Source organism: Eutrigla gurnardus (genome assembly GCF_963514095.1).
Source record: "Eutrigla gurnardus genome assembly, chromosome: 8".
In the NCBI taxonomy this organism is placed as follows: Eukaryota; Metazoa; Chordata; class Actinopteri; order Perciformes; family Triglidae; genus Eutrigla; species Eutrigla gurnardus.
Genome location: NC_139922.1, coordinates 22,544,398 through 22,607,093, shown reverse-complemented (window position 1 = coordinate 22,607,093; position 62,696 = coordinate 22,544,398). Strand labels below are relative to the sequence as shown.

The 62,696-nt window shown below is 42.9% G+C and overlaps 8 protein-coding genes across 10 annotated transcripts in view; 3 read left to right on the top strand and 5 right to left on the bottom strand.

The window, feature by feature from the left end:
* The first annotated feature begins 1,971 nt into the window (after nt 1-1,971).
* On the top strand, nt 1,972-10,319 carry opn7d (opsin 7, group member d). Its single transcript, XM_084015850.1, has 6 exons — nt 1,972-2,244; nt 7,681-7,771; nt 7,855-8,017; nt 8,500-8,627; nt 8,763-9,097; nt 9,390-10,319. The coding sequence occupies exons 2-6, from the start codon at nt 7,681-7,683 to the stop codon at nt 9,870-9,872; spliced, it is 1,200 nt and encodes a 399-aa protein (XP_083871976.1). The 5' UTR covers nt 1,972-2,244; the 3' UTR covers nt 9,873-10,319.
* Nucleotides 10,320-15,815: 5,496 nt separating this feature from the next.
* Nucleotides 15,816-20,849, top strand: rad21l1 (RAD21 cohesin complex component like 1; the record flags this gene model as incomplete). The annotated part of the gene is made up of 13 exons (XM_084016336.1): nt 15,816-15,959; nt 16,044-16,173; nt 16,768-16,867; nt 17,208-17,311; nt 17,651-17,758; nt 18,700-18,801; nt 19,023-19,121; nt 19,298-19,527; nt 19,600-19,681; nt 19,789-19,928; nt 20,022-20,132; nt 20,378-20,452; nt 20,673-20,849. 13 exons carry the CDS (start codon nt 15,816-15,818, stop codon nt 20,847-20,849), a joined length of 1,602 nt encoding a protein of 533 aa, XP_083872462.1.
* Nucleotides 20,850-21,716: 867 nt separating this feature from the next.
* Nucleotides 21,717-26,350, top strand: snpha (syntaphilin a). Of its 3 annotated transcripts, XM_084015551.1 has the most exons (5): nt 21,717-21,878; nt 23,376-23,486; nt 23,580-23,711; nt 23,828-23,977; nt 24,079-26,350. In XM_084015551.1, the coding sequence occupies exons 2-5, from the start codon at nt 23,443-23,445 to the stop codon at nt 25,328-25,330; spliced, it is 1,578 nt and encodes a 525-aa protein (XP_083871677.1). In that variant the 5' UTR covers nt 21,717-21,878; nt 23,376-23,442; the 3' UTR covers nt 25,331-26,350. The 3 variants fall into 3 exon arrangements, with proteins under 3 accessions (XP_083871677.1, XP_083871675.1, XP_083871676.1); XM_084015549.1 differs by lacking the exon at nt 21,717-21,878 and having other exon boundaries at nt 23,021-23,486; XM_084015550.1 differs by lacking the exon at nt 21,717-21,878 and having other exon boundaries at nt 23,021-23,476; nt 24,079-26,349.
* Nucleotides 26,351-27,440: 1,090 nt separating this feature from the next.
* On the bottom strand, nt 27,441-29,566 carry fkbp1aa (FKBP prolyl isomerase 1Aa). Its single transcript, XM_084015166.1, has 5 exons — nt 29,462-29,566; nt 29,311-29,358; nt 28,709-28,821; nt 28,116-28,290; nt 27,441-27,872 (listed from the first exon to the last, which is right to left on the bottom strand). Exons 1-4 carry the CDS (start codon nt 29,496-29,498, stop codon nt 28,159-28,161), a joined length of 330 nt encoding a protein of 109 aa, XP_083871292.1. The 5' UTR covers nt 29,499-29,566; the 3' UTR covers nt 27,441-27,872; nt 28,116-28,158.
* Nucleotides 29,567-30,225: 659 nt separating this feature from the next.
* mfsd2al2 (major facilitator superfamily domain containing 2a-like 2) lies at nt 30,226-36,687 on the bottom strand (the record flags this gene model as incomplete). The annotated part of the gene is made up of 15 exons (XM_084016335.1): nt 30,226-31,142; nt 31,359-31,532; nt 31,624-31,767; nt 31,977-32,089; nt 32,194-32,277; nt 32,356-32,439; nt 32,601-32,722; nt 32,830-32,920; nt 33,783-33,937; nt 34,132-34,210; nt 34,855-34,987; nt 35,066-35,190; nt 35,279-35,458; nt 36,105-36,168; nt 36,659-36,687. 15 exons carry the CDS (start codon nt 36,685-36,687, stop codon nt 30,785-30,787), a joined length of 1,935 nt encoding a protein of 644 aa, XP_083872461.1. The 3' UTR covers nt 30,226-30,784.
* Nucleotides 36,688-36,834: 147 nt separating this feature from the next.
* Nucleotides 36,835-39,917, bottom strand: fam110a (family with sequence similarity 110 member A). Its single transcript, XM_084014678.1, has 2 exons — nt 39,777-39,917; nt 36,835-38,579 (listed from the first exon to the last, which is right to left on the bottom strand). The coding sequence occupies exon 2, from the start codon at nt 38,448-38,450 to the stop codon at nt 37,179-37,181; it is 1,272 nt and encodes a 423-aa protein (XP_083870804.1). The 5' UTR covers nt 38,451-38,579; nt 39,777-39,917; the 3' UTR covers nt 36,835-37,178.
* A 221-nt stretch (nt 39,918-40,138) lies between these two features.
* Nucleotides 40,139-58,415, bottom strand: prickle3 (prickle homolog 3). The gene is made up of 11 exons (XM_084015901.1): nt 58,232-58,415; nt 52,636-52,718; nt 46,386-46,569; nt 46,037-46,150; nt 45,275-45,412; nt 43,494-43,697; nt 42,937-43,123; nt 42,329-42,649; nt 41,948-42,244; nt 41,448-41,831; nt 40,139-41,355 (listed from the first exon to the last, which is right to left on the bottom strand). Exons 1-11 carry the CDS (start codon nt 58,271-58,273, stop codon nt 40,892-40,894), a joined length of 2,418 nt encoding a protein of 805 aa, XP_083872027.1. The 5' UTR covers nt 58,274-58,415; the 3' UTR covers nt 40,139-40,891.
* A 1,219-nt stretch (nt 58,416-59,634) lies between these two features.
* The window catches only part of plp2b (proteolipid protein 2b), a 6,388-nt gene continuing 3,326 nt past the window's right edge, over nt 59,635-62,696 (bottom strand). Inside the window, exons 2-5 of the mRNA XM_084015615.1 lie at nt 62,245-62,400; nt 62,041-62,139; nt 60,731-60,827; nt 59,635-60,621 (exon numbers count right to left, since the gene is read on the bottom strand). Of these exons, the coding sequence (XP_083871741.1) occupies nt 60,608-60,621; nt 60,731-60,827; nt 62,041-62,139; nt 62,245-62,400 (366 nt within the window). The 3' untranslated portion in view covers nt 59,635-60,607. The remainder of the gene's footprint in view (nt 60,622-60,730; nt 60,828-62,040; nt 62,140-62,244; nt 62,401-62,696) is intronic.

The following is a 62,696-nucleotide window of genomic DNA, read 5'->3' as shown; positions in this document are numbered from 1 at the left end:
GTAAGATTCACTAATTAGAGGTGCAGTTGCCACAAAAAAAAAAAAAAAAAAAAAAAGTTAATCTTTAAAAGCCAGCAGTGCCAATTAGTCCTATTGCAGTCAAATTAATTCTGTAGCCTGAAGCCTCTTAAAAGGTTGAGAGATGGCTTCTGCTCTCAGTCCATTACCACTGATAACCTATAGAAGGCTGGATGCCAATTCCAGATCAGATCATTTACACATCAAGCAGTTAGGGCGCAACAGTATCATTTAATTGTTTCTGTCCACCTGGTGAATGTATAATCCAATATTCATTTAATGCTCTGTTTTGGGTCTCTACGAACACCTGAAGGAAATATCTAGCTAAAGTGGACAGACTTAATTAAAGAAAGGATTTAATGAACTGAAGGAGAAGCCTTTCATACAACAGATACTACAATATTAATTGTATTTTTGAGAAGACGTATGATTCATATTCACATCATTCATTCACCCGCCAACTGGGCACCAACGCATGACACAGACCGGCAAAGCAAATTTCAAGGGCAGAGGAAAGGTTGATCTAATTAAAAGCCACAAATGTTATCCCAAAGGTGGTGGTTGACGGAAATTCATTAGGATACATTGAGGAAAAGGTCAGGAGATCACCGATATCATTAGGATTCATCCTCTGAGGACCATGAATGTCAGAACCAAGTTTAACGGCAAGACATGAAATCGTTCAGATATTTCAGTCTAGACCAAAATGACAATGAAAAATGGATACCCGTATTGACATCCAACACGTCTTCATGATCGGAGGGAGACTGCTGTCATGTTCAGATGCCTTCAAGCATATCCAATAAGTCAGTGTTTGGACTTCCCAATACAGCGGGCCGCTGACTGTGACACTAAGCTCATACAAGGTGGCAGATCGAGCCTGAGAGGGACCAGGACCCTGCACCGGAGGTATTAATATGACTTTACAGCTTTCTGACAGCCCTGCAGCCTCGGCACGACTCGGCGAGCGAACCCACACTCCCTTAAGCAGCTTTCCTCGACTGTCAGAGTGAGAGGGCGCTGCTCCGGGCAAACGGCACGGGTGGGTTTGATAAAGTGGGATGACACAGCGCTTCAGGTGCAGTTCCAACGCTTCCAAACGGTATTGCATTTACTGTGTGAACGAGGATGTCACTTTATTTTATTAAGTGGCTTTCACAGTCATTTTGGACTCTTGAATTTGACACCATTACCTAAGAAATCTCATTCCAGTCTACCATTATTTATCAAACGTTTTGTTACTGTTGTCAAAGCATCCCAACATTATCATTAATTAACAGTAGCCACAGGCATTCAGTGAGCATGATCATAAACTATTAGTGCACCTTAATGTCTTTGCTGTGAACTATTAGGACCATTATGAAGGATGGTCATAAGCTGTCAAGTCACATGATAAGAAATTACAATTATCCTTTTGCTCACTCTGTCTTCTAGCTTTTAAATTACCCCTTCGCACATGCATCCCGCAATATTAATATTCTCCATTTTGTATTCAGTGAGAAAATCCTTAAAAATGTTAAATAGGATTTAAAAACACCTCGACATTGCCACAACAGTGCTTTCTTATCTCATCCAGATTCTGACTACCACCCTTACAATCATTGTGATCAAGTGATCTGTAACATGCAGTATGAACAGAACTGTTGCTCAGTAAGTGTGGCCATGTGTGAGAAAATTGTGAGAACGTGATTTTTGGGAAAGACCACCTTACATGTATGGTTTGTTGAAATACAAGTAAATAAAGTAGGGACGGATAGAGGAAATGGGGTGGGGAGTGGTGTTTTGAGTCATCAGTAACACTCGGAGCTTGCCAGTATTATGCTGATCCCTTTCTCCCTCTCTCTCTCTCTCTCTCTCCCTCACCATCTCTCTCTCTCTCTCTCTCTCTCCCTCTCTCTCTCTGGCTGGCCTGCTGTCACTGTGGTCTTTTCATTCTACATCTGTGGGGCTCACTGCATCTCCACAATGATGACTGCATATTCTGTATGAGAGAGCGAGTGTATGTCCACCTGGCTGAATGTGTGCAAGTGTGTGTCACTGAAGAGGAGGAGAATACCTTAACCAAGACCATTCCAGTGCTCCTCTCTCTCTCTCCCTCCCTCCCTGTCTCTCTGTCCCTCCTCTCTGTCTCCTTGACGGTGGCTGTCCAAGCTCTTCTCCTCCCTGTCCTGCTCTCCACCTGGCCTCCATGAGTTTAACTGAGGACAAGACATCCCTCCCTGTAAGGTAAGCAGCACAACAACGTGGTGTTTTTTTGTTTGTTTCCAGTGCAATACAGAGATATTAGACAATAACACAAAGCAGCATCTTTGATGGTGACGCATTTGTTTCATCTTCTATATTTTGCTGATGTTGTTTTCAATGGTTGCTAGCAGCCGTCACAACTCTCGAAAAATATTTATTCTCATATTTCCTTCTTTTACTTCAATTTTCTGTGCAAAGGATTGGTAGTGGTTGCAGTGGTTCTAATTTGCCTCTAACATGATAACATCTTGTGTTAAAGAGGGGTTTACTGATAGACATTCAGTCAAGGTTCAAATACTGTCTCAAGGAAGTGAACGGATTGTGCCGGCTGAAATGCAGTTGAAATGAAGGCACAGACATCACAGCCAATTTGTGGGATCTCCGGCAGCATTAGTGATAAGGTCACTGATTATCCCTCCGTAAAAAAAGAAGAGGAAAAAAGACTGCTTTTCTTCCTCTTTTAGCTGAAGTTATAGTTGTCGCTGTGCGGACGGTTTTCCAGACAGACTCGATCTCAGGCTGCCTACCACACAGGATTTTTCTGGATGTGTGCCCGGAGTGGCTTTTCTTATTACCTGCACAGACCCATGTGAGCGATTCATTGGTTTGTGACTCCAGCCTCGCAACAGAAAATCAATGCGTGTTGAAAGTGATGGATTATAATGCCAGATGATGTATTTCTATTGGAGACAACATGATGTGACAAAGTGAATGACCTTCAACTGAAGCTCAGAGACAAAGACAAATAACAAGCGACACATTTACCCATCACTGACACAGAGTTGTTTGCTTTCCCACACTGTATCCGACTGCGGTTATGTAATATGGCTGTGCTATGAAGGGGAAGCAGTTGTGGTAGAGTGATGATGATGCAAATTACGAGGGTGGCAGAACTGTACATATTTATTTATTTTGCATTCTTTGCTGCTGTATGGCGATAAGAGGCAATGAGATAACTAACATTTTTAAGCCTGATTAATTAGAGCTACTTCATAGAATCTTATATGAGATATTCTGATTTTTTTATTGAACATCAGCTTTGAAAAGTAATCCAATTAACCTTAAGGGCATGACAAAATTACCAACTTTAATGACAAATTCTCTTAAATAATCCATCTCTGAAATGACATCATTGCCACCACTGTCTTTCAGTAACATCCTCTATCTCCCTATTTATTTTACTTGCTCCAATTCCCCTGGTTAAAAAAACTATGCAATTTCCATCCATCCATCATCTACCACTTATCCTGTATTCAGGGTCGCGGGGGGCTGGAGCCGATCCCAGCTGTGATTGGGAGAAGGCGGGGTACACTCTGGACAGGTCGCCAGTCCATCGCAGGGCCATGCAATTTCTTTTTTTTGAAATCCTTCTCTATACTTCAAAGTTGATATTGTAAATGGTTAATTTTCCTCAGAAATGATCAAGAAATCTGTTCACTGACTGTCAATCTGCTACCATCCAAAGCCAAGTGTTAAATAATACTGTCCAAGAAAAGCAAAAAAGTATGAGCAAGCTGTTAGCAGAACACTGCTTTCACATGATCATATTCCATAGTCCTTATATAAAATATGTCCTGCAATGTTTAAATGCCCCCAATCACTGTCTATCATGCTGCTAAACCTCAGTGTAAATATTGCACTGAAGAGGCATTCACTTGTCACTGTCAGTCACTCTCAGATTAGGAGGCAGTTACACACAGTGAGGGTGAACACAGTCCATTTCAATCTCACAAAAGGTCACACTGGACCCTGAGGGGTTGTGTTGCACAGCACACTGTGTGTCATATATGTTTTGAAATGTCGTACAATGCAGTGAATCAAAGGCTTAATAAAATAGTAGCGCTTTTACAAAAATGTGGACTACAGCTGCAATGATTGGTCGATTAATCCATTATCTAATGGAAAGAAAATTAACAGGCTAGAGATTGACTATTTCATTAGTCGTTTCAGTAATTGTTCAAGAACATTAAATTAAATGTCTTTGGGTTTTGGACATTTAGTTGAACAAAACAGGCAATCTGAAGAAAACACTGTGGGCTCTGTGAAATTGTGATGAGAATGTAAATTATTTTCTGACATTTTAGAGTTAATGGATAAATTAACAGAAAATAATTGACAAACTAATCAATAATGGAAATCATTTTAGTTAGTAATAATTTGTTGCAGCCCTAATGTGAGCATTTCTATCTATGTGCTAAACAAGCTTCACACTTTCTTCTTTTATTTAGAAGAAAACAGCTATGTATGCAAATGAGAAGTAGACTAATCTCATGACTATTTGCAAATGTTGTGAAGATGTCCAATATTGCCTTGAAATGCACTGATGATGAACCTTAGATACAACGTGACACTTTAAATGTCAAAAGGCAAAAACACTGAGGGCTAGGTGTAAATGCCATCACTCATATATATATATATATATATATATATATATATATATATATACCATGCCAGTGAACAGGTAAATGAAAGGGGAAACAAACCCAGTTAATTACCGGAAATGATAGAAACCAAAGAGTTTGTTGAGGATAAACAAACAATAACACAGGCAAAACTAATTTTGGCTCCTACAAGCAGGGTGTAAGATGCAGGCAGGTACATGGAGCGCCATCTGTGTGTGAGTATTATGGGCTGTAAATCCTGAGGTCCAGTTGCAAGACACCTCCAAAGGTGGTTGAGAAGGATCAAGCTAAGCTTCCAGATGCAGACTGGATAAATCAGTGATGGCTAACCAACTGGACATCATGGTGTTGGACAAACAACAGGGGACAGCAGTAATCGGAGCATTCGGGGCTGTAACCTCCAAACTGGGGACAGCGGCTCCAGCAGACATCAACATCCGAGGTCTCTGTCCAGAAGTAGTCATAGGAACAGCTAAGATACTGCACGGAAGCCTCAGGCTCCCAGGCCTCTGGTGGAGGACCCAAGCTTGAAGGAGAAAACACGAGACCGCCCATGTGGCGAGTGGGGGATTTTATATACCAGAAGACTAAGCCGTTCCACTGACTGCCAATCTCTGTAAAGCATGCAGTCACTGACATTGTGATTGTCACTCCTCATGCGCTCATGCATGTGGACATCCTGACATGCCCGCCAGCCGTTAAATGGCTGCTTATCTCCTCTGACCGCAGCCATTTAAATGTTATGAGTGACAGTCCTAGTTACACTGGCATCACATGAATCTGACAATTTTGACGACATGCTGCAGGGAAACCTGTCGCAAATTTAGAGATCACTGGTCTTGCTGACATCAGCGGAAAACTGCAGATACATCCATTCAAATTTCTTCCAGAAGAGAGTGAGATGCAAATGGAATGATGGGGTACATAAACCAGGTCAGCACGCTCTGTAGTTCACCATCCTAAATGATCATCTGAAGGTCAACGTCCCTGTCCCCGTCTCACAGGCGTCCAATTAATCACAACTGTACAGAAGTGTTATTCAGCCAGGCTCAGAGACATGATAACAGTAGTGACACAGCTCAGCCAGTCTCAAAATACTCAATCTGTCACAGCGGACCAAAGTCACAGTTGAGCTGGTTAAGCTCTTTTCTGTCTACCCCCTCCCTCTCACTTTCACACTCACATGGCTAAGGGTCATCTTAGTTTTGTCTCTCTGGCTACATAAATATGTGTTAAGATACAGACTACAGTAAGGTCACATGACGAGAGACACTCGAAGGCATTCATTTGCTGATTCTACTCAATATTGTTTTCTAAAATTGCACATTATGGGTTAAAAAAAAAGAAGAAAATCAGGGATTTGCAGTTCTCGCCCAGGCTTGGTGGAGGCGCTAGAGTTGCTAGATGAGCACACTTGAGAGGGAAGCATCCGCACACTCGGATCTCAGCAAAAAAGTTGTTTTGGTTAATGCAAGCTTTAAATCTTCCAGGCGTGACGGTTTCTGTCCAAGAGAGCTTGCGTGAGATAAAACAGTGTGCAGTGTGTTTCCTTCTGAAGTCTCCCTGTGCAGCACAGTTATCACTCAGGAAACTGGCACCCACACATTGTCTTCTGAAATTCTGTTGTCTTTTGAGACAGGAAAAAAAAGCAGGATTATTAGGTTGAATTTGTTCAACCTAATAAACCGGCGATGCAGTGTCCTAGACTTTAGCGAACCAGATAGCAAATCTGTTTTAACAGAATCATTTATTGTGCCGACACCAAAGTGGAGTTCTTTGATTTCACGAAACCTGGTCATAACTACCGTCTCTGCCGTGTCTCCTCCACTCAGACTGACTGGACATTTCGTCATTGGCTGGCGTGCTGACTTGCATAGCAATGAAGCCTCTTTCTTTATCTTGCCTATAGTCCTTGAGAGTCAATGCTGTCTCCGCGTCATCTCTGATAGCGCGATAAGTAGCGTCCTTTCACGCTGCTTTTCTCATGGGTTCCCATTGAATTTGTTCATTCTTCTATTTTGGAAAGTGACGTACTTAACAGCAATCATCGTCCCGTTTACAGAGAGCTGGACAAGACGACACTGATTGCCGTGTCTTCGTCTCTGGCTCATTACAAGGAGCATGATTTCTTTTGACATGCTTCAACTGATGCTGAGAGGAAACTTATGATTCTTCTAACAATCTATTAGGTTCATTTATGAGCTCTTGAGGATCCGTCAGCCTCTCATGGCAGAATGAAAACGTCTTATCTCTGAACAGTCTGTATGTGTCTGTATTGCAAATTCATCCATCATGTGTAAACATGTGAAGGCTGGACACAATATTGCAATTTCACTGTCTATTTTTCTCCATCATTTAAGCGCACGTTATCTTAATCGTGTTGTTTGGTTCCCAAGCTCTAAATCTCTCATCTCATACCGTTGTTGTAAATCCTGACGGGCACAGTCTTTCTAATTCTTTCCATCTGTCAATCCCGCTTTGTGTATTTCTATTAAATACAAATGTTCCTCTTCTTTCGCACAGGATTATTTTTTATTTTTTTAATAAAATAAGCTTTTTCATCCATTTGTGCAGCTGTAGGCTGGAAGTAGTTTTGCATCAAAGACAGTAAGAAAGCCCAGAAAGATAGCATTCCGATGCATTGATAATAAAATTAAGAGAAATGCTGTTGTTTCAACCATGCAAGGAGGAAGTAGTTTATGCTGCAGTAATTGAACAGTAAGCACTCTTTCATTTGTGGGCGGCTGTGGCTCAGGAGGTAGAGCAGGCAGTCCACTAATCAGAAATCATAACTGATATACTATATATTCATGTATGTATTCAACAATACACTACGCAAGTTTTCAGCCAAGCCTACAACATCAATGGGCTAAATGATTTATCCTTTCTTCCCATCCCATCAATCACAATGAACTTGTGTGTGTGTGTGTGTGTGTGTGTGTGTGTGTGTGTGTGTGTGTGTGTGTGTGTGTGTGTGTGTGTGCGTGTGTGTGTGCTGACGTTAACAACGTTTTAGATGGGAAATGCTTCAGACACATCTGCTGTGTTTGCCTCCACCATCTCCAAGGAGTACGACATACTCATGGGTTCAGTCTACAGCATCTTTTGTAAGTGCACACACAAAAAGAAACTCTCTAATGTGTTGGTCCATCCATTCCTGGCTCAACCCCCCTCTCTTTTTATTTTACAGGCTTACTGTCCCTCATGGGCAACTGCATTCTGCTACTTGTTGCATATCACAAGCGCTCAACCTTGAAGCCGGCTGAGTTCTTCATCATCAATCTCTCAATCAGTGACCTTGGGATGACGCTCTCTTTATTCCCATTGGCAATACCTTCAGCCTTTACACACAGGTAAATCTCTATTACCTACAGATAAACAGATTCTGCATATGAATGCAGAATCGCAGTGGTTTCTTTCTTTTGACAAATGTACTTATTGTAAGTCACTTTGGACAAAAGCATCTGCTAAATGCCCTAAATGTAAATGTAAATGAATCAAGAAAACGATCAGTAGACTAAAGCCCAAGTTATGCTTCCGCGTCGACACAACGCAAGGGGGCTTGCGGACCCCTTACGTCCTTGCGGACCCCCCCTACGTCTCGTCTTTACAAAAAACATAGCGCCCTTTACCGGTGTGGCATTGAATTGCATTTTGACACGTAAACCCAACGCAGAACCATCACGGTCTCCAAGCAACTGCGTGGCCGTTGCGTTGCCGTTGCATTCTCACTACGCGGAAGGATAATCAGGGCTTAAGTGATGATGAAAATGATTGTTGGTTGCAGCCCTAGTCCGCATCCCATTTCTCCTTTCCTCCTTGTCTGTGTATGCAGGTGGCTGTTTGGAGAAATCACCTGTCAGCTCTATGCTATGTGTGGAGTACTGTTTGGTCTATGCAGCTTGACCAACCTCACAGCCCTCTCCTTAGTGTGCTGCCTTAAAGTCTGCTTCCCCAACCACGGTGAGGGGGGGGAATAAACTAAACTACAGATTTGATCACAGGACAAGGTGGACAGCATTTCATTTGAGGAAGGGGTAAAAAAAAGAATTACCACAATAACTACAAAGCATCTTTTTGTATCTCCTGTCTGATCAGGTAACAGGTTCTCTTCGTCGCACGCCCGCCTCCTGGTCGTTGGAGTGTGGTGTTACGCATCTGTGTTTGCCGTTGGGCCCTTGGCACACTGGGGACATTACAGTGCTGAACCTTACGGCACAGCCTGCTGCATCGACTGGCACGCGCCCAACCACGAGCTTTCGGCTTTGTCTTACATTGTCTGCCTTTTCGTTTTTTGCTATGCACTGCCCTGCACCATCATCTTCCTCTCCTACACTTTCATTTTGCTGACAGTGCGGGGGTCACGTCAGGCAGTCCAGCAGCATGTGTCACCGCAGACCAAGACCACCAATGCACACGGTCTCATTGTCAAGGTCAGAGGATATGAGTGTACCACTTCAGCATGTCTTGACTTCAGGTTTTGCAGTTGATTGATGATAAGCAGGATATGAGACAGTCAATTATTCAGGGCTTATAAAAACGCTTTGCCGTTTACTAGCTTTAACTTTGTAGAATCTTTAATGCTGTAGATATCGCTACGTGTGTGTTATCATGTATAGAAGGGTGGTACAACAGATATTTGTGTACTTTTCTACTGGAATGAAGCTGAATAAATCTTGTGCATGTAGTGTTTTTGCTGTATCTGCATCTGTTTCTTCTCCATAGCTGTCAGTGGCTGTATGTATAGGCTTCCTGGGTGCCTGGACTCCATATGCTGCCGTGGCCATGTGGGCTAGTTTCGGAGATGCCACGCGAGTTCCTCCTGATGCATTCGCCCTCGCCGCCGTGTTTGCCAAGTCTTCCACTGTCTACAACCCCGTGGTCTACCTGCTTTGTAAGCCCAACTTTCGCGAGTGTCTTTACAGAGACACGTCTATGTTACGACAGAGGATCTACAGGGGAAGTCCACAGTCACAACCGAAAGAACATTTCGGATCGACCCCGCAGCGCAACAAGCACACGAGCGTCTCCATGCGCTTATCAAATGGACAGACAGAGAGCTACGGGGCGTGCCTGCACTGCACTGAGAATACAACGCCATGTCATGCGACAACACCCCAAAGGACAGCCTGCATCCTGACTGGATCCACCTACAAGGAGGTGACAGTTAGTCAGCACTCTGCCAAATCACAGGCTGATTTCGTCTAGTTGTACAATCTCATTCTTGCATGAAGCTAATGAGACAGGACAGCTGCTCAAAAAGACAAAGGGAATACTGGGAATGGACACACAGACTGTCTACAACAAGAGGTGACAGCGACGTCACCCATAGGTTTGCGGACTGCTTTTGAAGCCCAGATTTTGGCATTTTGGCTCCCACCATCGGAGCTTTTTTAAAAACCAGAAGGTGCTGAGTACAACCGAACACTGACTAAGACCGTTTACCATGCCAATCAGAAGACCGGTAGTTCGATTCCCCAAATCCCTGGCTCCGTGTGTCAAAGTGTCCTTGGGCAAGTCAGCATGTGAGTGTGCGTGAATGTGTATTAGGTTAGACACATTGCAATGCAGCCTCTGCCATGAGTGTATGATTGTGTGTTTGAATAGGTGAATGCTGACATGTAGTGTAGAGTGCTTTGACTATATATATATATATATATATATATATATATAGGTGCTATATAAATCCATGTATATATACATTATATAAGTCCATTATCTATTTATACCCTGCTTCATCATGTATTTTCCTCAAAAATGGGCACATCATTTGCTCAATGAGCATCATGCGGTGTTGAAGAAGACTTATTGTTTTCTGAGGCAGTAAATCAAGTAAGAAATAGGTTCGTTTTCTGACTTCTATGCAATCGGACATCTTTTTGCAACCAGACCCGTTTCTCGCCTGCATCGACAACAAAACAACAAAGGGACTGCACAAGTTACAACAAATTAGTGCGTCAACAAGACGTAAAGAACAAATACACCACAGGCTTGCAGATACCTTCAATGGCATCATTCCCGAAAGTCACTCATGAAATGCCTGAGATACAATCTGAGAAGATTTGCCACACAAATGTAATGTCTTCATGCCTACACGTGTTACAGCTTGTTTCCCATTTCATTTTAATAAAAAATTTAACTGGGTTTTGCAGGAGCAGAAAACGCTTCAAGGTTAATTACGCAAATTAGTAACATTTCAAAGCAGCTCATTTATTTGCTTTTTAACATAATGCACCAATATACTGCTTTACATCAGGATAAGCCGTGATTGATATCTGGCCTATGCAAACATTTTCAAGAAAAAAAGATATGTTCCATGTGCCATGTAGCCATTCCCCTACTGTAGACTGACGGATCAAATCTTGATTTAATTTGATTAAAAATATCCGCTCTGTCAAAACAAACACTTATCTAAGAACAGTGAACAGTTTCACAGGATGTCTTTTTAAGGTCTGTTTAGGAACAAAGAAGAACAAGTGGGAGCTTTATTTTTCTGTGCCCAGGTGACAAACAGTGGGAAATGGGATTTTGTTAGAAGTCCGTATTTGTGGGAACGTAGACGGTCCTTTATTACAAATATTTATTTTCCCAATTGATGTTTAATCAATTGGAATGAGTTGCACATGAGTGTATAGTCTCTAATGCATATATGATCTTTTTGTCTTCTACCCCTCATTTTCTTGTGCTTACTTTAGTTTACTGCAAAAATGAAGCCATGGTTTAAAATAAATTTTAGTCAGTTATAAAAATAAAAAAAAACAAGAGCATTTTGCAATTTAATTCTGCTCTCCTTTTTTAATGTTATTGTCCACTGTGGCTTCTTGTATGTATATAAAGAAATGCAAACTGTATGTGTTGATATAATTATCAAAACCAATTCTTGTGGAGCTTTATATACAAAAGAAATAAAAACGGTGAATAATCGCTGTGGTCCTATTTCTCTGAAGCAACGGGAAGCCAGCTCAGATTGCTTGAATCCTTTAATTTAATCTTTTCGGATTAAGGTATATGGTAAAGACAAAATTATAAACCGAGGACAAGATGTTATATCACAGGAGTGATTCAAGGAAAACAAACGCATTCATCATTAACTTGAGGACACACCAGGTTCGAATTCACTGCCAATCTCATTTACCATACAAGGTATGTATTAACATCATTTGGAACCCCTTGGTGTGGTCCCTTTTTTAAATTCCTGTGTGCAACACTTCCAGGTCTTCCCCTCACTTTGCAGCTGGAATAAAGGTTTTAGTGTTTCACAAGACACTGCATCTGTAGGGCAACACAACTAGATATACATATGCACTGCATCCCCTCAAATTCACTCCACACTATAGGAGAAAGTGTCAAATGTCTCAAAAATCAACAGAGACCAAGACATTATGTTGCATTAGCTTTAATAGTTGTAAAATGAAATTGTCCCATTGTATCCATCTATCCAATAATGTGCATAAACAAACAAATCTCTTTGTCAGACATCACTGCGATTCATTAAAAGAAACTCACCTTAATTACTTAATGAGATATTTAAATTAAACTTGGTAGACTGGAATACTCATTTAAAGGGTCTCTCTGTCTTCTATTGTAGTGCAGCATTTCTTTGTTTTCCACCGAGGAGTATTTTTAAGTACACTGACTAAACTCATGATGACAGCAAAGATACAGCTGGGGGCGGGGTTGCCTACCATTTGAAGATAATAAACATGTGCATCCAAACCACACATAACATCTTAGAAGTACAAAAAAAGAAATGTGTCTATCTACAGTATATAGTGGATCTGCTGGAGAGATCTGCTTCTAACTTCTGTGCCAGCAGGAAGTCTGAGCAAATATGCGTGAAGTATCGACTTAGATGCAAAGTAATTTATTTGCCCCCCAGTGTGGAAAAAAGGAAGTCTAGAGGATGAGCTTTTCACTCACAACCAATGGAGGGGAGTGTTGATGTGTAGCCAGAGGAGGAATTCAAAATAACTGATTTAGTGAAGCTGGCTGATTAATGCTACATGGGCACACACACAAAACGAAACTATCTAAAACAACAATTACCCGAGCCGGGTTTTTTAAATCACCGTGACTACTGTGTGTGAGATTCTTCCTTTTGTTCAGTATGAGCTTTTCTATAAAAACATATTAGCTAATACACTGTGTTGCCATCACAGATGGAGTGAGAGTTTACCCAACACAAACAGAAGAATTATATTACGAGTCGCTTCAAGGTAATAAAGATCCAACGTATTGTACTGCACATCTTTAATCTTTATCTCACTCATTCAGGCCATGACCCTCCATACCAACTGTTCTTGTGCAGCCACACGGACGCAACTCGAGGCACTCGGTCAACGCAAAACACAAATGTATCTTGGCATGTTAATAATTCCTGGCCCGACATTGCTGCCTCAATGGTGACTTGAGGACATTTACTATGTTTATGTGTGTGTGAGAGAGAGAGAGAGACGTACATTTAGACTTCTTCATCCTACCTCTTGGCCGAGAAGTTCAGTCATATCGGACAGGTCCATCTGTTCGTGTCCCCTCCTGCATTAAATAAAATGAAGATAGTTTTGATAATGCACCGCAATAATCAAAACAAATAATTATCTAATCTATTTAATGGGTTTAACACCAGTGGTTTTGGACACTGTGTGTGTACTTGGAGTACCAATAATGAAGAGCTAAATCGTTTAGATATGTTGATCAACAGAAACATAATCAACAATTATTATGATTAAGTTGCTCAAGACATTTGTCAAACATCATTTCAGTTGCATTTCATTTATATATATATATATATATATATATATATATTGTAGATTTGCAGACAGAATTTCTTAGGGTTTAAGACTTTTGGACGGACAAAAAAGCTATCTATAAAAGGTATCTGCTTTAGAGTGACGGACATTTACACTAATTTCTGACATTTATAGACCGATCAAATGAAAATAATCTTTGGTTGCAGCCCTACAATAACACTATTTTGGAAGCAGTTTATATAAAAACGTTGTTAGTGTTTGTTTCGTACTAAAGTACAGACTGTATGCATACAATACATTGTAATCTTGCATTGTATACATAATATACTGTAGGCTAAATGCATCAGAGGTATTTGCAGTTATCCTTAACGTTTGAGATTTAAAGGCCCAACTATATATGTAATTGGGCCACTAGGATTAAATATTTAGATTCAGCCTACCTGTATGAATAAACGGTTTAATTTTAAAGATGGAATGCAGGACTTGAATGCCATCCCATCACTGGGATGTAGCAGGTATACTGGAGTCGTAGTGTGTTAGCAGACAACACTGTGGCAACTCTCCCACACTGTTGGACGTATGCCTGCAGGTGAGATTGCTGCATCTTCCCCCACCCCCACCAGTGCTCCCTTGAAGTCTTCTCGTGCATTTTTTAAAAACTTTAATCCTTCCTCTGAACACCAAGTTTCTCTTTTATCTGGGGCATCCACTCCAGATATCTGCGGGTCACTGCTGCGTTGCAGTGTTGTCTCCCATATAGCAAATGCATACACTCCAGCTTTAAACTCCCCGATCTGAAGCTGTGCACAAGTTTCAGATCAGTATTTTCGGCATTCCAGCTCACATGCAGATTGTTGCTTTGAGTCTCAACCATTTACATACAAAGTTCTTTACAACTGTACAGAAGTACACTATTATGAAAAACCTAACAATGCACCTGAAGCAAAGTCAAAAACATTATTATTATTGCTTGACATTAATGAGCCTTAATATCATTAATCAATAATCAAAATTATTAACAGCCCTGTTATGTGTGATCACAGAGTAGAAATCTAGTCTCCGACGGTCAACAAGATTAAAAATGATAGCTATTATGAAAGAAGCTTTTTGAAAGCCTTTTGTACTGGGTAGTACTCACATCAATGTGTCATCGCTACAGAACTTGTACTTGAACTCATATTCCTACTCTAATTGTGACAACAATGCACAGGTTATTTCTTCCTACAGTTGTCAGTGTGTTTAGGGTGGCCTTGATGTATACAATGCTGCCATCTAGTGCACACAAATGGAACAACATAAAGAACCTAGGTTGCCTGATGTTCTTCTTCCTAGGTCTTCTCATGACTGTGTTTAAAAAAAAACCTTCTCTTCACTCACTGCACAAATGGGGATTTAAACTTGAGAGTGCATGGCACATTGTCCGAAAATATATTAGCAGCACTAAACCAGCACAGTAACAGGACCCTGAGATCAATCAACGCTGCTAAGTGGAATTCAGCCATCTTTCATTTCCTCATAACTACACGTTCCTTTCCTATTGTGACAAATTTAAGTTAGTGTTTATTCTGTTGCTTTTCACAAACACTCCACTTATCCACAATTACTTAAACTTACTAAAAGTAAGGTTAAATGACACGAACTGTTAGCTTAAAACATGGAGTCACACTAACCCCTAGGTTCTTCTGAAACAGTAGTTTTCAGCACATCTTCTCTTGCCTTGTAACACTGCTGCTTCTTACGGGACCGAGTAAACATTTAACCAGCTCGGGGTTTTTTTGTCGAGATGCTAACATTGTAGGTTCGGCCGTCATCTCGAATTGACGCTAAGCGGCTCTGGAAATCACAACTGTAGATGATGCTAACGGCTAACAGTTAATAGCTAAGCTACACGCTGTTAGCTTTAGCTTCATCGTTTTTTTCGAGGGGGCGGAAGTCGCTGCCTGGTTACGTCCTCACGCGCGCTCTCAAGACTTGGAACGTCGCCGTCTCGCGCTCACGTCCAGGCTCCAAATGTCAAAACGCGGGACCTTCAAAGTTAAGGTAGGCTGTACTGTTGATATCGAGGTTAGCTCGCTAAATGTAGAAACGAGAACATTTCACGTTTCTACTAAAATTCTTAACTGTAATAAAACATTATATTCCAGCATTAAAATGTGAGCTGGGTGACGTCGCTAACGTCACCTAGCTTAGTTACGGTATCTCCTAGCCAACACACTGCTAAGCTTATGCGACTTTGAGCCCAGAAGTTCAAGCTCAATTGGCAATAATATTAGACTAAACGGCTAACCCTCACTCTAAATGTCAGCTAAATTAACACACTTCTCGTTTATCACGGGAAGGGTTTTAATAATCGCGGTCGTGTTTGTCACAGGTGACAGCTAGCCTCCATAACCTCAACATGATGTTCTACACTCAACTCTTCACCTCCAAGCGGGGTCATCTGTCCAAAATCTGGCTGGCAGCGCACTGGGAGAGGAAACTCACAAAGGCCCATGTGTTTGAATGTGATTTAGAAACGAGCGTCAGAGACATCGTTTCCCCTAAGGTAGCCATCCTGGAAAACAAACAAACACATGTAATAACTTGCATCTAAGTGCTGTCTGAGATGCATGCGTGTTATCTCTTCCAGATGAAACTCGGATTGCGGACATCCAGTCATCTGCTCGTGGGTGTGGTCAGGATCTACTTCAGGAAAGCGAAGTATCTCCTCGCAGACTGCAACAGTGCCCTGGTTCAAATTAAAATAGCGTTCAGGCCAGGTAACGTGTTGTTACCGTCAATAATTGGTTGAATTGTAAAGACAAATGGAAATAGACAAAGTACATCCTCCAAAAATGATCATCCATTTGTATAAACACCTCTCTAAAACAGTTTAAACCAAACAGGACATCAAAACCTGTACTAAGTTTGGATTTATTGCAGGATAAGATGGCATTAGTTTTAGTTTGTTGTACCTAATTAACTGGTAAATACTTTACCTAATGAGGACAACCACCAGAGGGTGACAGATATAATTAGTTCACCAGCTTATTATGGGAGGACAGAAACAGAATGTAGTCATACATTTATGCAGCTAAAAGTCATTTAACACACACCGAACAAGGAGGTTAAGAAATTAGCATCTCTTAACTCATACAGTACTATATTAGCTCAGCTGATACATACTTGTGTGGAAGATAATGCAAACGTAACCTGTGAATATAGATGTCTATTTGACATGATCTTTTAGTGCATTTCAAAGCTCTGAAGAAATACCTCTTCAGTTGAATCACCGGGTGATGTTCTCACCTATTGTAGTTCTAAACGCTGTTTATATTTGTATTATTTGCACTGCTTCTGTCTCGACACACCAGGTCAGACAGATATGCCTGTGGAGGAGCTCCAGGCAACAGTAAAAGCAATTACTTTGATCGAAGATTTCACTGCTTTTGAAGCACAACTGCCAGACCCAAGGTACCATTTTTTTTCCCTTCTCCGACAAATCCCAACCTGACATTTATATACGGAGGGTTTATTGAGGACAAGTCCCTCAAGACTTGGCAGTTTAAAGCCAGGTTTATTTGTGAATAAACCCGTAAAACATACACATTTTGAGCTTCTCCAATGACTATAATTGAAAAAATATTCAAGATAAGATACTGTTCATGACATGCCTGGAGTACAAACTTTATTGATGTTTTAAGTTCTATGTTGTGTATTGGATTCTGGTACACCTTCATTAAAATTTGGATCACCCATTGCTTCTTTAAGCCTAACGATTAAGTATTGTGTTCTCTTCGTACTGGGACACCAGTAACATAGATGTCGTGGACCACTTCTCACTGAACCAGTGTCGATCGGAGGAAATCACTCTGAAAGAAGATTTTGGAAATAACTTTCTAACCTTGATAGATTATGGTAAGAACCGGTTTGTTCTCATGTTGTGGTACTTCCTGATTTGACGTGAACTAATGCCTTTTGCCCTGTTAAGGTGAAGCGGTTTGGTATACTCAGCACTAATTTAGTCCTGCTACTTACAAGATTTTCTGTGTAGCCTGTAGGCTGATTTCCAAAGACATGATGATAAGTCAGAATGCATTGAGAGACGGATTAATGCATTGTTAGTTGTGATCTTTCCATGGGATTGACATTAACTAAAATATATGATATAAAAATTCTCATTTTAAAGCATAATTTTCTGTGCAAGGCTGACATGTCATACAATTCCCCCCGTCTTTTGTGTGCTCTGATGGGTAGGAGATGAATCCCAGAGCATCCACAATGGGCTGCTGGATATGAGCTTCCAGATACACTCTCAACATGGAGACACTTTTGGGGATGAGGATACGGGATGCGACCTTCTCGGTAGTGACTGAATTGATCGGTCTGAACAACATCCCGCACTGCACTTGCATTTTTGATTAACTGTTTTTACAGGTTTCTCGATATATTGTTATTGGCCAAAAGTTGTGGCTGTTTGAATACATACATTAAAATCTATAACCTTGATGGATTAGTTTAGCATAGCCAACACATCAGATTGTCTTGTCCCAATTCAGGGGCTGGATCCTCCGAAGCCGACGTCTTTTCAGACCAATTATGTCATTAAAAGATGTAAAGGATTTTTCTACAGTTTGTCAGGAGGCCGACTGTTATGAATCAGGGCATTAAAGGAGTATGCATGAATAAATGGATTGATTTAAAGTAAGTCTGGTACAATTTTCCAGTCATCCTTTATGTATTTCAGTGAAATGTCACTGACACATAATAGCTGAGTTATAATCTGAAGTATTTGACTCGTCGAGTGGGACTGAGACTGCTATCGCACCAATACAGAGGTTTGGTGTCTGTGAGGCTAAACCGTCTCCCATCCTCTGAAGGACCAGTGTTTATTGGCTGCGTCTTTGAAGGATCCACCCTCTGAATCGGGACACAAAGAATAATTAGCATCTGAGACACAGCACGGCCTAAGCGCTCATTAAATCACGACAAACAAATAGGAAATAGATTCTCTCAGTACTCATTCACTTCTGCTACAGATCACGTTCAAATACTAAAAGTATCAGCTCACTTTATCTGCGGATCATTAAAAAAAATCTAAAACGGCATTGAATGTATTCATTTAAAAATAAAGTTTTCACTGGTATTAAAATGTTTTATATTTTATGAATCATTTTGGGGCATTTAAAAGTCTTAAATCTAACTTTATATATATTATATATTTTTGCCCTTGTTTACTAGTGATTCTTTTGCTTGTTTTTTATATAAACATTTTAATTCACATTTAATTCTTAATGACCCTGTAGACTTTCTGATGAATTCCAATGATAATGCTGAGTCCAATGACTTCATCTTGGGAGAGCCTCAAAGTGAAAATCCAGAGATCTCTGCACTCAATCATCAACAAGGTGATAATACATTTTTATATTGAGTTATTTCAGTTATTTACATTCTGTAAGTTAAAACCTTCTATTAGTAGTTAAAGAATTCTACTATTTTTCAACAAGGTTGTTGTGCTTGGATGATGGGTTTTGTTTGTTTAGCCACACCAGATGATTGTGTTATGTTTTGTACATCAAGGCCAAATACATTTGCATTCAGACTTATTTTCAAACCATATGTTTTCCAGATGACAACCCAATAGAGATGAAGACCCCTACACTGAATGAGACCACCCTGCTCACCAACATGGGGGAGGCCTTTGCACTTGAACCTGTGACCATCACTCGTAGGCACAACTACTCAAACTGTTCCTTCAACTCACAATTCTACTGTATATGATGGCCCCCTGAAACCATCACTGTTGTGAATATGTCATTCAGAACGTTGCCATACTTACATACAGTCGGCTCTCGATGCTTGATTCAGCAAAACAAACAATCTCGTGACCTTCTGCTGTTTCAGCGAACTCTGAGAGGAAGAGGGGGAAGAGGAAACGCAGGTTGGTTGTGGACCAGACTAAAGAGCTGACCAGTGAATCCATCAGAGGGCAGCTTCTCGACATTTCAGATCTAGTCGCCCCGTTGGATATGGCCCCGCCCACCCTGCAGCTCATGCAGTGGAAGGAGAGCGGCGGCGTGGACAAACTCTTTGCACAGCCCTGTTCAACCGTAGCAGCTCCAGAGATAAAGGAGGTAAAAAAGATGGACTTGTATCTTAAAAACAATGACAAGTGACTGCTTTTAAATGTAATTTTGCCTCTGCAGCTGTTTGCCAAGAGTGTTTTCCAGGTGAAGAGTTTTTGTGCGCCTGAGGAGGTTGAGGTGATGCGCCGGGATGAACAAGAAGGTAGGAACTTGACGTGAACTGTAATCTCTCTAGTTTAAGGCATCACTGGTCTCCTCTGTTCTGCCTTTTGTGACATCTGCATCATTTGCTTGTCATGTCTCGTGTAGTTCAGAGGGACATGAGCGCCCTCGTCACAGACAGCGTCGTAGAGTCATCAGAAGGTCCTGAAGTAACACATGACACCGAGCTGATGGCGTTTGATCACGTGAATGACGTGAGACGTGAGACGTACTCGCAACTCACACAAGTAAGCAGTAGCATGTCAGGTCGGGGGGGAGTTAATGATGCCCTTTTACCCTTTTTTTTATGTTTGGATTGTAATCTGTGCCGTGTCTGTCAGGAGGAACACGGGTCGGAGTTCACTCATCCAGAACTTCCATCAGAGGACTCCATGTTTGTCCATCCGTCGTACGTGCAGAAGGAGACTCCGTCAACTTCCCTCCACACTCAGGTGCCTGTGAACACACGGCTAGAAATAGAAACATGGCAGGGGAGTTAGACTCTGTTGGGCCTTATCCTTGGAATGAAAGTAAACTCATAATGGATGGATATCTGAAGTAAAAAATGCCCTGTGCAGTAAACAGACTAGTCTATCAGGTTTTGCCAGATGGCAGGTGCTAATTTGTAATTTCCCATGCTGCCTTGGAGATGGTCCCGCCGTCACAGACTGAAATATGGTCCTTTTCTTACCTGCAGTCAACGCTGGACACCCAGGACTTTGTGGATCGGAGGATAACCAGACGTACACAGAACCTTCTGGACATTCTGAAAGTAAGAACCTCAAAATAGATGTTCAGGTATTAGAATCTCAGTGTCTCTCGTGTAAAGCCTGTATGTTGAAGACACAGTTGTTTCCCTGTTAGGCCCCTTTCTCTGCTGTATTTAACATTGAAGGGCAGACAGGGGTTTAAAGTGAGAAGGCGGTGGCAGGACAAGGGACGATGTTGAGACATAAAATCCTCCCGTGCGTCTGTTTGCTTGGCAGAGCCGGAGCAGCAGCGACGCCACGTTCAGCCTGGAAGCAATCTGCGAAGGACTCACCCGCTCGCAGGCGGCAGCCACTTTCTTTTGTCTCCTGGTCCTGAAAAAACGAAACGCCCTTCACCTTCACCAGAGAGCACCTTACGAGGACATCATCGCCACACCTGGACCCAAGTTCTGCGATTAGTTAAACGGAAAAAAAACAGTCCTGCTCCTACTTGATCTAAACAGCGTGAAAAGAAAAATCTCACTTTACATTTATATGTCACACATATTGTTATGTTTGTGTCTTGAAACCTGTAAATATGTTCTCTCGCTTGTTGTCGGCACTTTTCATTTGTGAGAAAGTATAAATGAAGGAACGTTTAGTTTAAAACTATAGTTTTCGCTAGGCCTCAGACATCTTACGCTATCTGACACCAGACATGGGATTCATGTCCCCTCAATATTTTAAGTGATCTCCAGGATCCTTTGCGTATTTATATGATGTCACAGTTATTCATGCAATCTTTTCGGACTGCATGTTGAGATTGTGTTTTACCACAGTTCCTCCTCTATTTATTCCTAACTGATCATTTTAAATATTTATGCGGGACCTGTTATGACTTCTCCGAGAGAGAGAAAAGCGAATGTTGCATCGATTTGAAACAGTTCCTTGTTTGGATGCGAAACACAGATCCAGTGTTTACTTTATAGCTTTTCTGTGGTTACTTTACTGTTGTTGTCATTGTATCTTGTGGTCAAGATACTTAAAATATTCTGTAAAAAGTCTTACAGTTTAAACACTTTTATGTTAAATGTGTTTTTCCCCTTGAAACTGTAAATGTTATTGTGAATTATATTCAAATAAATGCCCAAATGAATGTGGTTTTAATATTTCTATTCTAAAGGAGGAAAGTTTGCTGTCAGTGAACGCTCCTCCACACATTAAGCCATCAATCTGATGTTTTAAAAAAAACAAAAAAAACACCGGACATCATCATCTGGCAGCGGTAATCACACCGACGAAGCGCTCTCATACTGTCACTTTAAGGAGCAGCGATGCAGCAGACGCAGTCGCCTCACTTGGTCTCCGGGCTTCATGGCTGCAGGATGGACTCGCGTCAGCATCAGCAGCATCTTTTCTTCCTGTTGCCACCAGCGACCCTTCATCGACCATCGAGCGTGGCGGGAACCGAGGCTTTTCCACGATGCGCAACTTCCACCTGCCCGAATGGTAAATCGTGTGTCCCCCCCTCCCGTCTGCTGTGAATGTTAACATTATTGTGGGATTCAGAGGAGCAGCATGTGTTAGTCAGCTGTTTCTTTATCAGAAGCTGCGTTTTTTTTTTTCTTACGGAGACGAGACTACCTGCTGGGCTCATTGGATGTCCTGTTCAGGGACTCATTTGTAGTCAGCTGCATACTTCAACCAATGATGACACTTTTTCTTCCTAGTTTTTTTTAAACGCATCACTTGCCTGCTTATCTAACAGCGCGTTACTGTAGGTGACAGATGTGGTTGGAAAATCCGGCTTTTTAATGTCGTAATGATGATTCAAGGACACCCTCTCTCTCCCTCTCTCTCTCTGTCTCATATCTAACGTTGTTGCGTCATGAGCCGACTCATTTTCCACGTCGAAATGCTGCTTTTAGTACAGTTTTTATATCTACGTACTGTATGTGGTGCTCGCCCCCACACAGTCAACAGCGATACGCACACTTACGTAAGATGATTGCGTATTTCTCGCCAATAACCCAGTTAGCCACTTGTTGCGCAGGCAGAAGAGAAGGGAGGTGAGCTCTCCTTGTCCTAGAATCCGGATCCAGAGAGATAGATGCGTCTGTTTCGTTTCATCATTTCATCATCAGTAGATTATAAATCGTATGTGTCAAATATTATATATATATATAAAGATTTATTCAACAGCAGGTCGATCAGCAGCTACAGGGACTTTTCAAGAAAGATGAGAACATTTGTCCTCATCTTTCTTTCCCCCCCTATAATATAGAAATTAGCTTTTCCATAATTGGGGTGGTGACAGAACTACATGACTTATTTATTAACAGATGTGTCGGGGACATTACAGTCTAGTATTACAGCAACAACATATAAATAAAGAACTAGTGTTGGATATTAGTGCTGATGATAGCAAACTTTAAGAAGTATAAACATGTTTTGATCCTCTAAATTTAACAATAGATATCAAACTGCCCAATGTCGCAGACTTCAGATAGGAATAAACAAGATTTACCAAAATAAAAGACATATCTGATCAGAGAATAAGTAATAAATAGTGCTGATACCCAGCTGTCAATGACAGACTGCATGATAAGAATAGAAATGGAGGACAATATAAACGGTTACTAAATGGGGGCTCATGACTCATGACTGTATTTCTAAAATCCTTGCTGTCTTTGTTGCCCTGTGACTCAAGTCAATGTGAAGGTTTATCATGTTTGTCTGCAGCTCTGCTCCGTCGTGGCAGCTCAGAGAGAGAGGCAGCTGCACCGACTGTGAACTCTGTGTCCCCTTTGTGTCAGCACAGAAAGGGCGCTTTATTTGCTGCTGGCCTAGACCATTTTTTCTTAATTAGGGTTGGGGTTAGACTATTGTCGCTGAAGAAGCACACAGGAGCCAAGCGCAGCATCCCACAAGTTGGAAGAAATAAACGTTGTTTTTGGGGGATATTTGTGATTTGATGATGTTTTTGTGCCGGTTCTCGTGGTCCAGCTGTGAGGACTCCTAGCGTCCCTCTCTAGAGACAGCGGTGGAGAGGTTGGAGGTCCCTCGCACGTCAATGTCTCTCACTCCGAGTCGAAAGCCCTCCTCAGGTCAGCGCAGGTACTGTTGGACCTTCTCGTACCTTCAGATTCAGAATCGTGCAAAAAGGTCTGACGTGTTTGGGTTTTGTAACGGGGATCTCCCTCCTTCAAGGCGCTCAGTGGGCACTGGTGGAGGCAGCATGCGATATCCCCATAGTGATACCTCCAGCACCCAGACCTACCCCGGGAGGGTTAGGGCGGCAGAAGAAAGCCCCACGGCCCGGACATATCCTACCACACCCAGGTCGGTTATGAATCATACAAGTCTCCTTAATATGTGAATATGCCTCCAGGGGCCATATTCAATAGGGAGCGTTCATTTGTTTCAGATGACCTCATCTTATCTGTGTGTTGTTTCAGGCGTCAAGCAAAGCACACAGCCTGCAGTGACAACCATGGGATCAGGCCCCCCACCCCGGAGCAGTACCTCACCCCTCTGCAGCAGAAGGAGGTGTGCATACGACACCTGCGAGCCAGACTGAGGGACAACGTGGAAAGACTTCAACACAGGTGAGCCTTTTCCTCCGTGCAGTTGGTGTTCTCCACCTCAGCTCGTTTCTGTAGAGGAGTAATAACTCTGCTGCTGTTCGCTTGTCCTTATACTTTATCAGGGACTGTGAAATAGATGAGTTGAGGAGCCAACTGTACAGGATGCAGGAGGACTGGATAGAGGAGGAATGTCACCGTGTGGAGGCCCAGTTGGCCCTAAAAGAGGCCCGCAAGGAGATCCAGCACCTTCAAGGGGTGGTCGAGACGGTGAGGTCCAACCTGAGTGTCCGTGAACAAGACCCCCATGACCACAAGCCATACGTGGGGCTGCAGGGAGCTCGGCCGGGGGGCAAGTCTCGCTCCTGTGGCTGTTCCCCGGCCAGCACTTTGAGTCGCAGCACCGCCCGCACCCGGCTGAGCAGCGAGGCGCTGCAGCTGGAGCACAGCCCCAACGCCCCGGAGTCAAGCAGAGGTCCTCACCCTGTGGGACAAACCCATCTGCTCCTGGAGGCGGCCCTTCTATCGGAGCAGCTGCCACCGCAGGGCCACGTCCGAGGCCCTCCGACGGTGCCTCGCTCTTCCACCTACGAAAGGCTGTGCAGCGGGGGGGCGGTGTTGCCAATCTCCCACTCATGCCACACTCTCAGTAGCAGCTGCAAGTGCAGTGGCCCCTCCTACCTCCCCCATCATCACTTGTTCCTGCATTTACCTCAGGAGGAGGCCCCTGTCACAGCTGCAACTGCTGCTGTCCCCGCGACCGATCCCGTCCCTACTCCTACTCCTACTCCTGCAGCAGAGAAGAAGCCGGCGGTGCGCTCCCAGGCCTGCAGCCCAACCATGACCTGGCTGTGTGAGGAAAGCGGCGCCGAGGAGCTGAGCATCATTTCTTTGTCCTCAGCGGACGTCACCCCCTCAGAACCACATCCCATTCCATCTCCTTTACCGGCTGTCTTCCCTCCCGCGCATTCGCACAGCGGACCACCCGACAATCCAGAGGAGGTGACGAGGATGCCAGCGGAGCCTCACACCTGCCAGCCCCACCCTAAAGCTCCGCTCCCAGAGAGGCACGACGCCGTAGTGGTGGAGGTGGAGGAGGACGGCGAGGAGGAAGCCGAAGGGAGGAACGAGGATGGGTATGCGCCTCAGCTCTGCCACTGGAGCCGGTACTTTCTGGTGGATCTGTTGGCGTTGGCCATGCCGGTGGTCCCGACCATGGCGTGGCTGTGTCGAGGGGCGCCGCGGGAAGTCATGCCCGTGTATCACATCGGCTCCCTGCTGAGAGGTTGCTGTGCCGTGGCCCTCCACTCGCTCCGTCGCAGGGGCGCCGCCAGGGGACGCGGGCCCACCAGCATGAATGGAACGACACCAATCTGAGACTTTCCTGCATCCTCTGACGTTAAGAATACAACTCCCAACCTCTGCAGCCACAGCAAGGGGTTAGGGTATCTCCTCTTATCAGATTTCTAGATTTTACCGTTGTGATTTTGTGGTCATGCCTTGCCTTAGAGAACAAAGGCTTAGTTGTACATTATTTAATTACTCAAATATACATACTGCTAAACCTGCAGTTTATGTGTTTTTTTGGGGGGGGGTTCCATTTTTGAAATGTGCATGTAAGCCACAGTTTGGTTGGGTTCTCATGCTTGAATTAAAAAGCCCCTATCTGGATTTAGATGGTATATCCTCTGGGCAAAGGCATTCAGTTTATCATTTAAAATGAGTAGAAGAGAAGTTGTCTGAGGTTGAATGCTTCTCTACTTTATCTTATGGTTTTTAAAAATCTTCAAATGAAAAGGGGAGAGTCGAGGTCATGAAATGTGTTTGGCATCAACAAATACATTACAGTCAGTGCTTGTGCAGCAGCTGTTCATAGATGAAAGGCACAGTGAATGTAGGCAGCAAAGTCATTTACACCCATGAAAATACAGAATGTGGTTGAAAGCTGTTGGGACTTTTACCTTTTTAAAAAGCATGTGCATCAAATCTAGTTCTCGGGTGCAGAACAGACAGATCGCTGATATTTTTGCCAATAAAAAAAAAAAAACATGGGAGTTTAAAACTGTACAGACTATTTCTTTGATCCTGTTGGGACATTTATCTTTAACATAAACACTTGAAAATAATGAATAGCAAAAATCGTCAGTTTACGGCCTAAATATATAAAATAGCGATGATGCCAAACGAGGCGCTTTACTTCTAGCTTTAGCCTTTATTCTGGTTGTGTCACATATTAATATTAATTAATATATAACGCACAGAAGATTGTGATCCACGCAGCGGAATGAATGAAGGACTTGGATGAGCGGTTTTGTTTACCGACTTCATGAGGAGATAAATGTTTTTGATAAAGGGACATATTTTCTAATTTTACATGATTTGTGCACAGCTGCGAGTAAAGAAAGTTGCTTCCACAGCACTGTATTGCAGTTTCTAATAACGATGTACTGTATGTACAATAGTGGTGAATAAGTGGCCCCTTTGTGTGTGGACAGAAACGGCTCAATTGTGACTACAAACTATGAGATTCAGTGTGTGTGGTTAGCGATTTCAGCCTTAAAGAGCAATGTTTTAGCATTCAGGGATCTTTCCAGTGAGGCTTTGCTGGTTGTTTAATCGTAATGATCTTAATGGTTCAGCGAAGGCAGACGAATAGATGAAAATGGAACCTTCAAATGGATAATAAAGTAATTTATCTATGGTTGGAGCGGCGCATAATTAAATGTCGGAACTTCATTATTTTCATATTTCCAATTTGTGAGACTTTGGCTACTGCGTTTCCTTCTTGCTCAAAATTGCTCATCATCCTTCTCCGTGAGAAACTAGACCTTCCATCAGCTTGTGCATTCAAAAGCAATGAAATAGTGACAGTAACCGTACTACAAAACGCAGAGAAAGAATACCGCAAAACACCCCCGGGTATTCCCTCTCTATTTAAATAAAATGCACTTCCATCGTGTTTCTATCAAAGCATGTGTTTATGAATTCATAAATAAGTGAGGATGATATAGCCTATTTTAAAGGGAATACTAATGCTAAAACAGTGCGTTATAATAATTATTCAATATGGAAGGAAAATATCAGTTTGTGTTAAATGACTCTTTTAATGTTTAGAGTAAGGAACAGACCTTTTACAACACCCACAGCTCGTTACACACAACTCCTTCAAAACAACGATAATCACAAGATGTGCCTACAAATCTTTGTAGGGGAACTTACCATGCAAGTTTAGGAACATTTTACCAGTGAGCAAATATTTGTCAACAAGACCAAAGATGTCCAATTGTGTGAGTGTTTGAATAGTCATTTCACTCTTAAATTAAGAACCGACGCTGCAGTATAGACAAAGAAAATCATACATCTGCAGAGACCTGTAGGCTGTTCATGGCAATCGTGTGCTTGAGATATGAATCCCTGGTTACAATGTATTCCAGACTTTTAATTTAACCCCCTAACAAGTATCACAAAAAGGTCATTCATAGGAATATCATTGTGTCAAACAATTTATTCTTATTTTTTTTATATCCAAGACAATGCATTACCCGCAATCAAAACAATTTTAGTGTAAAGGCCACAAAGCCAAAAGGAATGAGCTTGATGCAATACTTATGACACTTATCCAAAATCTGGCCCTGACGGCAGACACAACTTGGAAATGTTTAAGTCAAAAAAAAAAAAAAAACATCACCATAAAAATACATAGCAGAATATGACAAAATACATGGGATGGCCTATGACTTATTACTGTATGGACCCTAAAGTATAGTATGGAGGATAACATTTTAAAAAGGAACACAATTTGTGTTACATGGAAAGGAGAGTGAACAGTGAAGATATAGACATAGGTCCTATGCAGGGATCAAAGGCAGGATTCATCTGTTAACATTTTGCCTCTTGTGTTCCCGAGATAGGAGTCAACCTGCAGTGAATAAAAGGGCTGTTAGTGCTGCGCTTAAGGTGAGGCAAGAGAGGAGACTAAAGCTTGTTATTTGCATACTATTTAACCTCTAACCACTGATCTAAATTACATAATTGTATATTTAGTCACTGTACATATGTAGAAAGTAAATGTATTAACAGTTCTAGAAAAAACAACAACATATGAGGGACGCAATCGTGATGAATGGACGAATAATCAAAAACAAAATGAACACTTCCTCACCCTGAAAATTTGAGTGGAATTCAACAAAGTGAGTGCACAGGTTTCAGGCTTCCAGACTGATGAGCTCCACGTCGAAGGTGAGAGTGGCGTTCGCCGGGATGATCCCCGGGTGCCCTTTTTGGCCATAAGCAAAGTCTGGCGAGCAAATCAGCTTTGCTCGCTGACCTACGCTCATCTGTGGAGATGTAAAAAAAAAAAAAGGTTGAGTTTGAGCCATTTTTAAATTAATAAACTGACACCAGCTTGATTGATATTCCATGGATTGGACAAAATAAACATGGTTGAGGAAAATCATTTAAAAAAAAGTCAAATCTTTTGTTTGCAAATGAACACACACATATACACACATGCACATTTTCACAAGGGCTTAAGGATAGTCAAGAAAAGAGCATTAAAAGATAAAAGACAACAAGCAATCTATAAATATGAAAACATATATATTTAATATTTTGGTGCAGGATTGTGGGAAAAGTTCACCACATAGAGGATGTGTGCAATAACGTGCAGATACATTGCTGTTGCCGTTCAATCAAACAGCACACACACGGCTGTTAACGTGATGAGCAGCTGTAGTCAAAGTTAGCTCAGCTCACCTGCGCTACTCCTTCTTCCCAACCACGAATAACCTCCTGGTTTCCGATCTTGAATCTGAACGGCTTCCCCCGGGACCTCGACGAATCAAACACTTGCCCGTTTGCCAGTGTGCCTGATAAAATACATGTACACACACACACACACATACATATACACACATCGGCAATCGACTCGGGTTGCTGACAAGTCCCACTTTAGCCTCATAACGGTTAACGGAGAGGCGAGAGCTAACGTTACCCGACTAGCTTCATGGGACCAGTTAGCATACGGGGAGGGGGTGCTAACGTTAGCCGAACAAACACAACAACTGATTTGTTATGCTGACGGTAAACACGGCTTTGAACGCTTGGCTGCTAGCCGTCACAAGCAGCGATATGTGGCTAGTTAGCTAGCTAGCTTAAAAAATACACCGTTTTTCTCCCTGGTCGCACTATATGACGCGAACAACGGGTGTTCACATCGGTAACGACTCACGTTAACGGCCTGCGTGTTGTTTATTAAAACACAAATAAATAAATAAATAAAAAACACCCCCTAAAAAACACGAAGCGGCTGCATCCAGCAACGTTAGCATCGGTACCAGTCCAGCCTCCACACTCACCGACATAGTGCACCACGACGCGCTGCCCCTTCTTCGGAAAGGTCCGTCCTGGAAATAAGGAGACAGATAAGAGAAGGCGAGAATAACACCGAGCCGTACACCCTGTGGGCGTAGTGGTATGAAGTCGTTAAAGGAGGTCAGTTATTCCCACCGTCGCCCGGAGTTATGGTCTCAATTTCTACTCCCATCTTTGCTCTTCTGTATCCTTCCTCTTGACCACCCGACAGTAGGAGCGGAAGCAGGAGGCAGGGGCGGCCTGCTGACGGGCGGGTGGGCATGGATGAGGGGGGGGGGGACCCAGTGACCCCCCACCCCAATAAAATAAAAATGTGTAAACAAATCTTATTTGGCAATTAAATCATTTTATAAACATTGTGACAAATTAATCACTTAATTGATAATTTTTCAACCAAAAGGTATTTTACCACCATGTTGTCGTTAGTAAGTGTTTTAGGGGCTTCCACTAGAACTAAATATAAAGTTCAACCCAATGTCTAGTGTGTTTCTGACGGTAATGCAAGCGTCTGATGCCTCACCGTTGCACTGTACTGCTGTGGACACACTTATTTATGAGCAGTGTTGCTTCATGTTTGATGACAGTTGATGATAATTGCATTTAATTGCATTGTGTTGAAAATAAAGCACTTAATGCAACATCCAAGCACATGTTGCAAACAATGACGACAAGGGTTGTCCACTTACGATTTACAATGCTTCTATCATTTCCACAAAAATGGCAACGTAAATCACAAGGACAGCAAAAGCCTCCATTTAAACAGACAATACAATTAAATCAAGCAGCTCAACAGAAGGAATGCTGTCGAGTCACATGGGATGCAATTTACAAAGCAGCTTCAAAATAATGTAAGGCATATTCATGGGGATTATTTACAGGACTTTTCAAGAAAACAAGAACACATTAAAGAACATTTATTTAAAGGCCCAATCTGTATTTTTTTTTCACCACAGTCACTTGAGCGTTTCTCAACCTTCTCAACATCGGTATTGAAAATGTAACCCTCCACACAATCCTGGATAGATACGATAAGTAGGCTACTATTACACAAAAAGGTGGCGTGATACAGAAATAAGTGAACACACTTCATGCATGTACATTTATGGATTGGAAAAAAATTCAGATTCATGGCATGAAGTAACATCAGATTACATAAAAAAAAATGTGGGATTGAAAAGAGAGTCATCCAGCCATATTAATGCCACCTTTATGAAACCTTTGCTTTGATTCAGCATCTCTCCGTCACAGTATGTATATAACACAAAAATATTTCAAAAGTAATTTTACAGGCATGATGTATTGGCTTGTGTTGCAACGTGCATAGGTTTCTATTTGTCTGGTCACTGACTATTTAAAAGGAATAGCAACATTTTGGGAAATAATTTGCTTTCTTGACGAGATCGTTAGGTGTAAAGGTGAAATCCACTCTCATTTACACTGAATGAAGCTATTATCTGACTATACCCATGACACTTTAGATCTCACCTTTGGCCTGCTTGAGGAAGACCCAGGATCTTTCTCAGGAACATTTCTGACCAGTTTATCTCCTCTCGCATGCTGGAGTGAGTTGAGGTGAGGATTTAGATTTGACTGAGTGCTGTATTCTCCAGCAGAGCTCTTTGATGCATGTGAACGGACAGAGGACTTGACTGAGCATGTTTTATCATGATTGTAACAGCCTGGGGAGGAATTTGACTTGTACAATGTGTCGGCCTTTCTGTTGTTATGTGAAGTCAATGTCGCACCAGCATGGGGCAGAATCGACGGCTGCTCTGCGTTTTCTCTTTGGTCCAACGATGTTGATGTAGTTTCTGGGCTGGATGACAGATAAAAAGAAAAATTAAAGAAATAGCATCAAAACATGCATGTCTTACTATACATTTGGTGCCATTTCTGTAAAGATTTTTTAGATGTAGATTCATTACTACGAGTGAGATCTTTCACATTATCAATTTGATAGGTTGTTACTTTAAAGATGACATGTCGGGAAACATTTTTGGCTTCTAATTCACCCCCCAAAAAAGTCACATACTTAATTGTGTTCAGCTGTTCCTGCTGCAAACATTGCCTCTCACTGATTACGTAGGAGCGAAAAAAGAGCATCCCTATCAGCAGGAGTGCAATGGGAACTGGCGAGAACAGCACAATCAGAGCAGTCACCACTCCGTCGCCGTGGTGACAGGCACCAGCTCTGTAGCCCACAAACCTGCAGATGAGTAGAAAATGAGTAGAAAACAAAATGTGACGGAAACAGACACGCATAACACATGAAGTGAGTAGACGCAAGGTTGGCTCACTGTAATGACAGGGTTGAGATGCCGACAGACAGGCCCCCTGCTAGCTTACTGCAGAAGGCGTAACAAGAGAAAAACAGGGGCTCCAGGTCTTTGCAGGAGGGGTGTTTCACAGCAAAGTCGTCCACCACATCTGGGAGCATAGACCTGGAGCGGATACAGAACAAGTCGACATAGTGAACTGACCAGTCAATAAAGAAACATCATCACTAGAATATTCATCACCGGCCAGGGTCTGGTAGAGGCAATGTGAAAGATTCATGTGCACAACATTCAGTTCTGATACTGATTACATCTGACAGGCGGGTCTTGGAAAGGTTTTTAGAACGGCGTGTGCTCACTGGGAGCTGACTCACCAGGGTAGCAAGAATACGGTCGCCACGCTGAATCCCATCAGAACGCACATAATCATGAAGACTGGCAGGTTACTGGGAACGCAGGCGACCACGATCACTGCAGGGATGAAGAGCTGAGGGAGACATGAGCAGGCCTTAGAGACAGGAAGAGGTCGAAGGTGTGGAAATGTACTCTCATCGTTGAGATTGTTATATAAGCATATGTGTGAGTTCTTACTGATAGTCCGATGAAAAGTGTGGCCTTTTTTCCAATTCTCAGAAGAACTATTTGCCACAGAGGGACTGCTATTGAGGCAGAAGCCTGCAAACATATTGATACCTTCTCATTTGAAATTTAAAATGTGTTGCAAATACAAAAAACTTTTTTGTTGCATTTTACCAGTAGAACCAGTAAGAGGTGTTGGAAGTGGGCTCCTAGACCCGCTGCATGGCTGCAAAAAAGTGCAAAATTACCCAAGGACACCTGAGAAGAAAGCAATACGGGACATTATAATAATAATAATATAATATATCATGCTTTGATAACCAAGATCAAGAAGTAAATACATGCACTACTACAGAGGATATAAGGATTATTATATTATGTTGTGAGGCATGCAACACAGCCATGAGCTCAAATTGTACCTGAAATGCCAGCACACTGAACACAAACCCAAGCACCAGTCGTTGGAATGGAATGTGACACATCAGCATCTTCAGCGAGGTCAAATAGGGCGGTCGCACTTTGTCATCAGAGCACAGAGGGCCTGGAAAAAACACCCCAAAATAATATGTATAATATAATGCTCTCATTTCCTTTGTCTCTTAATGGAACATAATCATAGTATTTAACCAGTAACATTGAATGACTCACCCTGCTGCTCCTTCACCCCGAGGAAGAGAACCAGGCTGCAGAGGAAAAACAAGGCACCCATGATCAGAGCCGAGGTCAGGAAATACTCACGCTGGGGGCAAAAAACACACATTAATAATTAAAGACAAATAAAGCACACTTTTATGCTGCCAACAAACCCCAAAGGTACATACGTAAACAGACCTCACTGCTTAACATCATGTAAGTAATGTGACTCTGAATCGTTTTATAGCATTATTATCAACATTATTAAGCATTTTAATATACACAATATTCATAGGCTACCTTCCACTCATCTGTCACTTAGCCAGCTAACGTTCAATATTAGCTTATTAGCATAAAATGTGGGGAAGCTGCTAGCCTGACTTGGTTTGTAGATAACAAAAGTCTACCAGCACTCAGTTTTTGCAAAACAGAAACAGAAAAACAAACAAAAAAGTTTTAATTAGTGAGCGCTAAATGTGCTTTTGTTTTGTTGTTATAGTCAGGCTATCTAGTTATTTTAGCTTTTATGCTAAGCTTAGCTAACCGTCATTGACTGTGACAGCTAGCCTGACTCTTGATAAAATCAACCTACTAGCACTTGATTTTGTAGAAATATATACAGTACATATAATGTGCTAATTAGTCATTTTTAAATGTGCTAGTAGGCGGCAGGGACAGGCTAGCTACTTAGCGTTACTGTTGTTTTATGCTAGGCTAAGCTAACATGTACGCAATAGCTCCAGCACTATATTTAATGGAGAAACACCAGCGTGGTTGTGTCTGCTAATGTAAGGGTAACCCTTGGTAAGAAGGAGAACAAACAACAAAGCCTGTGTTGAGCTAAGAACAGTAAATTACAGGGTAACAAGATAGCTGTGGGACTACAATGCTGCAGGGCTGCTAAAGAAACATGAGTCTTATCTCGTGCTCAGCCGGAGTGACAGCTTTTATTTTCACGCTTTATCTACCGTTTCCTGGAGCGGTGGTGAAAACGTGCTTTGAGGTGTTTCGAGAGCCTGGTCCAGATGTTGACAGGCCTCTTGCTTTTCTGTGTTGTACACTGCTACGACCTGACCCTGCATTACAGAGGCCAACAGCATGGCCACCATCTTCACGCTCATTCCTGCCAAACAAGCACAGAAGGGGAGAAGAAGTGCAGTGGTGGAAGCATTCGGCTATTAAGCTCCTTTATTTTGGGGAAAAGTAGGCTATTTAGTCCACACGGTGAAAATGAAATTGATGCATCAGAGGGGAAATCCTGGTTTACATTGTTGTTTTATGACCATCGGAGATCATTGTCAGTCTTGGTTCTCTTACTGTAGGCCGTGGCAGAGTCCCTGTCTCTGTGATCTCCCCCGAGGAACATGTTGAGTGAGAGGTAGGGAATGTTGTAGCACTGTGAACGGATGACAGGGGGAAAACATGACACCAACAGACAGCACACGAGCAGTGTGGAAACTCCATCGCCACGGTGACACCGCTCAGAGCAAAACGGCAACAGTGACACGAGGACTAGTGTGAACTTCTGTCACCATGGTGACGAGAAGAGGGTGAAAGTGTACAGAAGCCCCAAGACGGTTGACGGATGATTTAAGGAATGAGTACAACAACAAAAAAATACAACAATGTTAGAAAATTTTAATTCCTGGATTCAAAAGTGTTGTTTAAAAGTACATAACTGCATCCAAAGGGTCACAAGATAAATCTGAGGGGTCATGAGAAGTTTACTGAGAGGAAAGAAGAAGAAAACAACATTCTGATACACACACATCCTGTTTTTTAAAACTTTTTTATCATCTTTTTTTCTGTGCCGGGTCTCTAACATTTATTTAAAGTTAGAGAAGTCATCATTGTTTGGTCAAACTGCTAAGTATTCATCTAGACCCCTTTTCAAAAATAGTATTGTACTTTTACTATAACCTTTTTTTATGTAAATGCTCTCTATGTCCCTCTTAAATGTTCAAGTAGAATAAAATGGAAATCTTCAAGTAAAGAACGAGCACGGTCTGAGCAAGAAGCGCCTGTAACACACTGACTTACGCTCATGAGTGTCTCGAACAGACAGGCAGCCGTGAGGAACCACAGCACGCTGGCACCCTGAGACGTCCAACCTCGGGGCTCAAACCACAGCAGCAGATAGAACAGGATAGCAAATGGAGTGGAAAGAATCAGCCTGTGGGATAAACATGGTAGATCAACTGTAGATTAATTCAACAGGAAGTGTGTTAAACATGCAGCTCCGCCCACCAACCATGGAGTGAGTTTGCCGACGGGCGTCCAGTGACTGCAGCTCACCAGATATCCAACCAGAGGGTCGGTCACAGCATCCCAGACCCGACTCACGAAGAGAATCATGGAGACGTAGGAGGCCTCCATCTGTCAATATAAGGGGCTTTATTTTGAAAGTATGATATATGAAACACAGATTTGTGCTGTTTGTGAGAAGAGCATTAAACTCCGGTACCTGCACAACATCCAGAAGAAAAATCTGCTGGGAGACACTTATAGCTGCTGAGGTAATCTGATATGGGACCTCGCCCACAGCATAACACACCTTTCTGGCCAGAGGAATCCCCCCCGACCCCTGTGGGGACCAGAGACAGGAAGGTGGAAAAGACACACACCAGGTGGTTTTCAAAGCAAACTATAATATTATATGGAATATGGAAGGATAAAGACTATAACTCGATTTAAATCACAGTCGATATTTTATTTTTTGTTAGCTTTGTTAGCTAGTTTGAGTGGACAAAACAGGAGCAGGCTTTTTCTGTTTATTAAAATCAAAACAATGGAATTTATTTTGAAAAATAGTTTTATTTCGCTAACTCTTAAAAGTGTGGTTTTGTGCCTAATAATGCATCCTAGAAACCAGAGAAAGTTATAATATGCTGTATTGATTAAATTAAAGAAGTAAGTAATACTTTTAGCTGAGGTATTACAAATGACTCCTATAAAATCGACACTGAAAATATTCATATTTGCCTGTTATATGAATAAAGTCTTGTTTTGATTATGAATGCAAAAGCAGGGAAAACTTACCCTCTGCTGACTTTCGCTGCATGAGTTTCTGTCTGAGGTCTGTCTTATTAAATGACTCTTTAAGGCTTGTACTTGATTCGTAAAATCCTTAAGACAACTCATCCTATGAAGTTATGAATAATAATGCCCCACTCAGACCGCCAGTCTTCCCCTAGTAGCTCTCACACAGTTCTAGTCCCTCTGGTTTGACACTGAAATCTGGTTGAACAACTCCTTCATCTGTCAAAGAGAGGCGCCGCCATCCAGCCCACCTGCTCGTGGTTACAGGAAGGATGAATGAACTGGCTAAACAACAGCTTATCTTGTATCCGATCCCTGACAAAACACGATTCATTAGTGATGAAGGAAATCAGAATTTTACTGTATTTGTTAGAAAATGGTAATAGTTTACCCGCAATACCAGTTTTCTAAAGATCAATTGAGTTTAAAATACCTCCTACTGGTTCTACTGGTAACGATTATCCACGACAGAATATTTGTGATTTATATTATATTGTCCCGATAATCCTCAAATATTTTGTTAAGAAAAAAAAAAAAAAATACATTTAAAAATTGAATTGCAAAAACACGATCGATTATTGTGTGTGTTTTTATCCCGATGCTGATAAAACCCCATATGGTCCTGTCCCTATATGCAGCAAACTAGAAATGCAAAATTAAACAAAACGATCTAAACATTTCGAAAAAGTGTTAATATTTCCTCAATATCAGTTGACATTTCTTCTGAGAATGGGGGGAAAGGCCATGGTTTTCACTGGACTCTGAGAAAACAGACACTCTGCATGAAGCGACGTACAGCTCTGACCTCTTGTGGAACAGCAGTGAAACTTCCATCAATATGTAAACCAATTTAAGCAGCCTTATAATACAGACCTATAATTTCAGGAATGTAAACCCTGTGACCTGATCACTCTGAGGATAAAGCATTAGCGTTGGGTTGAATCAGTGATTCTCTGAAAAGACATCAGTGCCAAAACGGGATGCTTTCAGCATTCATTCTTTAATTCTGTCCACCTACATGATTGTGACCGGAGGCGACGCTTCGACCTCCCCATGATGAGACAGAGATTACACAAAACATTCCACAAAATAACAAAAGACTTTCTAAAAAAGAACAATCTGTTTTCCATAACAAAAATGTCTAATTTTGTAAAATAGGAAAAAAAAACTATCAAGGCAACCAAATGGAAATGAATTACCTGACAGACAGATTGCATCATCTCATCATATACATCACTAGGATCAGTGTAATCATAAGATCAGTCCCTCCTTGTGTTATGCAATTTTGACACATTTTTACATCTTATTGACCATCCAACACCATCCTATAAATTGGTGCTCTTGCTTGCATTGTCTTTGGCCTGACGGAGGCCGTACAGCCATTTGATCACTCTGGCATTTCTCTCAATGACAGAAACCCCGTAGGGAGCACGCTCGGCGGCGTTGCCGGCCCCCTCCTCCTCCTCCCCTCCATCTTCTTTATTAGAGGCCGCACACTCGGACCCCGGGGCGCTCACACTGCGGAACCGGGCCATGGACACGATGTCAGAGGTAGACCCGGTCAACTGGAGGTCTGCGGGGTCCAAACCACACAGGTTGAAGAAGCGCTCCAGCTCCGTCCCGGCTCGAGAGCACCGGTCACTCATGTCCGATTTAGACCGGGTGAGAGACGGGCGTTTCCTGGAGCTGGAGGAGGACAAACGGGTTATAGCCGGGGAGGGGGGAGGGAAGACGGCAAGGCCGGTGGGAGGTGGAACTGGGACGGGGGTATCGGCTGGAGAGGAGGGAGGATCGTCAGGTTTAGATGGGGCAACGACTGGTTTCAGAGGAGAAGAATGTGGTGACGTTCTGGTGAGGAAGAGACGCAGGTGTGAAGCAGTCGGGCGGAGTGGAAACTGGGAGTGTAAAGGGATGGGCTGAAGGGGCTGCCGGATGTACTGAGGGGGTCTACAGGGCGTCCTCGCAGGACTGGCCTGAGGCATGACGTCCACTCTACGCACTGTCCCTGCAGCTGGGGACCCCGGAGAGCCAGGACTCTCTACCCTGGCAGGTCCCGAGGCTTTTAATCTCACCTTAGCTGGACTGGACCAGTCAGGGCGAGGGGGCGGACATGGCCTCTCCTTCTTCTGTGGAGCCCCTGCAGGTGTGGGTCTAGGAGAGCTGTGTGAGGGGGCAGCACCACCAGGAGCTCTACGGTCCTCTGAGTTTGCAGCAGCACCATCGTTCACACCGCTGATCAGATTACTCAGATGCTCCAGGTCTAGCTGGACCCCCTCCTGCTTTGTTTTCGTTTGGGCGGGGGTCTTCCTGGTGGGCTGCAGAGCCGTGCCGCGGTTCAGCAGGGGCTTACGCACTTCGGGGGGCCTGACCGGCTGCTGTTTAGAAAGAGCCCCCTGACTCTTGACATATTTAGCCTTGTCTGCTTCCAGTCTCTCCACTGCACTCTGCTTCGGTCGGCCCGCTGCCGTCTTGAACTGCCGGTAGAAGTCCGGCCCCACGGGCCCCACTGGCCCCTTGGGCCGCAAGCGTGGCGGTGTAGCAGCTACAGCAGTCCTCGCCGGCTGCCTCACGGGGCGTTGGAGAGCCTCCAAAGGCATTTTGTGAGATCAGTAGTCGTCTCTTCACAGCTTTTTTTTCAAGCCAGCTTGAAATAAATCTCCCAGTTCTGCAGAAATGGAGATGCAGTCTCAGCATCTCAGTTGAACTCCATTTCTCATTTGGACTTCCTGCGGAAAAGAGACATCAGTCAGCTCAATAAGGAACTCGGATGAAAGTCAATAAAACATTTACATGAAAAAAACAAGCGTCTTCCTCAGGGCACTTTCAGTATTGTTACACAGACGGGACACAGCCACCTCCACCCGTGATCCCGCCCCTTTCTTTGAGGCCGTAGCCAATCACCCGCTCGAAGCCCTCTCCGTCTTACAATGTAATTCGCTGCTGACACAGACGTATCTGAACAATCCCCCTCAGTCATCCATCGCTGTCGACAAATAGACAATAAAACTGCCACTTGATTTTCACTCAGTAGAAGGCCTGTGAAAAGAGTGGCAGTGTGTGTGTGTGTGTGTGTGTGTGTGTGTGTGTGTGTGTGTGTGTGTGTGTGTGTGTGTGTGGGGTGGGGAGGTGCATCAGGACAGCTGTCAACAAGCTATTGTCTGGAGGCGATGCAGAGCAGATCACACACACCAACAGCTGCTATGGGAACAATGGCTCCTCATCTTTAAATACAGCAGCCAGTTGCCAAGGTCCGTAGTGGGCCTTCTTGCTGAACCACGAGGGTAAAGTGAAGTCATAACAACCGGGTCCCACTAAGCATCCCTCTTTGTGTGCCAAAGCGATAAGCCTCGAACTTTGGCGAAGGTCACAATAATGAACTTGGTATAAGGCGGTCTTCCTGCCCTTCTGTACATGCTGAAGAGACTGTGTGAGATTGAAGTAGTCTGCATTGGCCGGTCACATTCTCCACATAGTTGCCATTCCAGTCTGAGCCGGGCCAAACTCCTGCTGACAGAGCGGTGACCCTTTCTGCATTTCCGTCGGTTACCTGAAGGCTACGGATTCACACAAAGGGCAGAGACAACCAGCACCGTGTGTATCATTAAACGGTGGCGGGCCGGTGTGTTATTACAAAGCAAAGAGGAATGTCAGGAGGCGGGTCAGACAAACAAATATAAAGCCATTAATGTAATGTTTTCTGAGTCAAGTGCCAGCATGTTCTGCCACTGAGAGTAAATGACAAACAATGGAGCGAAGCGGGAGAGATTCAGAAACACAAAGGGGGGGCAGGTAAACAACAGAAAAATGTCCCACATGTACTCAAGGCCTCCACCACTCATGTCCTGACAAGCTCAACTCTGCTTCTATGAAGCTGTTCCATTTTTTTTTTTTTTTTATCTTAGGCATTTCTCCACAAAACTCACCTTGTCCTTCCCTGTTGATCGCCTGATCCGCTCTTGAGTTTCCCGTGAGGCCAGCGAACGCACCGTGCTGTCCCGCTGAGGAGAATGTGTGTGAATGTGTTTGAAAAGAGTTAGCAGCTCAAGACAAACCTGTTTGACAACTCATGTGTGCTCCTCCTGAGCCCCGCCCCCTCCCACTGATTGGCTCAACAGCCCTCACACAAGGAAATAACCTGACTTCTTTTTAGTCACATGACCCGGCCATTGTTGCACACCGCTGGGCTGGGTGATAAGGAGTCATGGCTCATCTGCATGCTGACAAACTGTACAAAGGTCTATGTTGAATGTTGAAATATGTAGAATGAAGTACGCAAAGCAAGACAAACAATTTAGACACATTTATTATCATAAAATTGTTCTCGCACAATCTGAGAAACAGAAATGATAATCTTTTCTTTTTAACCGAGATAAAACAAGAAAGAATCGTGACCTACACCAAGTATATAAAAAAATAAATGACCTTAAAGTCATACAAGTGTTATTTTTAATCAAAGACATTTGACTAGGACACACACAACAAATGAAACCCCCTCAAATTCTCCTTTGTGTGATACTTTGTCAATCACAAAACTACCTCAACAGTTGTCCATTTAGTGTTCTTAACTGTAATATATTACAGTCATATACAAATTGCACATAAGAGCACATAATAATGGTTACAAAATAAGATATATTTATTGTTCCTTTCACAAACCGTGACGGAGGAATGAGCTGTTGGTTCTGGGTTTAACGTGCTACTGTAAGGTTTGCATATGAAAATGAAGGTGATCATTTAACTCCAGCGGTTGGCAGTTGGTGTTCAAGTAAACACGGAGGAGGAAGTCCTCTCCTAGATGTTACAAGATGAGTTACAATAATCCCTCCACGTTCATCACTTCTCAGTCAATACTTTAGTAGTAGTAGTGTGTCAGCAACCATGTCTGTTGGTCACCTTTGGAAAAGTCTGTACTGGATTAAACTCTACATCACCATCATAAAACCGACAAACAGCTTGAATACCAGAGTAATTAAGGGCCATTAGTCCTTCTTGTGCACCATCATTTAGAAAATAGCATGTGGTGTTTTGATGCTAGTGGTTAAGAGATAGCACAGTTTTTATCTTTGTCCTTTGCACCAAGGCTGTGAGCTCGTCTCCGCCTTATGCTGCCTCTCAGTCCCCATTCCCTCTGCACCTCCCTCTCCTCCTCTTCTCCCTCCCTGTCTTTGCTCCCCTCGGGTTGTTGCTGTCGGAGCTGTGGAGGCAGAGGTATGGGCTGTCCCAGGAAGAAGCCCTCTTCCCCGGAGTCCGAGGACGAAGAGCATGTGGAGCAAGAGTCTTCATGTTTGTACTGGCCCATCTGAAGGGTCAGGGAGGAGTCGATGGCGGAGCCCCGCTTGTCCTTCTCTTTCTCGCCCCTCCAGTCCAGGGTGTCTAGCCGTGGCCGCTCGGGCCGCGAGTGCCGGGAGCGCCTCTCTGCTCCCGGGTGGAGAGCGGGGTCGGAGGGGATGCGGCAGCGGCTCCACCCTCGCCGCAAACTCCGTTGTTGGTAAGAGGATCCATCTGGGTAAAGATAAAAATCATGAAATCAACAAAATTAACCTCCTTCTCAAATTTTAAGTTTAATTTGCATCTCTTTCAAGGCCTTTTCTCACCCAGCAGATCCATCTGTGGTGGGATGCCTTTCTGTAGATGCAACCTGCTTCCGAATCCTTCCTCCACCTCATCTTCCTCCTGCTGGACCTCCTCTCCCTCTTGCAGCTCCTGCTCATTCTCCTCTTCATCCTCGTCCTCGTCAACAGAGTAGCTGCTGCTGATTGGTTCTCTGAAGCTGACCCGGGCTGTGCCGCTGCGAGACAGCGGGGGCGACGAATCGGATGGTCTGTCCACTAGTTGGGGGAGGCTTGGTGCGGGTGAGTCCAGGGGCGTCAAGTCACGAGACTTAAGGGGCAGAGGAGGTGGGAGGATGGGCGGCTTGTTGGGCGGGAGGGGAGGCGAGTCAGGGGAAATGAGGTTGGACTTTTTCTGAGGAGGAAACACTGCAGAGAGAAAATCAGAGGGCACGTTGTCGTTAAGACAGTGAGATGAAATATAGAGATATAGAATAATGATATCATGTTTTTATTTTGTATCAAGCATCGCTGATTTCTGATACCTTGCATTACTTGATTCGTCCTTTCCACCCAGTTCCTACAGTCCTTAGTAGAGGTTCCCCTCGAATTAAGACCAGTTAGTCCAGTATTTCCATTTTCCTGGAACTGAGGATCAACGACAGGCCGTTTGACACCAGATTCCCCTGGCAGTAAACTGTAATGTGGAAGGTCGCTGGGCCAAGATGGACCTAAGCCATTCCCTAGGTGGATGTGGGGAAGAGGCGAGTAGGAGCCTCTGGGATGAGGATGACCGCTGGGTGAAGGAAGCCCGTTTTGAACTGGAGCAGTGCAGTGGACACCTGAGAGAAGTTACATGCGTGAGTACAAGATACTTACAGAGTATTTCTTAGCAGTGTGACCTACATAACATCAGAGTACGGCACCTCTGCTTTCCACTGCAGTGTGAGTTATAGGAGGTTTGATGCCCTCTAGTGGCTGCAGTGGAGAACCACACTGTGGCTGCTGCCGTTTCTCTGCTGTCTCGCAGCGCCGGTGCTGAGGCGGTTTGCTCTGCAGCGCCGAGTCACAGGAGTCGGAGTTGTTGGGGTCCTCGCCCAGCGAGCAGGACCTGGAGCAGTAGATGAGCCCCCCCCGGGGGAGGAAGGGACGCCCCAGCAGAGGTAGTTGGCAGCGGGCGCAGCAGAAACACGACTCCACGGCGTGCCAGTGCTGACCCTCGTAGGTCATCTGACCCTGATCAATACCTAAGAGGAAATTGTTTCATGATTACATTATTTATTTTTGATGCTCTTGTGACAGATATAACTTCTTTATGGGAATCCAAGTGAATGTTGATGTATAAACAGATAATGAGTGAATGAAAATATAATAAAAGATAGTTAAGAAATACCAGAAAATGTTCTTCCATCTGCTTACAACATTAATTATATTTAAGTGACAGTAAAGAAAGAGTGAGGAACATCTGCCTGATAACGGCTGTTCGTTGAACACAAACCCCGGCGCATGAGTTTCTTCAGACTGAATTCAATACCTATGTGTTCTCCGCAGGTATCGCAGTACTCGGCGTACAGGGACTCGTAGCAGGAGCAGCAGTACGGTCGACTCTCTCTCATGATGTAACGCTGGCCGCCCAGCGCAGCCTCGCACTCAAAACAACAGAAGTGCTTCATGTGCCAGTATCTCCCTTCTGCCTCCGTACATTCATCTGCCAGAATAATCTAGGATTGAGAAGCAGCAGCCAAAGAGAGGGGGAGAAAGGGGTCACTCGGCACAGCAGTGATGATTTCATGGGTGCAGGAGTAAACAAATCAGTTGTAAAAAATTGTGGCGCCGTGTTGCAGGCTTAGCCATCCTCTGGGTCTAAAGAACTCTTGTAGGTCAGTCGTGGCGGATCCATTAGTCCACCACGTCAACTAATCTCTTAAGTCAAACTGAGAAGCCATTCAAAACAAGAAGAGAGTGCCAGAAAAATATGCAGATACCCCCTCTACTATGCAGTGGTCAGGGAAAATGATCAAATACAATACTGTTGATTCATTTGAGGGTACATTAGTTGATGAGACAGGCTGGTGTTTCTTTGTAAGTCACCTCATCGCAGGCCTGGCAGCGGGGTTTGAGCCTCTCAGCGTGGTGTCGGCCGCAGTAGATCTGTTTGTCCTGGAAGAAGTAGATCAGGTCGACCAGCAGCTCGCTGCAGGTGGCACACTGGAAACACTGCGGGTGCCAACAGCTATTGTGTCCTGCCCGACTGGCAAACACCGCTATGTCTCCACCACAGATCTGCCTGCCACACTGTAAAAATAGATTTGGTTGGGGTGGGGGCGCGGTGCGGAGGGAAGGAAGTTAGATGGTTTATCCTTGAACAAACGGTGAACGTTGCAGGTTGGACAGGAATTTGCTTATACAGCCCTGTACTCAAAATCCCAGTAAATCCCAGAGTGCTGGGGCCCCTGAGCTGTGTCTGCGCCTACTTGGATCTAAACTTTCTCCCAAACCCACAAAAAGAGACTCTCTGCATGGCTCCGATGCGTTTGAATATTAGGCAAAGAGAACATTTGGCACATTTTATGTGGCTGTACAGTCAGCGTTGAAGCTATAAACTCAGCGTGGGCCCGTGACTGCAAACTGTGTTGTTCTTCCTGCATGGAGCGCCGCCATTTGAGCCGACAGTGACTTAGTTGGATGTAAGGAAGAACTGCAGGCTGTTATTTCAGCAGATTACTCCCGGGAGTCTGGCTGTGCGTTCTGGTCCAGCAGAGTCCGCTGAGGTCCTGACGATGCAGACTGCTGACTGGCCTGATTTTGTAAACACCATATACAGTAGTAGCTCCACCTGCCGCTGTGTGGCTGCTCAACTACTCCTGCTTTTTGGTCTACGGCGACGTGGTTGGGATGGATCCATCTCGGTGTGGCTGTGCCCGCTGCCATGAACTACTACTGTTGATACTATTGCTTCTGTTAATACTACCACTACTGTTAATACTACTACTATACTACTACCAACAACAAATGCAGTTGGAACCCAAGGGCCTGGTCTGCACACGATGTCTGCCTAAAAGCCTATTAAGGCCGTTTTTTCAGTTAAAGCAGTTGTAATGGGTGATGTTGGGACTTTGAAATTGTGTTAACTCTGAAAATCACGAGCGTATTCTAGTCCTGCTCAATGAGATGACTTCTGTTGTGATGTGATACTATAAATAAAATTGAATTGAATTTGTCTGGGTAGCCAGAAAACAAAAACAACAGAAACAGAGCTACCAGTTTGTCTTCGCTTGTATGGCAAACTGGGTGAATGGCATCCCAAAATATGAGCGCACAGTGTTTCAGCTGACTCCGATATTCAACTGTATTTATCCGAGCCAGGGTATGCGGCCAAAGAAATTCAGCGGAGAGGAGCCTCCAGAACCGTAACTGCCGAGAGCAAACACCGACTGCTTGTTGCAAGAGTAGCGTAGCTCATTTGGAGGAGAAGCACTTGAGAGTGTTTGTGTGTGAAGGGAGCGTGTGGTAGAGCAAGACATAGAGAGCGATCGTAGCAGAGGAGAGTTTAATTTAGCCGTGAAAATATCACGTTTGCAGTTTGTGCTCAAATATTTGCTGCCGCTCCTCGCGACCAACAGAAGTTGCCTGTGTTTTATTTCCCGGCTGTTGAGTGGCGTGCTGAGGAGCGTTTAGAGGTCGTATTGGCCATAAGCTCGTGCACAGTGCATTCTGGTAAATGTAGGCACTGTTGGCCCGGCTCTGCAAGCAAGGAGAAATCACTAAGAATCTATAGCTTCAATTCACCATCAGCAAGACTCCCTTTTGTCATATAAGGAAACTGTATAATCTGCTACGTTTTCTAGACATAAGTAAAAATGTTGCTCTACCTGTTGGCAGATGGCTCCCGTCATAGTTACTGGGAAGAGTCGGACGACGCCTCTGCCCAGGTTTTCTCTTTTCCTCTGCTGACTGAACAAACGCAGCTCCTTCTTCTCCTCCTCGTCCAGAGTGTTACAGTACTGGGACTGCAGGAGACACACACATATTCTTATTTACATCTGAGCTTCAGTGAGTTCAGAGAGTCATTTTGTTACTGTAATTTAGAACAAATGTATTGTTTATAAGTCTCTTGAAATGTCAAATGTCACTTTCAAAAAGGTCCTGACGAATTATAAAAGTGACGATTAGAATCATCTAGATTTTAAAGTTAGGCTAGTTTTGTATCATCCAAAAGATTCTTTGGATTTAATGTGTAATGCTTTAAATAAATGCTAATTTAAAATTAATATGAACCCATTTTTTTTTCTGGCTTCAAGGGCCACATCCACATCGCAATGATGGGTAAGATGCAGATATTTCAAGATGAATCACCAAAAACACACCAAATAATATTTAAAGGTATAAGATGGAACAAAATCCAAGATCTTCTGTTTCTCCTTTTTCCAAAAAACAATGCTTTTTTTTAACATGACAGCATCTATGTGAATATTGAAAGAAAGCTCAGAATGGATAACAATGAGGTATTGTTGTATTGTGATTTAGCAGATGTGCTAGACTGAATGGTGTGCTTGTATATCACCACACTATTACGATACACCAGGTGTTAAGCCAAAGACCAGAACATCCAAAGTCAGTGACGGAGATGTTACCTCACTGTCGTGGGCTGGAAGCTGGTGCAGAAGTTGCTTGATCCGGTATCTCTCCCCTAAACTGTTCACGTAAGGCACCCTGTCCTCTGGCAAGCAGCTGAAATACTGGTATACCTGTATGAGGAGACAAGTGTGTTCACATAAAGAGCACAAATGATAGAGTACAGAGAGACAGTCATTCAGAGAGCAATCTATACAATTACAGTCATAAATCACAAACATCCCCCCCATGGTTACCTAATTGTTTGTGTATGTATGAACACGTCCAGGTGAAAGCGTGCGGCATGCTTACAATAGCAGGGATTTTTTGTGTGGTTTGACTGCGTCTGCTCTACACCCTTATTGTTACCTGTTCGGGCTTGAGCCCAGGTGGGACCCATGCGTACTCCTCGGAGGCGCAGCCTGAGTCATCATCGGAGATGGAGTGTCTCTGGAAGTCTGATACCAACTTCGTCATCATCTTTTCCAGCTGGCCCGGCACCGAACGCACAGCGTGCTCCTCTCGTACACACTTGCAGTGGACGCAGATCTTCCTGTGGAGACAGAGACGGCGTTGAGCTTCATCCCTGAGGACTTTTTTTTTTTTTTGCAACACAAGCCAAAGCTGATCAAATGTCAGCAGGAAGCCACCAGTAAAAACCAGGAAGCTGGGTTTTACTGGTGCTTCAGGGGTCAAGGTGCAAACCACAGTGTTAACATTCGAATCTGAATCAAGACTCCCTATTTTCCGGTGGTACCATCTGATAAAGCAGAATTATAAAGAAAATTATAATTCATAAATTCATAAAACAAGCCTAAATAGTAGGGCTCTTAAAGCATTTCATATGGCCACTCCCACAGTTTGTAACCATATTATTTATGAACACACTTTGCGTTGGAGACAGTACGTCGTAAACACATTCTTGAGGTTGACTCAACGAGACTCTCTGCAGCCAAAAATGCCTTGTTGTTGTCACACCGGTACAAAAAAAAATGCAATCTCTAGATCATGCGTATTGCTAATGCATTTACACAATTGGGAGTAAATTCCCTCTCATCACAGATGTTATTGAGGATCTCACATCAGGACAGGCACCCAAACAAGCTACTAACAAACAAGCAGGAAATCAGGTCGCTGACATAAGCCTGGCTGTCAATCCCGCGGCAGTTAAGAGAGGGAGGTGAAGATGGGAGCAATAATCTCCCTCAGCCTCGTATTACGCCCCATCCCGTCCTCTGGCTGCTCGCTACAATCAGTCTGGAGGTGGGTGTGCCCACTGGTGGGACAGGTGGAGTCAGAGTGAAGCGCCCCGGGGGGTGTCGGTGAGGTGTGGATGTCACGCAAAGAGTGTGTGGAGGCAACGGCGTGGCTACACGCAGCATCCATTGCATGTGTACATCTCTGTTGTGATTGCGTAACAGCCTGCCAGCTGGCACTTGTGGCTCAAGTTCACAAGGCACAAAGCTGCTTTATTCCAGCACCCAACCCCCACTCAACCAAAAAGCTCAAACACACATAACTGCTTGTAAACTGCACTGGCTCTACCCTCCTAATCAATCGTCCTATCAAAAAAATATAGCAACGGCAGGTAGGTCCTGCATGTCAGCGTGAACGCGCTCCACTCTGTCTTTACTCGACATGAGTTAATCGGGAAGGACGTTACAAAAACAGGGAAAATAAATGCAAGTATGTATCTTTTTTCAGGATATGCTTAATATAAAATATGCAGCCAATCCTGAGTTTGGCACCTTATATGAACATGGCTGCGAAGCAGGTAGAACCAATATAAATAACAGTAAACACAGCGAGTCGGCTTAGGCTAAGCCATGTTGGCACGAATCTGACCCCAGCTGTATTTGAGTGTGTGCCTTTGTGTGTGTGTGTTAGCAGAAGGGGGGGGATGCCTATGTAAGTGGGTAGGAATACACAGCCGGAGACTTGGCACGATGGGACAGATGGCAGATGCGCCATGTATCACCAGGTCTCATCCCCCACCCTCACCAACACCCCCACTACCAGCCTCCACATGCTGTTGGGATAGAATCACCAGTGGGTCTAATGTGAACCAATATGGGGTGAAAATATGCTCAGGCTGCCATCCAGTTTGACCAAAGATTGGTTTGTACACATGCCAAGACATTTAAATATAATTCTACTACATGTACAGACAGAATGCTGGACCCACGGGACACAGGGAATGCTTTTACAAAACATACCCATGGTATTTTTCTTTTTCTTGAGTTAAAAAGCAGCAACTTTCTGAAAGGTATTCTGCAGTAAATCAAGCGCTGGTGTGCTGAGCTCTGTCCTGTTACACACCTGTCCTATCTACCACATTGGGTGCTGATAGGTCAAAACACTTAAAAGGGAGTTCTAAATTAGGGAAAATCAAATATCAAAATATATATCAAATAGTTATGGTGAAAATGTATAGAGCAAGAATGTATAAATGACCAAACTTCTGTCAAAGAGACGAAATTAAAGGTTAATCAGACAACAGACATCTGGAACTATATAAATGATTAATAAAAATATGAAATATTCATTGTGAGGAAAGAAATAGCAACTTGTGGGAGAACACCCATGAGTGTAAGGGTCTAAATAAAAGTGTAATTAAATCAATAATACTATATTTCTGTATGATATTTATGAATATTCAAACTGTGCTGCCTGGATAAATAAAAATGAAGAAATACAAGGGAACAGCACTAACCAGCCATGAGTGTTTGTAACTAGGAGACACAGCAGATGCTGCTTTGGACAGGATTCAACAATCTGCTTCTAAATTTGTTTTGCTGAACCAAAACATTGTTACTGAAGCTGCTGGTACAGCTGGCGCTGTCAATGTATCTGTTTTTGTGTGTCATAAACATAATAAACAAAATAACTACCAAATAATCTAAATAACTAGTAATAAAGACAGGTAGTGAAGGACATAGAATAGAGCTACATATTCACACTTTAAGGTGCCGTAATAAACCTTTGAACTTTGTGGAAAATCCCCCAGCTTTAATTAGCCTGGGTTAAGGGGATTTCAAATCATTTTAATTTGTTGAACACAGAGATTAAGCCTTGTTCAATCCTCCCCTGAATACCAAACTGACCCGAGTTTGTCCAATAATGTATTAGCCTGCACTCTCGACCGTGTGTATATATTTAAATAAAGCAACATCTCCACAAAGAAGCCATATAATCCTCCTTTTAAGCTGTTGAGTAACGCCAACTTTACATGACGTCATGTCCTGCACCTTAAATCTAACAGATGTGTGTACAAAGCAACGTAAACTCACACACAAAACCTTTCAGTCTCCCCACGTCTCCCAACTTCACGACTGCGTGCGTTTCTAGTCCCTCTAATCCCGTTAGACAGTAAAATATGGTTTCTTCATTACCTGCCGGAATCATGACAAATTAGTCCAGATTGGCCTGTTGACGCTGTCCCATTCAAACGTGTGCTCATCCCATAGGCGACTACAGCTGTGAGTGAGAGCAGGATATTCTACGGGAACTCCTTTCCATGTGATCATTCCTCTGTCTGCTCAGCTCTTTTTAACGTCCCCGCCACCCCCGACTCCCACCCTCTCCCAGGCTGACAGTGGGCTCAAACAAAAGGCGTGACGGAAAATACACAAGGTACACGCAGGCATGTGATTTTTAAAATGTACTCAAAAAGATAATCTTAGCAAGTGGCTGAGATTTCAATAAAAAACCTGACCATTTACTCACGGTGCCTTTGGAGATATGAAGCGTCAGAGTCCAAGTGACAACCACGAAGAGTAAACTCACTGTGTCACTCCTCCTCAGACCAGACTGCTGCCACTGATTCACCACAGATGGACGATTGTTTGTTGCCTTGATGCAGTTATTAATCATAAAAATGAAAGTGGAGCAGATTTGGAGCCTATGAGCAATGTGCGCTACGCAGTATTTGTCATGACAACAAAGTGTCTCTGGTGAAATATCGAGCAGACGGCATGACTTCAGTGTTAATGCAGTCACGACACACCAGCTCATCTGACTCTGGTCAACCAGCATACTTCATCTTCACTTATTCTTTGTTTTATTTAGATTTTCTTTTCACATGTTCCTCTAGGCCCAAAATGCAAACCATTCTCTGGTTCCAGCTTTGAAAAGATCATGATTTTCTGCTTCTCTTTGTCTTGGCCGCCAAATATCTTTTCACTTTGGACTGCTGGCCAGATATCACAAGTCAAAAATAATCTTAAAAACATGTTTTAGTTAACTTGCAGTCATAACATAATGCAGTTTTAAGACAACACGCTTTCAAAAGGGTGAACAGATATATTGTTGGTCAGTATATAGCTATTAAACTCAGCCATAAATATAATCCTCTGCTGAAACGTGTGCTGCTGTGTATTAATCTATGACTCGCTGCAGGGTGTAAGTGAAGCCCTCCTCAGATCACATTTGAAGAAACAGATGGGCCTTGTCCTATAAGTCTCTGCCACTAATTAGTGGCTGAGTAATTGCCGCATGGCCACCCAGACTAATGGCGACGGCTACTTTGAACACTTTTGAAGCGTCGCCGGGACCCGTGGGTCAAAAGTAACTCAATTCGCTCGCTGCTGGGCAGCGGAAGCACCATCTGCCCCCCACCTCAGTTTAAGCTCTGTCTGAGAAAGCTCGGGATGAAGATGGATCACTTCCCTCTCAGCGAGCATCAGCAGTTAAGCCTGTGGTCACTTGGATGATCTTCTCCATCGGGGAAGGTGTGACTCTAAATTGGTTATCAGGGAAGATGCAATTAGCACGGGACTCTGGGGGTCTTGAAAACTGACCCCCATAAATCTCAATCATTTAATCACAATCACGTTCGTCTTTCTCCTGGATCGGCGAAGAGACGTCTGAACAAGACATTACTCTTTGTCGTCCCGCCCAAATCATTTCAGATCCGCTCTCCAGCCAAAGGCATGACTGAGAGAAACGACAGCATTACGGTAATACTACACAGATACTGTAAACAGAATGATGCATACGGGGGCAGGACTTCCACCAGCGTGTGGCCTGAGGTAGGGAGCAGCACACGTGTTTTAGATTACATCCTTACTTCTAAGCTTTTGTCTTGACCTGAATAAAAGGGAACTGAACTGAAAAAGCTAAAAGATACAATTACAGCCTGTTGGTTACATGAAGTACGCATTCCTGTGCCTTTTGTTTTATTCTCTCCGAGTCACAGTTGGCTTCAGCCGTACGTTTCCCGCCTGAACTTGTCATCTGGGGTCCTTTTTTTCTTTCCACTGATCTCGCTGTGTGTCAGACCTGGTGAGTCTGCTGCCACTAAACACAACACGAGGCATGTTGTACTCGAGAATTTAAATTATAATATGGATCATACAGCTTCCTTCCAAACGGTTGACTCTTTGCTTCTTTTACACTCACATAAATAAATACTAATAAAGATAAAGTTATTTCATATGTTTCAACACAAATAGAAATAGAAATATCCCTTTTAGAGTGAAGGGAGAGCAGCAGTGCAGTGGAGACACAATGAAGTGGTCAAGAGGGTTCCTATCACAGCAGTAAGGCCTAATCTTATTAGTGCGATTGACAGGATTAATGTAACCAAGAGACCCGACTAGGTGGATAGTCTCTAACAGACTAATGAAGACAGAGAAGAGAAAAGGGGGCTCAAAGGGAAGCACACAAAAAGCTGCTGAACAGAATGAAATAAACTATTGTTCAGTAGTGCCTTTGACACTAAACAACTCCAGAGCAAACAGACATTTCAAGTGGCTTGTTTCTAAATATGAAAAGCAAGAATTGCAGGAATTGAAAGGGCTTTTTTTCTGCAGAGACTCCTACATTTACAGAAACTCTCCTAAAAATTCGAACTTCCTACAAAACATTTGCCCTTCGGCTGGGTAGATCTCGTCTTGTTCCAAATGAACACTCAGTCGATGTGCGCTAAAGCAACTAATCGGCTGTATCAACGCAATGTGTTTCACTTTAAAAGCCTCCCTTCAGTTTAAACCGCTGGAGCTCAGACATGCTGCACATGTTGCAGGGTGAACCATTGGTAATCCCGCTGCCCTGCAGTGCTTCTGATTTCCCATGAAGTCAACTAAATGCAGATGCTTCTGTTGCACTTGACGGGGCTTAATGGCACTCATGGGTCTACAGCACTGATGCTTCACGGTCCCGGGGTCAGTAAGACTGATCGGCTCTGTGGATATCATGCGGTGCTCTGACTAGGTCATGTTTGTTGTCTTTTAATGTATATCTGCTCTCAGCGTGTACACACATGATAAGCTGATTGTCATGGGTAGTGATGTTGATGGCCTTCCTAAGACATGTGCAAACACACACATGCAGATCACCTCGTGAACTTTCGGTTCTTTTTTAACCACTCTTTACACTTCACCCACAAAACAGACCAGCTAGTGTCAACTTTTGCCCTTTCCTGTTACCGTGCTATATCTTCAGTTAAAAATAATAATAAAGTACCTTCCTTTTTAAAGTAGCTGGTTGTTATCGGAGGTTGCACAAGATCCAAAAAGCAACAAGGGAGTGCAACTCCACCAAAGGTGAATATCAAGTATGAGAAAAACATTTCCTGCTAAGCTAACAGGCAGCGCCGGCAGTGTTTAAGAAGACATACCTCCAGCCATGGACACGGAAGCCGGGGCACTGGTCCCCACAGCGCATACAGGGCTGCCCTCTGTCTGGGTCCTCTTCCTCCTGCTGAAAACAAAACACAAACTCACTTCAGCCCACATCATTTCCCGTGGAGAACCACTGATACCTTTTGGCACAAGACACCTAAAAGGTTACAACAACACAGTAGGCAGGCACAAACCGCTTTTACTAGACATGGCCGCGGGAGAAGCAACATCATATTGAGTGAGTGAGCGAGTGTTTCCACCTAAGCCACCAGCAGAATGCACTTAGAGTCAATCTCTGCAGCCTTTAGTTGGGCAGCGTTTGGGGTGGAGTATGGGCCGTCTATAGATAACCCATGCATCACTTGATGATGTCGCTTATGGAAATCCTACATCATCGTATCAATGTGTGTGTTCGAACTGGCAGAGGTAAAACCAGTGACGTGGCTGCAGAGTATGACGATCAGCATGTGTAACATCTGTTTGGATTCGTTGCTGGTGAATCTGAAACTGTGCTTTCATGCTTCTACGTAACACTTAGAGGTGAATGCACAGTAATTATCTACTGGATTCCCTTCTCATACAGAAGACTCAATCTCACAGTGGGTGTTAAACCTGTCCGCTGCTGCAAACCAGTTTTCAAACTTAGCTGCAGTTATATATGCGTGAGTTTAAGTTTGGGATATGCAGTACCATGATGGGTGTAAAATATGAAAAAAAATGCCCTTTTCCAGAAATGCTGAGCAGTGCGTCTGACTTAGCCAACAGCGAAACCAACTGCCCTCCTGCAGCATGTGTGTGCATGTGTGCAGACTACAGACTGCAGACACAAGCCTCTTTTTAGAGATGAGAGGAAGGAAGCAGACTCAGGATGAGAGCTGCACCCTTTCCCTCTCCATGTAGTCACTTTGTCTCCACTTTCTTTTTCTCTGAAGCCTTTATTCCACCGCACCTCTCCGATCTTCTGTAACAAAAGCTCACTGTCGAGAGAGAAAATGTGTCTATTTGGGAGCTATTTGTCTCCCCTCTGAAGAGATTCGGTTCAAGTCAGTTTTATTTATATAGCCCAATATCACAAATCATATAAACATTTCTACAGAATACGACACCCGCTGGCCATAGACATTTTTCTCATGCTTTCTTTCTGAATATACATCTGTATTGACTCCCATCTGAAAAGCTCCATTTTAGCATCTGTCTCTTTAAGCCTTCCTCCTGAAAAAGGCCACACTGCTCCGAGTGGTCAGCGGTTTCTGGTCTTGTGTATCTTCTTTGTTGCCGTTTTTGCAGTATATCAATACAACCGTGAAACTGAATGTGTGTGACAACTTCAATACGCGTTCGCGGCTCACCCGGTGTCCATATCCGGTGACCCGGATCTGCTTTATAATCCCAAAAGAAATCTCACTTTCTCAAACATTTAACTTGAAAAAAACTGTATTTGCAAATTCGCAAAAGAAATTGGATATTAAGACGCAGGCTATATATATACACAAGAACAGAGACGCTAACAGGTTAACGAGCAAAGCAATAAAATGCAGATATGTGATACAGCAAGGTCAGGTACCTGTGCATACCTGCTCAGCTGTGTTTTCTGCTTTCTTTTTCCCAAACTGCACACACCTCAGCAGGACAGCAGCTCTAACCACGTAGCCACCTGTATTCACATCAAGCCTGTTTTCCCATGCAGAGCTCTTTATGGACGAAACTGTGAATGCATTACCTTGATTAGGGCAATGCCGAGTGTGCTTAGCTTATCTTACTGATAGCTGACGGTTGTTGCCCGGGTCGTCACTACTTTACTACTGCAATGAGAAACCACTGGGAGCAATGAGCAGCTTGTTTTGTATACTTTTCAGTATGAAATCACTTTAAATGTACTTTTTTTTAAAATTATTTCCTATGAGTACATGGTTCGATGTTGGAGATTTGCAACCATGACTATATCCAGAACTAGTTTGTCTAGAATAGTCCCACATGGCGGTAAACAATAATTTACAAGCCTTTTTCAAATGCCTTACTGTGTTGTGTGCACTGGGATCTCCTTATTACACTACAAAGGGTCCATTTAACATCAGAATGGAAGTCACAGAGAATTAAAGTAAATGGCTGCAAGATCAATTTGAGCTGATCTGAAGAGATTACATTTCAGGACATAACAGGGTGTAACTGGCTTTCCATTCAAGGAAATTACACTTTATACGTTCATGTTTTTATTGTCATTGTTGCACACTTTCTGCACTCTGGTCTGCACAGTGAAGCCTTTGGCAGTGCACATTTAATAGCAGGATACAATTAATAAAAAAGAATCTTGGCACAGGCCCTTACATTGTCAATAACCCTTGAACATCAAAATATCCACTGCTGCCGTTATAGGTTATACCACACGTCTTGTATGAGCACACGGCAGCTGAGCTGATTCTGATTTGAACGTTTTGGGGAGTGGGATCAATACTAACTTATTCTTACTCAGTTTATGTACAGAAAAAAGACCCACAGATAATTATTTAATTCTCCTTCTTGGAGAGTACATCTGGTAAGTGATAGCAAGCTAGCCGACATTGAAGGCTTGTTGCTTTGAGCTTGAGCTATAGGTCTGCAGAGCCAGCGCTGCATATTTGAACTGCTTGGATTATAGATGGTTATGCTACAGGGTAATCTTGTAAAGTCAGGTATCTGTCCCAGGTCTGAAGACCTCTGGAATTCCAGAGACAGCCAGTCGTTCAGCTTTGAGTTTGAAAACTCCCCTCTCTGACATAAAGAAAATAAAGATTCTTGTGAGTATTCTCCCGAATCCTAAATCTGACTTAATAAATGCAGTTATTTGACTCCAAAATATGGTGTAGTAACATAGAATGGAAATACTCACACGAAGTACGTCAAAATTGTATGTGCAGTAAATAAACACCACTGCTTACTTGATATATTTAGTTCCACAAAATCTCACGACATCTGGGTGCTCCCAAAGTTTAATTTAAATAATCAGGAGGACTAATTTACTCCTAAATGACTGTGTTTTAATTACAACAGGAATGGCAACCTTCCAACCTTGAAAATGAGCCTCTACCAGTCAGTTTTACATTTCCTTATCTTGCTGACGGTGTCCTACATGTCAAAGCTACACAGAGACTTCATGTGCGCTTCCTTTCAGTTTTACACAAAAGATAAAGCGTCAAGTTTGTGGCCCGAACAATGAGGTTTGCCTATTGTGCTGCACACGAAGGATGTGATGGGAGTGGCGGTGGGAAGTTTCTTCTAAACTGAGTGTGGGTAAGGTAAATAATCCATTCACACAAGTTTACATCGGCTCACATGCCCACACTTAGACCGGCGTCAGACTTTTCATATCAGCTCCTTTGTTTTCCCTAAGTGGGTGTAAGGTTTGATCACATGCCGCGCTTTTTTTTTTTTGTGTTCCCAAGTAACCGTGTAACCAGGTAATGGACAAACTGGAAGTCTGCCAGCTTTGTTATCTGAAAACAACTGCATTGGTTCAGCCAATTACTTACAATAATATACGAGAGTAGATTCTCCTAAACGATGTCATGAAGCCCGAGCTAAAAGCTAAGTGAGTGGTACACCTCAGGTGCGAGGGCAAGTGCACGGTTCAGTTTATTGATCCAACAGAAGACTGATTGAAATTTAAGTTTTGCTCCTCTCAATGTTGTGGTGCAGGAGGGGTTAAACATTAACAGGAAAGGTCAGAGGTCGGGGGGCCTTTGCAGCCTTGCCACGGTGAGTAGACGCACCTCTCGTCACTGGACAGGATCAAACAGACAGCCTGCAGGCCAGACCCCTCCAATCTCACTCCAATCACTCTTATGCATCACTGCTTCCTGACGCTTCACAAAAGAAAAACAATGTTTCACAACTGGAGGTTTACAGGTGTCATTCTGGGGGGTCACACAGAAATGTTTGTCTGTGACAGCGCTGTTGTATGTGGGAACCTTTTTTTTAATTTTATTAAAGGTGTAGCAAATAATGCTTCAATTAATGATGACTCCCTTCCAAGCCAGAGTGCCAGCATCCACAATAAAAGAATGTAAAGTAACACAGTCCCTGAGATAGACAGCTGTTGACATTGCTCAATTCATCCAGTTTAATACACAAAATTATACTACTCAAATGCTGTGCTACTGCTAGGAAAAGAAAGACATTTAATCTGTATCAAAGTCTAGTAAAGTCCAAGATGATATCTAATCTCATATTATAGCCTAAATCAGTCTGTTTCCTACAGGCAAAACACATGTATCTTACACAAATGTACACTTCGCAGTTATTGACATCTGTGCTGTAACACGATTCAAAACTCACTTTTTGAGTGCCGATATAATGGTGTGTTAGAGCATAAATTATTAATGGCATTCATTAATACCTGACTGTATTTATCGCACGTGTCAGGTGGGAACAGGTGTCCCGAGTGTTTAAACAGGGTGGAAGCCCTTTCCCAAAACAAGAAATTGCAAGATCTAGGCCTACATTAAATACAAGCGGTGGAAAGTAACTAAGTACATATATATATAAATATATATAAATAATGTATTCCACATCCTCTGCATACATCCCCTCTCAGTGGGGTTGCTTGTAGAGTAACATTCCAACAGTCTTGTTCCAGTATATACAGCAATCACCTTTTACAGCTGCAACATTAAAGTAATTGTAATAATAATCATAATATACATATAAATTGCATCCTGAAATGGGCCTTTACGCATATTTCGATGCAGATACTTTTGTACTTCTACTTAACTAACATTTAGACTGCAAGTATTTTGCTTCTAACAGAGTATTTCAGTACTACTAATACTACTTTTACTTCTTCTTCTTGCATCACTGTAAAAAAATACTACTAAATGTATATTGAGTTAAATCCAGAGAGGGGCATTATGGTTTGCTAATAATACATTAAGTTTAAGACTTTTCAGCAAGTAATGTGGTAGTTGGATTCACAGTCTGAATATAATCAAAAGCGTGCTGCCCAGCCAGATGTGTCTTGGCCCCACAGCTGTTCGCCTGGTCCCAAAACAAGCCTCATGGTTAGTAACCTGATCATAAAGGCTGCCTTTGGGGCAAATTTCCAGCTTACGCACAGTCTATCCGAGCATAAAGTGTTGTTGTAACGACATCCTGACAAAGGCAATAAACATGTTCGGGTTACAGAGACCACATCACCAACCTGTTCAGGTAAAAATCTGTGACGTCACCTCCTGACGGGACCCGGGGCGCCCGAAATTACTCAAGAAACGAAGAATTTACTTTCTGGTACATAATGTAATAAACAAATGGAACATCATTATTTTAAGTGTTGGAAAGGAGTCGGCCATTTTTGTTATAACAAAAAAAACAATGTAGGCGTACGACACAAAAGCCAGGTGAAGGTGGACAAAGTTCCGCTTGGGCTGTTTTCAGTGTTGGACTTGAATAGCCTACAAGTTCATTTCAAGCCTAACTATTACAGCGAGGCAGAGCAAGGTTTAACACAACCCTAAAGTATGTGTATGTTAACAGAGGATGGTATAACAGGTTTCCCAAATTATTTACTAACTTGTGAAAGTCATTAAGAAATAAATGGCAAAAAAAAAAATAGCCACTTACCGAACGGTTCGACCGTCGCTTTTTGGATCCGTGCAGAAACATGAGGTCAGTTTGAAGTAAAAAAAAAACACAATTGAGTTTCGGATGAAGAAACTTTGTGAAGAAACGCCGAGTATATAACTATATTAAGTCACACAGTCTGTGCTGAACAAACTACATGATGTCCCCCCTCCAGTCTGCCCCGGACTCCTCCTTCCGCCTTAGCTAACTACTTTGGCAACTGACAAGCTAGCCTAACTGAAAAAAAAAGTGACTTCCGGGTGACCTTTCAAAGTAAAACACTGCTTAACACCTATTTTCTATATTTATCGGGCAGACACAAACCTAAAAGCTAAATTGAGATATACCTCTGGTTAAGGAAGTATAACGTTGTTTTATTGTTCAAGATATTTACCGACATAAACTCTAAAATGTCAACATCATAACGTCGCCGCTTTTATGTTGAAGGCGTGGGCGCCATCCTGACAGCGCCTTGGTAACTTGAGTAAATTCCAACTCTACCTCCCCTCGCCTTAAACCTGAACGCGAGCAGCCGACTGTCCTGAAGCTTGGAGCTTTAATTCAACTCGTCTAAGTACAAGAACTCACGAAACCCCTGCTAGACTTTCTGATTCATACCATTTGAGTCTTTATGTAAGCAGAAACTGGTTACAAACAGGATGGGTTTAATACATATTCCTAAATAAAAAATTCATACAAGGAAATATGAACACAGACGTGTTTAGGCCCCCAAGTTATTATTACACTCTGGCCGCTACAGCAGTCTCAACATGGGGAATTAGTTTGATAACAACTCAGTATGACCCCAAACAAAGGATTACCATTCCACTGTCTTTAAACTGACATGGGACTCATGTACTGTAGTGGTGTATTGCAGTAGGAAAGGATTTGGGGGATTTTAAAGTGAAAAGAGAGGGTCAGCATAAATAACTGTCTGGAAAAAGAAACATTTCAGATAAGATTAGAGATCCCAGAGGCATGCTGCACCAGGTCAATACAAATCCTGACAGACAGAGTGTAAAAACAAAGTTCCTGGACTCCAACAATCTGATGATTGACCAGAGAAAACACAACTCCAGTGTCAATGTTAACTCTTATTATACAGTATGTACTCCTAGCTGATGGGACAGAGGGGTTTTAAACAACTGATTTCCAATGAGTCTGCTTCCATCTAGTGGTAATCTGAGAGAAGACAAGTTACAGCCCAGATGTTTTCAGCAACATGCAATCAATTAGGTTCTTATTCCAAACATCATTGTTAGGAAGTAGGATTAGTGTGCGGCATAAGTTAGAAAGAAAAAAAAAGAAAACAAGATTTCCTTGTAGTAACAATGGCTTTTATTTCCCAAAGCAAGGCTGCTTTGAACTTTGAAATTACACTCTTGTAAAGCATGCTAAAAAAATTATAATATGGCAGTTTTATTTGGACAAATAACAACCAAAGGATAGAGGAAACAGTTACAGAACCTATTAAAATGGTGATACTCACATCATAAAAATTTCAACCATGTAATTTTTCTGCTTCATCGAAAAAAAAAAAAACCCCAGAAGAACTGGACTGTACTTCTAGACTTTATAAACTGTCATCAGAAAAATACTTGCACCCTTAGAACTGTGTTGCAGATGTAAGAAACGAAAAAAAAACCTGAGCAAGAATCAAAGTAAATAGGTGAAACGGGAGGAGGACACTGTGGTTCAAATAAGGAACATGTGGTTGATGGTTAACGGACATCTAACGCCACCCATAAATGCAGACTAAACTCTTAATTAGTACAAAAACAGTCCAAAGATTGCTGCAGGGCACTTCAAATGTTTAGGCTTCAAGAATATATAAAATCAATTAAGATATAGGAACTGGTTAATTTGAATGACACTTTAAGGCACTGAAACACAAGGGGAGCACTCGAAAGAGCAACGGTCAACTACCAGAGAAGAAACACACTCAAGAAGTGCATTATTACGATGTTAAACAACTCCTAAACCAGCCGTTCAAGTATCAGTTACTTCTAAAGTCCAAATCACACAGTTACTACATACTACAGCAGTACATTAAAAAGAAGACGTGTGTATTAGACAAGCTGCTTGAAGACAACTGTTGCCTATTATTAACAGTTTTCCCTTTTTTTCATCAGTGGTACATTGAGGTTGGAGCAGGCTTGTGCCTTGACGTGCAGGCACAGACGTACAGTCACCTTGTTTACGGCAGCCTCCTCGCGGCCACAACCCCATAAGAAATCTCTCGTCTGTTCACATCATACAGTGACGTTGATTAAACTGTGACCTGTTCATTGTAATGTCCATCGTCCTTTCTTCTGCACAAATCCCTCGTTGTTCTTCTGCTGTGTTCTTGGCAGAAGTACGTGTGTCTTGGAGTGTTTAGACTCTGTCATCTGTATAAAAACATGTCAGACATTAGATAAAACACGTACACATGAAGATAAGGAAGGTCACTTTCATATAGAGAGTGTTTGAAGTGAAATAAATATCTGCTGCTCTCACCGGTGGACGCTGCCGTGTGCTGCCTGGTGCTCTTGATTTGCAAGAAGATGGTGTAGGTGTCATAGGCAAACAGCAAACCAGCGATCAAACCAAATACCTAAGAAACAATAACTCAGGATCAGATTCACAATAATAATAAAATTCACTGTTCACATAAAACACCCCAGAAAAAATAAGTAGAAATACTAGAAAGTACTGTGTGACATTTTAAATCTCAGAATTGTTGTGCTGCTAACACCAAAAGACATTTTAGTCTGACTGCCACATGCAACAGAAATATGCAAAAAGCCACTGTGAGTTAAATGTGTGACGGTTGTTCAGGTGCAGTTTGTGATGCACTCGTCAGTCACAAACCCGTGAAGTTTATGTATTAAACAAATCAGTGGGCATAAAAATAGTGCCGGTTTGGTTTGCACAAGCCACAAGGAAGGTTGTGGTCAGAAAAAGAGATGTGAAATGTATATTTTAAACTACAGACATCCGATCTCAGTGATGCAGTAGAGTGAGAAATACACACAAATATCTAGAATAGAGGAAATAGAGAATTACTGATATAACATAACTAAAATATATTAACAGCCAGCTCTTTTACCAAGGTTCCATAAACTATCTGGCCGGGCTCCTTCAACTCTCATTTCCAGCAATAAACTATTAATGATTGTAACGTGAATAAAGACAAGGGAGCAATGAAATCCATTCCATTTTTTTCCAAAATGATGTTTTCTGTTTTTATTTTTTCATCATTCTGTGTTTATGATTTAAGCACGTTCATCAGTAATCATGTGGGGGATGAATACAATTTCATCAATTCATGATCAAAATGTAATAGATATCATTTTGTAAAATAAAGTACTTTAAATGAAGCTGTTAGTTTTCCAATTCCTCAGGTTTTTTGATGACGAGCAGGAGTCCCTTCACCCGAGTTTCCCCTCAACACTTGACGTGTGCTCTCATTGGCGGTAGCTCCCCGAGGTCACATATTTAGCCTGCTATGTGACACACTGTAGCAGGTTATAGATTTTCAACCAACTGAAATTTCTGAACTACGGTGGTCGATGCAAAACCGCAAATGGCCTTATCTATCTAACTGATTATACACTAAATTATCATTAAAGTCCATTTCTGCCAATAGATGAGTGCCTTTCCTGAGAGTTTGTGTGTTTGTGAACCATTTCAGTTACCAAATCGTTAATCAGTTTCCACAGCGACAATTAAACAGATTAACTGATAACAGTTAATGGTTGTCAAAACAAACGATTAAACATGCATATGAACAGTTTCAGTACTCAGTTCACAGCAGCGTTACTCACCCCGCCTGCGATACGCGCGCCATCCCCGGACCCTCCAATCACATTGATTAAAGAGATGATGAGGAAAAGGACAGCACCAATACCCGCGCGGAAAAGGTCCTGCACAAAAGAGGGAATCATGAGATGAAACGATGCCGTGCGTGTGCATCAGCTTGTGTGCACGCTTGCTGTAAGACGGCGTCGTAAGACGTGCGGATGACTCACGCTCCAGACCCAGTTGACCACTTTGATTTGCTTGTCCAACTCCATCATGAAGATGCCGAAGAAGACCATGGCAAAGACCATCTCACAGATGGCCAAGGAGGAGTAGCCGCCAGTTCGGGATGCAGCATAGCAGATGATGATAACCAAACAGACGAACTAAAAGTGGTCGAAGCAAAAAGAGAGGGTGGGGGAAAGCAATACACACAGAGATTCATTATTTGGTAGAATGGCGAAGATATCCCAAAAACACTCGAAAAAGAATTCCTCCCTTGATGCAATTCACCTGAGAAGAGGTCAAATCATCTCAATGCTCAGTAACAGAAACAGATCTGTGTCCACTCAATAGCCAAAGCCCATGAGACAGTAAATCACTCCAACAAAAGGCATCGTTGTTTCATTTATTCCAGGCAGTTCACAATTCAACATCCACATAATAACAAGCATTTTCTGCC

Bases quoted from the DNA above. Each gene is read 5' to 3' on its own strand.
- fkbp1aa (XM_084015166.1), bottom strand. From the start codon at position 29,498: ATGGGAGTAGAAATTGAGACCATAACTCCGGGCGACG. The intron at 29,359-29,461 runs GTGGGAATAACT...CCTTATTTCCAG, and splicing joins GACCATAACTCCGGGCGACG to GACGGACCTTTCCGAAGAAG. The intron at 28,822-29,310 runs GTGAGTGTGGAG...GTATTTTATCAG, and splicing joins CGTCGTGGTGCACTATGTCG to GCACACTGGCAAACGGGCAA.
- snpha (XM_084015551.1), top strand. From the start codon at position 23,443: ATGTCTCTCACTCCGAGTCGAAAGCCCTCCTCAGGTCAGCGCAG. The intron at 23,487-23,579 runs GTACTGTTGGAC...CCCTCCTTCAAG, and splicing joins CCCTCCTCAGGTCAGCGCAG to GCGCTCAGTGGGCACTGGTG. The intron at 23,978-24,078 runs GTGAGCCTTTTC...ATACTTTATCAG, and splicing joins GTGGAAAGACTTCAACACAG to GGACTGTGAAATAGATGAGT.
- opn7d (XM_084015850.1), top strand. From the start codon at position 7,681: ATGGGAAATGCTTCAGACACATCTGCTGTGTTTGCCTCCACCATCTCC. The intron at 8,018-8,499 runs GTAAATCTCTAT...CTGTGTATGCAG, and splicing joins CCTTCAGCCTTTACACACAG to GTGGCTGTTTGGAGAAATCA. The intron at 9,098-9,389 runs GTCAGAGGATAT...TCTTCTCCATAG, and splicing joins CACACGGTCTCATTGTCAAG to CTGTCAGTGGCTGTATGTAT.
- fam110a (XM_084014678.1), bottom strand. From the start codon at position 38,450: ATGCCTTTGGAGGCTCTCCAACGCCCCGTGAGGCAGCCGGCGAGGACT.
- prickle3 (XM_084015901.1), bottom strand. From the start codon at position 58,273: ATGTTTCTGCACGGATCCAAAAAGCGACGGTCGAACCGTTCG. The intron at 52,719-58,231 runs GTAAGTGGCTAT...TTTTGTTTTCAG, and splicing joins AGCGACGGTCGAACCGTTCG to CAGGAGGAAGAGGACCCAGA. The intron at 43,698-45,274 runs GTAGAGCAACAT...CTATTTTTACAG, and splicing joins CGGGAGCCATCTGCCAACAG to TGTGGCAGGCAGATCTGTGG.